Source organism: Zeus faber (assembly GCF_960531495.2).
Source record: "Zeus faber genome assembly, chromosome: 11".
Taxonomy (NCBI): Eukaryota; Metazoa; Chordata; class Actinopteri; order Zeiformes; family Zeidae; genus Zeus; species Zeus faber.
Window position 1 is genome coordinate 19,105,825 of NC_137205.1, and position 69,552 is coordinate 19,175,376.

Sequence of the window (69,552 nt, forward strand, 5' to 3'; positions counted from 1 at the left end):
CCCCCCCGAAGAAGGACAAGCCAGGATGGGTCAAATGCAGAGGCCACCATCCAAAGTGCATGTGTTGTAGTGTGGCGTGTCATGTGATGAAAGCTTCTTCTTGTTTAATTATATTTGTATATTATTCAAGTTTCAGGGCTGACACCTCCGTCACAGGGTCGACAACAGTTACCGTATTGGTTTTACTGCTTGTTAAAGTCACAGTTAATGGTGTAATGGAGTTAGAACAGGACACTGATAACCCTTTAATTCAACATGACTCATCAGAATATTTTGGGAGACAGTTTTATTGGGAGGTTTTAGCGTGGAAGATTATGAAAAATGATGATGATACTGTGGATACTGTGTAAATGTTAACCACTTGATTTACAGATTTACAGAACATTTTCATACCTGTGTATCTCAATATTTATACTTTTACTTGTTATTTGAGGCCATAACCGGTCAAACTATTATATAAAAACTTCAACTTCAAGTGTCATTTCATTACCCATGAATGGATTTTATCCTGAATATGTGTAAAATGTTGGAAAAAAAACAAAAACAATTTAGTCGGGTCCTTAGGTTGTCATCAACACTGTTACTTCTTATGAAAACACCCCCTCCGAGAGGATGGACAGTTCCGACAGTTGCATCATTTCCATGAAGTGAAATCGTCTGTGTTGGTGAAAGGACGAGTAAGTGTCCTCTTCTTTTAATTCATTTTCTTTGAGTTATAATGTCTGACAGAGGGGGACAAGCTCCCTGGTTCAGCCCTGTTACCACAAAAGCATGCTTTAAAAAGTCATTTGTTGGAAATTTTGAAATGTATCGTCACCTTCCTAAAATAATGGCATACGTCGTTTTTTCAGGTTTTTCAGAAAACACAAAAAACGGAAAAAAAACATATTATATTTATTAATGATTTCATTCAAAAAGGTTATGACAATAGATGATTATTGACGTACTGAGGAGGTGGACGATTTTACCAGAGGTGGCCAGCATCATGAGGAGATGATTTAGGCCAAAAAATAACTTTTGTCAAAAAATGACATATGCCATTATTTTAGGAAGGTGACGATATATAACATTAAAACCTCTCGTGAATGCATGCCCTGTGGTGTCATGAGCTTTACCACATGGCTAGGAATGGCTGCCCATAAAAAAAATTGCCAAATTAAAGTGTTTAAAAACAAAAGAAAAGGTTTGAATGTGTTTATATGTTACGAGATCTATAATGGGAACTAAATTACAAGACGTTTTAATTGTTTTTATTGTTTATTCAGATTTACAGAGGAGTTGTTTTCTTTCGAGGGACACAAAATGGGTCGTTTTCTTTCAGCCGCCCAGGAGCGTCAAGCAAGCGTCCGCAGAGCGCCGTGAACGTCGCTGCTCGCCCCAGTCGCCCTCCGACACTTGTTACTCTGGATGTGGAGACGATGGCACAACTGGCGGGAATCGCTGTGGTTCCCTGCGTGTGCGTTCCTCGTGAGGATCACTTCACATCACCTCTTGACTAGTTTTGAGAAAAGTACTGCAGTCGTCTACAGAGCCGTGTCCCTCTGCATCAACGGATCCACATCCTTGCATCAGCTGAATTCCTCAGAGGGAATGGTTTCCCGGGTTTGAGAATGGCTTCTGAGAACCGGGCCCTGCACCCGCTGGGTTTGAATCTTACTCAGGAGAGCAGCGTTCACAGTGCTGCACGGCGTTCACAGTGCTGCACAGTGCTGCATAGTTCTGCAGTGCTTCACTGTGCTGCACAGCGCTCACTGTGCTGCACAGCTTTCACTGTGCATTTAACAGGGACATACTCCCTTTGAGACTAAGCAGCTCCTCCAGAACCACACAGACGGGAATTCAGTCTGCACTGACTGGTACAAAGGGATAAATACACAAGAACCATGGTTTTTAAGGATTACAAAGGAACAGGTTCTATGTTACTTCTGTGTGAATAGAATATTGAAACTGTAAAAAGAAGACGTTATTTTATTCAAGCTGGGTGATGATGAGGTGAGAAGATAGATGGATGGATAGATGGATGGATGCATGGATGGATGGATGGATGGATGATGATAGATGGATGGATGGATGATGATAGATGGTGGAGAGATAGATGACGGACGGATGGATGATAGATGGTGGAGAGATGGATGATGGATGGATGGATGATAGATGGTAGATAGATAGATAGATAGATAGATAGATAGATAGATAGATAGATAGATAGATAGATAGATAGATAGATAGATAGATAGACAGATAGATAGATAGATAGATAGATAGATAGATAGATAGATAGATAGATAGATAGATAGATAGATAGATAGATAGATAGATTATTGCACTGAAAAAGACAGGCTGTACAGTCGAAAAATAGTATGTAAAGTTAAAAAAGGGAAATTAAAAACAAAATGTGTTGGAAGGAGCAAAAATAAGAGCCTTAACACTGAGGTTAGCGGAAGCAACCAATTGAATTTAATTCAATTTCATTTAATTTAATCAATTAAATACATTTAGACACATTAGCAGGGCGTCGATTTTAGTGCACCTGCACGTTACAGCGGCCGAGATGACGTAGCTCAGGAAAAATAGGCGGGGTCTATTCCAGCCAATAAAAATCCAGCAGAGGCTCGACGGATGTCCGGATCATCCAATGGCCGAGCTCGCTGCGGGTGACATCTTGAACTGGGCGGGGTTCCAGCAGGGAGCGATTGACTCCGTTCAATATGGAGCGCAGTGTCTAGCGCCGTTCACTGCGTTGTCCGTTTTCAGTCAATTTAAGCAGATTTGCGGTTATTCGGAAGTAACCCGGAGAATATTTGACTCTCCAACTCTTCAACGCGGATTCATAAATATTGACAAACACAGCGTCTGGGATGTGTCTCACTACTACAACCGTGTTGACGACTAGGGAAGTCTGAAAACTATAACCGTAATATTCAGAAGCTGTACTTATCGTTGTTGAGCGTTTTAGTATTAGTTATGTTCACTCAGCGTGGGTCTGATCTCGCTAACTAGTTCCGTGGCTTGAACTGTCAGCGTTAGTGGGTGAAAGGTGACATCGCTCCGGTTCCCTGGGACTCGTAGGTAAGACCATGCTATTTGATTGTATATGCTCTAAGCCGTTAGACTGAACCGGGGGGTGGGGGATTGTGTCGTCAGTTCTGCTACTGTGTACATTACGGTACCATGTAATACAATGGCGTGTGTGAAAGAGGCTTTAACCTAAAGCTGCCATCGGGGTGTGTGCAGCTCCTTAAAAAGTCGTTCGAATGCATTTGATTGTGTTTTGCGATGGGTGTGCCTCAAAAAGTCATTAAATAGTCTTAAACTTGAGTCTTACACGTAAACATTTTCTCTGATTCCATTCATCCATATATATATATATTATTCTAGTCAAAAATAGTCAAGTTCTTCTGCATCTGAGAACTTTCCTGATGTTCTCAACCTCCTGCTGCAGCACCTAATAATTGAGTCATAAATGTTGTTAAAACGAGTCTTCAGAAGTGTAACGTTTTACTCTCTGACACCCGCAGACGCCCCTGCATCTATATGTGTGCAAGTAGTACTGATGCAGCTGGATCAAGTGCAGTTCAGTTCGGGTTTCTAAGATGTTAGAGTCAACCTTGTTCATAACATGAAACACTTTGTTATCGAAGGGACGTGACTGTGATTTAATTTGCGCGATTCCAACTTAACAACCCTGACATCAGTTTGACACACCTGTTCCAAACCTTTCACTCACTACACTCATCCCCGTTACGCAACAGATTCCCAAGTTCCAACTGTTTACCCGTTGTCTATTTTCATTTTTATCTCGTTAGTCATGCTACTGTTAAGATTACACAAACTGTTAACCAAACAAAATACCGTGCATGACACCCCTTTCACTTAAATGTGTCCGGGACCGGTCCTCACTGCGCCTCCTTAACCTGTGATTTATTTTTATTTTTTTCTTGCTTTGCTCCATGGCTAGAATGCGCCATGTGGCGAGTGCATCAGCGTCTCTGGGGTCCCTGGGTCTGCTGCGTCTGTTTGGGGTGTCCTGGTCCTGGAGTCTAGCAGCGGGCCTCGGGGTCTACCTGGGCACCAGCAGCTGGAAATACCTCTACATCGCAGTGCGGACTGCCAAGCGAGACCTCAAGTAGGCAGCAGACGTGAAAAGGGTCAAAGTCAAGTTAATATCGAGTACAGCAGTGTACCTTTAGGGGTACGATCGCTTATCACGCCGGCAGTACCGTGTAAAGGCCTGAGTTTGTACCACTTTTGTGCCACCAGTGAGGTACAAATTTGTCACCAGCGGTAGAAAATTACAAATCAGTACCCATGCCAAGGGCGCAACGAGTGTACCTTAGTACCCTTGTACCCTGAATGGCGCAATGCTGTACTCGATTTTTGAAGCGTGTACTCCAGAACCTTGGTAACGTTCACGTTCTCTCCCCCTGTCTCTCCTTGCGAAACCCTCTCCAGTGGCCTGTATGTGCTCCTGCGGGTGAAGCTGGCGCTGTGGCGCTACATGCACAGCGGAGGCAACATCCCCTCCATCTTCGCCCAGACGGTCAAGCTCTACCCGGAGAAGGCAGCGCTGATCTACGAGGCCACGGGGGAGACGTGGACCTTCAGCCAGCTGGACCAGATCTCCAACGCCGTGGCCCAGTGGGCGCACGCTCAGGGGTGGGCGTCCGGCGACGTGGTGGCGCTCTTCATGGAGAGCCGCCCCCTGCAGGTGGCGCTGTGGCTGGGCTTCGCCAAGGTGGGCGTGGAGGCGGCGCTCATCAACTTCAACCTGCGGCGCGACGCCCTCCTGCACTGCGTCGGGGTGTCGGAGTCACGGGGGATCGTGTTCGGCGCTGAGCTGGCCGACGGTAAGACCGGCTGGAGGGGTCTGGCCGGGGAAACGTCCCAGGTTTGGGATTTTCCTCAACAAGGTTTTCCAAAACACTGGAAAGTATTGAATGAGTTATGTAGTCATTGTTACAGCTGCTTAATTCAGTGTTGATGTTTAAAGAATCACTGTATAATTCTCTGTAGTGTCGTGCCTGTAGCTCTTAACACGGTGAGAAAACAACCTTAAATTGCAATAAATATATACATTTACCTTCCCTGCCGGCATGCCAGGCCAATCAGAACATATTTACCATTTGCTAGCACGTACATTTACTTTGGCAGTGAGCGACAGTGTCAGAGTCAATGTAAAACACTACCCAGGCCGGATATTTTACGTACTTTATACATCCCCGGATGGAAATAGTAGTTATCATTTTGTTTTGTCAGCTATTGTTTAACCTTTGCATGTAGAGCACTGGCCTTTCAGTGCTTTGTAAAAGGGAAGATAAATTGAGAAATGTATTGAAATTTCAGGTTGATTCATAATGCATGTCTTAACTATTGCAGAACAGCCATTCATTCACATTGAATATTCAAACATGAAACTTCAATGGTTAAATTGCCTTAACCCGACTGATGATTTTTTTTTTTATTGCAACATTTGTAACATTGGTTTGAAATTCCCGTAACATTTGGGTATTCTATAATAAATGTGACTACCCACGAGCATTGAGGGTCATCTACAGTCCACATTGTGTTCCTCTGGTCCCGATGTCACTCTGGGATCAACACGTCCTTTGTCTTTGACCTTGTTTTTCTTTAATCAACACTTCAACTGCGCCATCGCCAGTGTCTTGGCCTGAGTGTGACACCAATCAGAATGCATCTAATCATTATTATTGTTATAATTTCTCTGTTCAAATAGCTTCACTATCCCTCTCTGTCTTTCAAATGTTTGCCCTTCTTCCTTTTCCAGTCACCTGATTGCCTTTGAGGGCTTGTTTGGCTCACAAAGATTTTAATAATATTATAAAGAGGTGAACTCTGATCTATTTTGTTTTCTGCATTGTGGGCTGTGGAACTAGCTGAAAGCCATCTAAAGTGATTTAAGTGTTATTTAGGAAAATCGAGTCACAGTTTTCATATAGGAATAACATTTATTGTCTTTAGTTTTTAAACCGTTTAAAGTGAATATATTCCACAATGTATTCATTTCTTCCCGCCACACTCAAATAACAAATAATTAAATGGCTTTCTTGACTTCACCCGAGTTTCCCCCTGGGGTTTAATATCTTGTCTTCTTTCCTTTTTTCGTTATTAACCCTTCGACTGAACGTCAGCCATGTTGGAGGTCAGCTCTGCGCTGAGCCCGTCCATGATGCGCTTCTGCACTGGGGAGCCGAGTGGCGAGCATCTGGCCGCGCTGGGCACCCAACACCTGGACCCCATCCTGGCCTCGACTTCCAGACTCCCCCCGCCCCCCTGCCGGGTCCCCAAAGGCTTCAATGGTGAGTCCAAACCCCCCCCCTACCGCTCCTTACTTCATCCCGCCTTAATGTGAGGGGAAATTACCTTTTTAATATTCCATTTCAAGATGTCTGATATTTTTCTCATTGCCCCCCCCCCCCCCCCCCCCCCCCCCCCCAGTCTGTCGGCCTCCTTTCTAATCTGAAATCTCTCCTTCAAATGAGCATTTGTGTGCCTGACCAAAAGGGTTGTCTGGCAGAACCTATTGGAGATATTGTTCGTTTGATATTCCTGACAATTCCTGACATTTTTCTCTGTGTGGCTGAAACAATAAATGCTAGATCCGATCGACAGATTAAGGTGCGCGCTCTCTGAATCCTAAATGTCCAACTGCTGCTCCGCTCTCCTGGAGTCTGTCATGTTTTAAGTCTGTGACTTCATAACAGTATTTCATAATTGTGTGTACCTAAACGTTGAAATGACAAACTACTTGAGTTATGAGCCAAATGTTTTCGTTTGTTAGTTTGTTTTCCCTCAGATCCAGAGAAATTGGAAATTGAAAGAAAATGAGTGCTTGGGCATTTTCAACTGGGCATTCATACATTATCACCGCTGGAAAATAAGCCTCATGGCTACGTTTATAATGTGTGTCTTTATTCTGTTCTACAGATAGGCTGTTTTACATTTATACATCTGGCACTACAGGTCTGCCAAAGGCTGCTATTGTAGTACACAGTCGGTACGTTTTCACTAAACTCACCAAACCGTCTTGTTTTATTTTGTTTTTTTCCTGTAGAAAATGATCACTCTGCTTGAAATGTTAATGCTCATGCACGGCAAATTGAATTTACTTGTCTCCATTACAAACAGTTATTACCGGATTGCTGCTTTTGGGTATTTTGCCTTCCGAATGTGTCCGAATGACATCATCTATGACTGCCTCCCCCTCTATCATTCCGCCGGTGGGTAAAGGTGTCCTCAGCTATGAAACATCAAACTTCGTCAAAACTCTGCTGCTGGACCCTAAATATGAGCTTCTCTTCACGCTCAGGGAACATCATGGGAGTGGGTCAGTGTCTTATCCACGGCTTAACCGTGGTGGTGAAGAAGAAGTTCTCCGCCAGTCGCTTCTGGGAAGATTGCATCAAGCACAACTGTACCGTAAGGAAATAGATAAATATGAATTTATTTATTTTGTAAAATTTATTATTTGTAATGTTTAGTTTTTTTTTGCCTTGATGGTTTGTTTTATTCATCGACCGCAGGTGGTGCAGTACATAGGAGAAATCTGCCGCTACCTCCTGTCCCAGCCGGTGCGGCCGTCGGAGAAGGGTCACCGGGTTCGCCTGGCGATCGGGAACGGGCTGCGTCCCAGCGTCTGGGAGGCCTTCACCGAGCGCTTCGGGGTCGCCCGGGTGGGAGAGTTCTACGGCGCGACCGAGTGTAACTGTAGCATCGCCAATATGGACGGAAAGGTCAGTCACGGTATTACAGCTGCAGCTGACGTTTGGGTCATAAAGAATTCATTGTTGATTGACTGTTAATTTTTTATTTTTTTCCAATTATTGGATTCAACACTAGGCCTGCACGATATGGAGAAATATTCAGTGTTCAATTTATGGTAAAACCTGTGAAGTTATCCAAACACAAACGGACATTTTGAAATTCTTTTACCCTGGAACCTGAATCACAACTTTTGATTCGATAATATAGACCGGAGACAAGCGTTCGCATTTTGGTGACGCTGTAAAATATCACATGTTTTCATGTCTCATTTTCACAAATTGTCATGCAACATCACTAAATTGATTATTCAATTGCAAAAATTGTAGTTCACATTTTTTTGTACTCAACTGAAACTACTCCAAAACTCGTTGGATCACTGGGCTGCTGATGTCTTACCAGGTGGGAGCGTGTGGATTCAACAGTCGCATCCTCCCCAACGTGTACCCCATTCGTCTGGTGAAGGTGGACGAGGAAACCATGGAGCTGGTTCGGGACGGACAGGGGCTCTGCATGCCCTGTGGCCCTGGTAAGAGTTGCCGCAAGTCAAATACCAATTTCCTAATTTCCACGAATGGACTGAACGGCCTCTTCACGTGTTTTGTTTGTCGCAATCTTTCAACTCCTCCCATCGGCTGGTTTCCGGAGGCACCGATCGCCGTGCTTGTTTTTGAACCACGTTAACGCCATCGCTTCCTGTGTGGCCTTGTTATTTCCCATCGGGGTCATGCCTGTGTCGTGTTATATCCAATGATATAACGATGCTCTCGGGATTAAAAGTTAACATTTGACAAGAAAAAAAGTAGGGATTGCACTGATTTATCGACCATACATCGGTATCTGCCGATATTCCCCTTGTTCACTGCCGCCGGCCTATCTGCAAATGAGATGACATTCACCGATGTTAATCCAGTGTTTCCTAAATGTGGGAGCTGAGTGTTGTTTAGGTGGTGGTTGAAACAGCTGGTTACTTGGAAAATACTTCCACATCCAGTATCAAAAAAGATGGGGGGGGGGGAGTGTTCGAAGTTCCACAATTTAAGTAATAGTCCAACGTTAAATAATAATTCCTTAAATCACACAACTACAACTACGGTCATCAAACACTTGCTCCGCCTCTGAAACCCCGCCGTCTCCCCCAGCTCATTACAGGGGAGAGACGACTCAAAGAGCCGCTCGAAACGGGAGAAGAGCGGAGCGTGTTTTTAGCATGGGCAGCTGAAGTCAAACCCTATTAGTGTGTACGTGAGGAAGTAAGGAGCGACAGGAAGGACAAAAAGGGTCAAATCACAGCTTGGACTATGGAAACTGCAGAGGGACCAAAAGGGTAAAAGTGCAATGACTTTGTATTTGGAAGAGCGGAACCAAAGGAAGGACAAAAATAGGTTTCCTAAACTCGTCTATTGTAAACATCATTGGCAGGAGAGTTTTCAATCCGTGTTATTTATGTAAATATCATTTCTACATATAATGTGAATGTAAACAACACTTGAATGTATAATTAACACACATATGTTTAAGGCAGAGCTTCTCAACTATTTTCTGTTACGCCTTGGAAGAAGTAAACATTTCGCGCCCCCCTAACTCTGCCGCGACTGTAAATAGTATCATTTGTCTATAAAATTGTTATAAGTCACCTCTGCATAACATTGTATCCTTATTAACATTAAAGAAAACAAAAAAATCCTTATTTAAACTGTAAACATTTTTTGACCACTTGATACTGAAAAATAAAATTAAATATAATCAAAATATAATAATAAATTCAAATTGATCAGCAACATTAACTCAGGAGCACAATATATGAAACACTTTGAACCATCTGATACTGAAAAATAAAATTCAATATAATCAATAGATAATAATAAATTCAAATTGATCATCAACATTAACTCAGGAGCACAATATATAAAACACTTTGACCTGTAAAACAAAAATAAATAAAATAAAACAATTTGTGCTGATTTTTTTTTTTTTTATCGACATGAGGAAGTCAGGCTGAATGGCTACAATGAGCACGTTTTGCAGTGCACAGCTTTTCAAAGCGGGGTTTGAAGCATGATACTGCAACTCTCAGCTCCTGCTCAATGTTTAGCTGGGACCTGTACTTGGTCTTCAGTGCAGCAACAGCAGAGAAGCCTGTCTCACAAAGATAACATGTTGCAAAAGGAAGAAGACCTTTTCATGGCCCTCTGCCCTGGATACTGCCTCTCTACACTCAGCCAGAATTCACTCAGTGTCTGTGATGTGAACCTCACTCTCAATGTGGAGCCAGACGTCATATCAGTGACCTGGCCCTCCTCTGCAGAGCTGAAACCAGTTGGAGCTGGTACATTGAAAGGATCTCTCACCCAGTCATATTGGGAACTGTTTTCAGGGAAGTACTTTTTAAAGAATCCCATCAGTGATGAAATATGCTCTTTAATGTGTGGGATCACTGAGGTGGCATCATAGATGGTAGTGTCAACAAATTCATGCAGGTTCTCGAAGGAATCAGTATTTCCTTCATCAAGTCGCCTGCCCCACATTGCAAGCTTTCCAGTGACAGAGCTGAACTTGTCTGTGACCTGAGGGAGGTGTCTATCTTTCCCTTGAAGCTGTAGATTTAGTTCATTTAGCTTTCTAAATATGTCACTCAGGTAGGCCAGTTTTGCCAGGAAGTTCTCATCACTACATTTTTCTGCGAGGTCATACTTTTGCTCCTGCTCCAAAAAACATTCTTATCTGCTCTCTGAGCTCAAAAACTCGGGACAAGACTTTTCCTGGTGACAGCCACCTTGCTTCACTGTGAAACAGCACAGCTTGATGTTCAGCTCCCATCTCCTCACAGATAGCAGAGAAGACTCTTTGTTTTTAGTGGTCTGGTCTTTATAAAATTGACTACACCTACAATGTCAGTCATAACCTCACTTCATTCAGAGGAAAGGTGCCTTGATGCCAGTGCTTCTCTGTGTATAACACAGTGTGTCCGCTCAGCATTAGGTGAGGCCTTCTTGATGAGCGCCCCCAAGTCCTTTTCTCATCCCTGCCATGATCTGTGCACCATCACTGCAAACACCGATGCAGTTCTCCCACTTTAGCTCGTTCTCAGTCAGGAAGCAGTGCCGCATTTTGAATAGCTCTTCAGCTGTGGCTCCATCTCTGACATATCTACAAAAAAGTAGATCCTCACACAGGGAGTTCGTCATGTCAAAACATACATAAGCGATAAACAAAGAGTCTTTGTTGCTGTCAGTTGTTTCATCGAGCTGTCAGGCAAAACGTTTGTCTTTGAGTTGATCTACCAGCTGTTCTTTAAGATCATTAGCAATGTCATTTATACGTCTGGCGACAGTGTCATTGGACAGAGGGATGGTTTTTATTTTTGCAGCACTTGCGTCATCCAGCAAAACAGAGACCATGTCTAATGCTGCAGGCGGTACCAGCTCCTCTGCTATGGAGTGGGGTTTTTTGCACTGAGCAGTTTGGTACGCCACCTTATATGACGCTTACAGTGCTCTCTGGTTTACTGAAGTAGCATTCACAAAGCGGGACGATTGTTGGCAATATTCGGCACGTTTTCGCTGAAAAAAACTCAAGCGGCTTATCAGCCTGATTGGGGTGTAATGTCTTTAAGTGACGCCTTAATTTATTTGGCTCCATGCTGTCCGCTGCCAACTTTTTTAGACACAGTAAACATACCGCTCTTTCCTCGTCTCCCTCCGTGGTCAAAGTGAAGCCAGGCGCTGCATACGCTTCGTCATATTTCCTCGTCTTAGCTTTCGGGAGACTTAGGTTTGTCTCATTATCTCCGTCTCTCGCCGCCTTTCTTTTCATCCCTGTCAAATATTTTTCCATTGTGTCTCTTAAGGGTTTGTTATCTGCACTTCGTATCTCCTCCTGCTCTCCAGCTGTGCTCTTGTTCGGTGCAAAAAAAACCCCTACATGCGGCAAAAAAAAGCATGTTCCCCGGGGTCACAGCGCCCCCCCCTGGCATCGCTCCGAGCCCCCCCAGGGGGGCGCGCCCCACTATTTCAGAAACACTGGTTTAAGGTGCTTTTGGCTCCTGCACCACACGTAGTCTTTACTCGGGGGGGCCAACCAGGTATATTAACGACTGGCAAAGTAGGTTTGGCATGTGTGGCAAATATACTGGAACGTGGCACGTATTTGGCGACCCATTTTAGTATTTTTTTTTTTTTATCTGAGAGAACGACTCCTCCGTGAGCGATTTTAGACGCGGACACGGTTCTCTGCATCGCACAAAGCAGGAAGTGATTCTGCGTTCATTTGAACTCGGAAAACTGTAAGTGATGCTGCGTTCAGGGGAACTCGGAAAACGTTGATATTCGCATCAGAAATCAGCCAAATTGTTATTTTCTCAACATATCGGTATCATCCCAGAATTTCACAATCTGTGCATGGCTACAAAAAAGTCATTACAAATCATTATGTAGGACTTTTTGATTGATCAAAATTTATTCTCAGCTACGATTTTGGCTTCCAGTGATTTTGAAAACAAGATAATTGAGATAAAAGGATTATTGTGGCGCATTCCTTTCCGCTCTCTGCAGCAGTAATGAGGCCCCCCGGAGCTGACGTGGCAGCTCTTCCACAAACACCAATTTGAACTCAAACTTGCCCTCCTCCCAAACCCGGCCTGGCGTGGCCCCCATCGCCCCAAAAGGAGAGCGATTAAAGAAAGAATCTGCGATTTTCAGTCACCTCTGGTCCTTCAGTCTGCTCCAATATATAAACTATAATATATATGTATATATTATAGTTTATTTATTTATCAAATTTAAACATTTTTTTTTAATTTGTTTTTCAGTTGAATTAAGTTCAAGAAATTTCAGTGTTAAAAAATACAAGTTTGTTTTTGTTTTTGTTTTTTTTAAGTTCAATAAATGCATGATGTTTCCAAAGTCAATGAGTAGTCATGCAAAATAGTCACGATGTCAGTATTGACCAAAAGAATCGTCACATTGGTTTGCAGTGAATGTTTTGTGATTTTCTTCTTTCCATTTTGTTTTTTCCCCCTCAGGGGAGCCCGGGCTCCTAGTCGGTCGTATCAACCAACAGGACCCGTTACGGCGCTTTGATGGTTACGCAAGCCAAGACGCAACGAGGAAGAAGATCGCACACAATGTCTTTAAGAAGAATGATTCTGCATATCTATCAGGTTGCAGCACAAGATTTCATTCACGGTTTCTTCTCAAAAGCGATACTAATATAAACACAACCTTGACAGTAAGCTGAAGGACATTTTAAGGATTGTTTTTTGCCTACTTTCTAATGTATTACATAGCATTTATTTTATTCTACATTTATATATTTATTTATATTCTTCTTCACAGACTAGAACTAAGTATTCTTGATGTTTTGGGGAAACCTCTGTAGTGTTGTTGACATGAAAAGAAAATAGAAAAATAAGTAGCTGTGACAACTTCATTTAAAAGACATTGATTTACGACTTATGTTGCTGATGGCGGCTCTCCATACCAAAGACCCACAAAGGAATGAAGCCGTACTTGAAGAATGGGTAAAAGCATTTGACAGTTGATGTGTTTTTTTTAATTGGCGGAAAAGTTAACACGGGCCAAGTCAATGGAAAAATATTCTTATATGATATCTTTCATATACTGTACTTGTAAGCAAAAGATGTCAACTCATAGTGGTGCGTGTTTACAGCACTTTTACCAATGCTAATACCAAAGGACCTTCTCTCCTTTTTGCAACAGGGGACGTGCTGGTGATGGATGAATTGGGCTACATGTACTTTCGGGACCGTAGCGGAGACACGTTCCGCTGGCGTGGGGAAAATGTTTCCACCACCGAAGTGGAAGGCACGCTGAGTGGGCTTCTGGGTCAAGCAGATGTGGCTGTCTACGGGGTGACCGTGCCAGGTGACGCCTAACTTTGAATACTTGATGAAATAAAGTTGATGAGAATCTGTTGTATGAAGCTCAGGGTCTAGCGCAGGGGTTCCCAAACTTTTTTAGGGCAAAATCCACCATTGGAAGACCAAGTTCAGTCTGGGAAAAAGGAAAAATGCATATTATGTTTTTTTGGTGTTATTTGTTTATGTAGTTTGACATTTAAATTAAATGGACAAAAAGTGGAAAATAACACAGAGAGAAAGTTACCCTCATTCGTTTGGTGGAGTAAATGTATATATTAAAACAATTATAATGTATTTTTATTGTATAACGTGATTTTCTTATATATATTTCACAAAGTATATATTAAAATGTAAATAACATCAGAATATTTAAAAAATATGCAGTATATTTAGATTCAGTGTCTATCTTTCTATCTATCTCATCACAAAAATGTTATATGAAATAAAAAAAGATATTAAATAATACATTTTGCTGCAGACCTCTTGCAATTCCTTCGAGGACCCTTAAGGGGCCGCAGATCCCAGTTTGGGAACCCCCGCTCGAGCGCTAAGGATAGCCACATTTCTATTTTTGTCCTTGCAGGATAATGCTAGTGTTTGTGTGTTTGGCTATTTTATGTTTTAACTAATCAAGCATTTATCTTGATTCCCTCTATCAGGCGTCGAGGGGAAAGCCGGCATGGCCGCCATCGCCGACTCCACTGGAAATTTTGATTGTTCTGCTTTCCTGAGGGAGGTCCAACAAGCTCTGCCCCCATACGCCCGCCCTGTGTTCCTACGAATCTCCCCCCAAATGGACACCACAGGTAAACACGCCCAGCCCGAGACACCCTTCCGAGTCGACTTAAAAACAACACAAAAAGAACAGCCCCAACCTTGTGGATTTTCTTTATTTCCTCACAGGTACTTTTAAAATCCAGAAAACCAGGCTGCAGAGGGAAGGGTTCGATCCCCGCCTCACCACGGACCAGATCTACTTTTTAAATTCCAGGGTGAGCCGCTATGAGCCGGTGGACGAGGAGCTGTACGCCGCCGTGCTGGAGGGAAGGATGTGCCTATGAGCGGCAGGGGGTCTCGGCGCGACGCCACAGGGCGACTTCAGCTACAGGCAGCCACATATTCTGTTTATCAGTCACATTCTAACACTGTATGAAACACACCCCCGGGACTCAGTGCGAGGGCATTCATTCCCATGTTCCTTAATGGCTTCCTGCTCCTAGTATAGACAAACAAACACTTCATCTTCTCTTTTAAAGCTCCGTGCACAAAGCCGACATCATGTGGTTCGCACTTGAGGAGATCGGACTATAACACAGACGACTTTTGTCTCCCGATTGCAAAAAGCGCCTCATTTTATGAAATCCGCCGCAGGAACAGTTGGGTCTGCGGAGGCGAAAGCAATACCCGAGTGTCACGTGTCGAAGGCACGCCTCCGTTGTCTGAACGACGCCGAGGCTGCAAAGAGTGAAACTTGGAGCACAGCACACTTGCCCCCCCAGATCAAACACTAACTAGAGGTATAGTTGTTGTTTTTTTATGCAGATGTTACTTATTGATGAGAGACGAATTCCTCTTACCGTGTTTGAAATGAAGATAAATGGACCGGCACGGGTCTGCAAACAGAAGTTGTTACTGTACGTGCCTTAGATAAAACTTGACTTCCTATTTTTAAAAATCTTAACCATAAATATTTTTTTGTTTCAACAAAGGAATTCTAAATAATGTTAATATCGCGAGAGGTTCATATTTTGTCAGATTTTGCAATGCTCGGTCACACACTATGACTCTTTGAGATGTCTTATGATTATAATATTGTAGGTTTAAATAATTGTGAGCCTGAGCTCTTAACTCATATAACATTTATTTGGTTGTGACTCATTAAATATATTTAACCCTACCTGGTCTTCATGAGTGCTTTTCATAATGAGACATAAGCTGCTCCCGCTTTATTAACCATCTCGTACAGTGACCTGCCCCCTAACACAGCATCGCATCACGATAACAGTGAGTTACTTTTCAAGTTGAGGAAACAACCACATAACGACGTTTGCGTTTCCATGGCGGCCTTGCAAGCACTTCCTCCTCAGCATTTCTCAAAAGCAGACTCAGCGTTCCACGGACAGGGATATTCTGGTATTGAGGACCTTGAGCGGGTGCTGTTTGCAGGCAGTGCAGAAGTAAGGGAAGGCTCTGGGTGTGATGACGTCGGTGAAGGTGTAGAGGGGCGTCCTCTCTCTGGGGTCGTAGAAGGTCACCTTGCCTCTGTCCATGTCCAACACTATCCTGATCACTTGTGGCGCTTTGCTCATGGTCAGCGGCGCCCAAGGCGCCGTGCAGGCCTTGTGCTCGCCGTTGCGAAACCTTATGGTCCAGAAGCCCTCCGCCGGCGTCAGCACGTGCTTGCCTTTCCTGTTGATGGATTCGCTGGCGACGCCGACCACCCAGTAGGTGTTCTCCTTCACCTCCACGTCCCAGCTGTGGCGCCCGGAGGGATAGCCCTCCGCACCCAGCATCTCTGCGCTGATGTCGAAGCGCTCCGGGTTGTCGGGAAGCTTGAAGGTCTGGGTGCAGCACTGCACGGCCGTCAGGTCCTCCGACATGGTGAAGCAGCACGCCGCCGTGTTGGGGTCCAGGGTCACCGGTGCTTAGCGTTGAAAATAAAACGGCTTAGCATATCAAAGTGGAAATCCACAAGATTATTTTGGAAAAAAATAAAATAATAAATCCCATAGTGGATACTTTATTTAGCTGATACACTTTAAGAAACCTCAATTCAATTGATTTGTGTTATGTGTGTGCTCCTCTGTGCTGTTTGTCATTGTTGGCGGTGGGGTCCGCCACGGTGAATTTGATAAAACCAGCGTAGTAAGTTGCGGTCCGTAAACTGTCGGATGAACATTCACAAAGAAGTCACTCACTGTATCTAACGATCCTCTTCATCTTCTCCCACACTTTATACCTCAGAGAGCCCAAGTGGCTCGCCACGTCGACCAGCGCGCCACAAACCATCTGCGGGTCCGAGGGCCCTCGCCAGGTTCTGAAAGATTTCGAGACGTCGGGTGAATAGATTCGTTCGTAGATATTTCCTCAACAGAAGCCTTCCACACACGCCCGAAATCAAGCACGTTGGTACCTCTTGATTGTGTCCCGGTAGTTCTGAAAAGCAAACAGAGGGAGATAAGCTTAAACCGTGTGGTTGTACACAAGCATTATAATGACGTAATCGACTTAGAGGTGCACTTCCAAGCGGCTAAGCATCAAGCGTTGTTTACTTTCAGGAAGGAGGTGGCAGGAGCTCTCATCTCCTGCTCCGCCATTCTGACGGTGTCGGCGAGCGCGGTCAGCTGGTCGCTCAGGTCCTCCATGTTTCGACTGATCATCCTCGTCTTCTCGTCCTCCTCGGCCCGGAGAGAAGACAGCCGGGCGGCCTCCTCTCTCTTCAGGAACTCGTGAAGGGCCTCAAAGTCTTCCCTGATCTGCTTCTCCGTGTGCATGCACTGGTCCTGGAAGGCACGAAAGGGTTCATCTCTCTCTCTCTCTCTCGCCGACGCGCTTCCACAGAGTTAAAGAGTCAAATGAATTCCGCTGGGAGAGGGGGCGCGGTACCTTAATGTGCAGCGTCGACTGCTCGCACACCGCGATCGCCTTCTTGTAGAGCCGCAGTTTGTCTTTCAGAGGCAGCAATGCGTTTTTGAGTTCCTCCTGGAGGTCACAAGGCGTCAACACTTCAACACGGGGTCAACCCGGAAGGAGGCCGGGCAGCGTGGGCTTTTCAACGGCTGCATTCCCCCGCACAATACAGCGCTGACTAACACGGACAAATCTATAGAGCGGCCGCAGTGTCATGGCAACATCAGCAGAATTACCGACTTGCTGCTTGATTCTAAAAGAGGAGCTGAGGTTATGGGGGGGGGAATAGACTGATTTAGCCCACGAGCTTTGATGCGCTCGATGCATTTTTCCGGTTTCTAAGAAAAGACAGAAGTTGACAGGTGGGGCGCGGACCCGAATGCGGCGTCACGTGTTTCAGAAACCCTAGGGGAGTCTCGTTTCAGCCTCCCCGCTGCAGCCGACCAAAAATATGAATCTATAATTAGAATGTCAATGAACTCTGCCGAGCACCTTTAAATATAATGCTGCCAGGCAGTCAAGCAGGTTAAGAAAAGCACAAAGCGCTCGCCGGCAAGCGCAGCTTTCTTCCGTGCTTCCTTTGGGGAATCGGAGCAGAAAACAAAGTGCTGCTTAACTCATTCGAGTGGTCAAACGACACGGGCAGCGTGGGAAATTGCGGGGTTTGCCGCGTTTCCTCAATCGGCAATATCAAGGCATGCATACAGAAGTAGAATGAAATGGAAGTCGAGTGAGGTCCTGCCTACCTTGCAGTCTTGAGCGCCCTCCGCGATGGGGTAGAGCCTGTGGCCGACGTGGGCGGCTGCCTTTTCGCAGGCGGCACAGATGGGCTGCAAGTCCTCCAGACAAAACAGCTTCAGCCTCTCCCCGTGTTCCGCACAGTTGTCGGGGTCATTCATGCTTCCGTCTTCCTCGGAGGGGCCGCGGGCCTTCTCCAGCGCCGCGCTCGCCGCCAAGCGCTCCATGGGGGGGACCCGGGGGGCCGGCAGCGTGAACCAGCGCTTCCCCGCGCCGCCTCTCGGGACGAGCCTGGCGGAGCCGATGTTTACCGGGTTAGCGTCACCGGCTGATTGAGGGCGTCACCGGAAATTGGACAGCGGGTGGGGGTCCGTCCTCCGAATGACTGCGTCCGGCGTCCTTCCCCGCGGGGCTAAGGGCACCGTCAGCTGAGGTTATGACGCCCCTCCCAGGGCTCCTCGGGACCACCTCGTTTGAAACCTAATGACGCCTGGCAACAAGGGTGTCGATAGCTCTGCTACCACAGAAATACCCTGTTGTATTGCAAATAAACACCTGCCCCATAATAAAAAGCCTAGTTGCCTGAATGCAGCACACAGGATCTGGGGAGGCCAAGAGCCAGCAGGAGCTTAGTTGAATTGACATACAGTATAATTATGTCTGGGACGTTGGCGAGGGGGAAGAATTGGCACTTGAGGTCTGATACCAATATGGAGAACCTCGCCGCTTGACGGGAGTGGTGCTATGAGGAAATCAAAGTTAATTATGGCCCCAGAGATGATCAAGGTACAGAGAAATAAAGGAACTCATTTGGGTGAAGGCGGGTAAAAGTCCTACTCCTACTTTCGTCTCTATTTTAATATACGACAACTGACTATCAGCCAAAACCCACACTGCTGAAACACTTTCCACAAGCACCAAATATGGCTTAAATACAATCTTAAAACCACAGAGGGACAAAACTCTGAGTGTCATTTTTTACTCTTTACATTTTTCCATTATGCACCAATGTGTGTGTGTGTGTGTGTGTGTATGTGTGTGTTTTTCCAGCCTCCGGTCCAAAGTAAGCTGTAGTCCCATCACAACCTTAAACATTTACAGTAAAGACAAACAAAGAAGTTGAGCTTCATGTAAATGTGTGTGTGTGTGTGTGTGTGTGTGTGTGTGTGTGTATATATAAGTTATTTATTAAGTAACTCTTTTAGCAAGATGGGACTGCTAAATGTAATAATATTGTGGCCTAGTGCATGTGAAAGAAATAACATTGCAAGAATATGCGCCCGAAATAGGATGGAAATCAGAGTTGAAGGGGAGAGCGGTTTTGTCTATTTGCTCACTTGACAACTGCTCACTTCACAGCATAAGTCTAGCTGAGCCAAGGTATTCAAATAGTCTGCCCCAGAATTATTTATATATATGTACACGCGTGCGTGCGCGCGCACACACACATACACACAGCTATTGCTCCGAGCACATATTTTAACATTCGGAGCCCGTTGAATACTGAGGGGGCCACTGCTCAGCTCCATAGTTAATGTTTATTTATCAGTGTTTCTCGATCAGCCTTATCTGCCCTGATAAGTACATATAGTTATTGATCAACAGCGTCGTGATTTAGTGGTGCAAGTTTGGGTTTTTTTCAAGGCGAAGCCGTTTCAGTCTTGCTTTAAGCAATAATCATTTTAGCTTTTTTTAGGATGTGGATGTCTACATCTCTGCCAACGCAGTGCAGCGTGTGAAGTTAGAAATGAAACAGTTACTTCGTGCCCTTCATGACATTCCCAACAATGCAAGATAAGTCTTGTTATATAACGCTTATGTCGTCGCCCACTCAGCATCCATTACAACCTGGCCGTCCCTCTAAAGGCCCTTCTCAAGGTTTATTTTTCTTTCTTTCCCCCCAATTTTTTCTTTCCAACCGTACCGTGATTTTTTTTTGGGGGTTATTTTTTTAGATGAGCCCTATGTTCCTCATTTATCGAACGAATGTGCCATTTGCCTGCCACCTTCTATGGTCACAAGGGTGAGAATGGGCATCATGTGCACATGAGTCACTGTCATCTGTAACATTTGCTCTTTAATGTTCTCCTTCATTTTGAAAACCTTAAGATAAAATCTATTATGTCAGTTAACTATTTCATAAACTTTATTTGAAGTTGTTTTTTTTATCATTTTTGTTGTATGTATTATTTTCAATTGAGAAATATGCTTGATATTCAGTTTAGAAATGAACAGTCGAGTTCATTGCATTAATTTCTTTATTCGTTCTTCCTTTTCTGTGTGCTGTAATGTATTTCTATGTTTAATTTGTTATAATCACAGGTATTAAGACGGTAAAAAAAAATAAAATACATTTTCACATGGTCCACTTTATTTAGGTATAACACAGGAATGACAATGCACTAGATTTTCTTTAAAAAATAAATGCACAACGGAAATATGGGAGGAGAGTTTTGGTGGAGAACTCAAGGTAACAGGGATGGAATTATGGGATCAGGTGGGATAACACAGTGTTTTTAATGTGCAAAAATGCCCATAAGACGTGACAACATGCCCTGTAATACAGACTAGACTGACTTGGGATTGAGGCAACCTGAAATTCCTTTTATAGTGGTATGTGACAAATAAATGTTACAAAAAGTTATGAGTGAAATAATGAGTGAAAAGTCAAAACTGTGATGTATTTTAACTTCACTTAACAATGCCGACATTTACTTTTATCTGAATAAACCCGTGATAGTAACAGGGAAGAAGGGTCATTCAAGATTAAACCATCATGAGACTCTACTGTGTACAAGCATGTATGCACATGAATCCATAAAGTTATAGATGCATTTCACTGGAATATAGCTTCAACTGTCTTAAATAACATTTTAAATTCCATTCAAATTATTCATATGTAACTTCATAATATAGCATTCTTCTGTGTCCCTCAAGCAAATAAAAAATAAGGAATTACTTTAAATTTACAAAGTAAAACCATTTCTTCCATATGTTTTACAGTGCTAGTTAAAAAAAAAATGTTGGCCCCGATAGCATCTTAACAACATTTCTGCAGTTTCTTCTCTATTTCTACATTTCTAATAATTAGCCATTTCTTCTTCCAGCTATCCCCCTGCTCTCAAGGTTTAGTGTTCACATCAAATACAAATCACATGAGCTTTCTATCGGAGAAGTCGGTCATGCGCCCCGAGCGCTGGTGTCTGACTTCCAAGTGCTTGCTCTGGACACAGTCAAAGTGCTCCAGCAACGCTCGGTAGTCCATTTGGCCACAGGAGGCGTGTTTGGAGGCCACTTGCTGTTTGGATTCCATGTACTTCGATTCGTCCACAGTCCTCATGAGTTCTGGATTGGGGACACAGCGCAGGCGGTGGGACAGCAGCTGGAAGGCCTGGCTCTGCGGCAGCAGCATGAGGAGGCCGTACAGCGCCTTGATCAGGTAGGGGTTGTTCTCCACGTCGAGGAGCTGGAGGCGCAGGTAGGTGAAAATGGGACTCTCTACCAGCTGCACCAGCTTGTCCACCTCCATCAGGAAGTCCACCGTCACCTCGAGGTCCCCAAACTTCTGGATGAGGTCGTAGGCGTGCCGGTAGTTCTGGGTGAGGAAACAGAGCGACACGGTCGCCACCGGGTTGTGGCACCAGGAACGATAAAGGCTGCAGAACAAGGCACAGCTCTCCTGCGTGTGCAGGTCTTTGAGCTGGTTGCGGAGCTGGAAGAGCTCGGCGGAGGTCAGAAGGATGGTGTTCAGGGTCTGGACCATGGTCGACGCAAACTTCAAGTCCTCCTCCTTCAGCAGGATGTCGGCCATGGAGTGGAAGATGTTCTCGGCGTGGAGCAACAGACACAGCTGCCTGATGATGAAAGCGCCTCTGTTCTCCAGAAGCTTCCGCTCCAGACTGAAGCGTTTCAGAAGGTTGATCATGAACTTGTAGAAGTAGGAGTTCATGCTGGGAGTGGAGGGCGACGAGTCCGCCGCTTTGGAGCCCGCGCCGGGCTGGTGTCCAGGCTTGGCGCCCGCCGGGACCTTGAGCTCCACCCTGCTGTCGGTACTGCAACAGGAGTCCGACTGGTCCGTTTGGCCGGCGGGGGACGACGCTATCTCCGCCAGAACCTCCAGATCCTTCAGTATGACCTCATCAGACTCGTCGGATAGCGTCTTCAGCAGCATGGGAAACAGGCTGTCCGTGTGACGGAACATCTTTCGCGGCGTCTTAATGTAGAGGTGGTACAGCCATTTCAGCACCGCGATGCGGGTCATCATGCCAGTGGAGGAGTCGTGGAGATGGCGGTCCAACACTTGAACTATACCGTCCAGGTCCAGGGTGACCTGGGGCCTCTCGGCGCTCGCCTGGTTAAAGGAGCTGATGTTGCTGAGGCCAACGGATTCTTGGGACGCGTTCAGCAAATCGTTGCCGTCTCCCTCGGCCTTTGACAGGCCGTCCACCTTGGGCGGCGACCCTGTTGCTGTTCTGTCTTCCTCCCCCTCGTCCTCCTCCTCCTCCTCATCATCCTCGGGGGTGACCAGCTTCATCAGACTGTGGTTACAGGCACTGGCCGCTTCTTTGGTGCTCTTCTTTCGGTCGTCGTAGGAGAGGCAGGGCAGCACTGCAGTGAGGATACCGGAGGAGTAGGGCAGAACCACTCTGCCCGCGAGTTGGATGAACTCCCTCATCCAGGTCATGGCCGTCAACTGGATCAGGTCGTTGGTCACTTTGGACTCGTCCGCCACTTGGCAGTGGATCACCAGGATGTTGGCCATCTCGGCAAATTTCACACTGGAGGGCGTCTTCTTGATCTCCTTGAGGAACTCCCCGAGCACCACCTCGCACATCCGCCGGATCTCCTTGCTGTTGTCACCCAGGATCTGGAAAAGCCCGTCCAGGATCTCGGGGAGGTAGTCCAGCAGGTTGATGTCCGGCACGGACTCCAGCACCAGGATCCAGGAGATGATGAACTGCCGCGCGTACTGGTTGTTCGAATAGATCCGCTCTCTCAGAAGGGGAACGAACGCCACGAGATCAAACTTGTTACACTCCGTCACTATATCCTTGAGCAGCCTGTCCAAGAGTTCGGAGCCGCTCTTGACATTGGGGTCCGGGTCCGCGGCCAGCTTGCTGAGTCCGTCGAACAGCAGGTTGAAGTGGGGCAGCACGGCCCCCCTGGCCACCTTCACTATGTTATAGAGGGCTTCGCAGGCGTAGTAGCGCAGGCGGCTGTCCGAGTCGTTGAAGCAGGTGAGCACCGGCTCGATCAGCTCCTTCAGGTACAGGCCCGAGTCCTTGCCCAGCGCTATGGAGCAGGCGGCCAGGCCGATGAGCCCCCCCTTGCGGCTGTGCGGGTGCTGGGACAGCGCGAACTCCGACGCCAGGATCTGGATCACGTGGCGGATCTGCGTGGAGTTGTTCTGCGCCACGAACTCGCGCACCAGCTTCTCGATCTCGAGCGCGGCGACTTTCCGCTTCTCGTAGAGTTTGTCGTTCAGCGCCCTGACGACGTTGGGCGTCAGGGGCGAGAAGTCCTTCTCGGTGTTCATGGTTCCGGGCTGAGGGTCGGAGCGGCGCTTTCCGTCCGGGCGGGGTGGTTTGGTTCGGCTTCTGGGACGAGCCGGTCCGCGCTGCTCCGCGACGAGGGGGAGAATAGCTCGGGTCTTATGACCGGTCCATGAAAGCGGGTACGACGGCGGCGCAGCTGACTCGCGACGTCCGCCGGAAATGACGGGCGGGTTGTCACTGTTGTTTTGGTCCCCTTCGCCTTCCTCGCACGGGTTCCCGTTGGGCGGGAGAGGTTCCGCTTGGGCTGAGCGTCGAGTTTGGATTATGTCGGTATTTGGGAGACGTTTGTCTCTCGGTTAAAGACGCAAAGTGATAAATGTCACCAATCTGTATAAATGGTTTCAATATAAATAGTACAATCTATGTCCAGACTGAAGGCCTTAAGATGCAGCACTTGATGTTTGGATATTTGTCGAAAGTATATATTTTATTTATTATTATTATTATTATTATTATCATCATCATCATTTTATATTTTTATTATTATTATTATTATTATTATTATTATTATTATTATTATTATCATCATCATCATTTTATATTTTTAGTATTATTATTATTATTATTATTATTATTATCATCATCATCATTTTATATTTTTATTATTATTATTATTATTATTATTATTATTATTATTATTATTATTATCATCATCATTTTATATTTTTATTATTATTATTATTATTATTATTATTATTATTATCATCATCGTCATCATTTTATATTTTTATTATTATTATTATTATTATTATTATTATCATTTTATACTTTTTTTTATTATTATTATTATTATCATCATCATCATTTTATATTTTTATTATTATTATTATCATCATCATCATTTTATATTTTTATTATTATTATTATTATTATTATTATTATCATTATTATTATTATCATTTTATACTTTTTTTTATTATTATTATTATTATTATTATTATTATTATTATTATTTATGTTGAACAACTGTGATACTTCTGTAACACAGTACATTCCTCCAACGAAATAGCCACCTCACATAATTCAAGAGAAGAGATCATTGAAAATCATCCACAGAGGAATGGTTGTGATCCTTCCTTTTTTTTACATTTTTCCACTCATTTATTGCCTTCTATTAATGTAAAGCACGTTGTCATGCATGAAAGGTGCAATACCAATAGTTCGCTATTATTATTCTAACATTTTTTTCTGGATGTCACGTCAGTAATCAGGGCATATTGCTTGTGTTCTTGTGTACCTTCCAAACGGATGTACAATTTTGACATTAGTACTACAGTATTGTTATGTTTATATTTCTGATATTTACGGTACATTACAATAGGTTTTGCTAAAGCTGGGCCATGGTCAAGTTGAAAATGAATTTGCGGATCAAATCTTTAGAACTGAAGTTGCTTACCACATTCAGTCAAATGTAGTATCATGTGTGGTCTTGGTGCAGAAGCGGAGGATCATTTGAATAATTCTTATTCAACCTAATCAAATTTTAATTAATACTAATTCAATACCACTTCGTAATTAATTCTAATTCAATGTTACGGATATTAAAGGGTTGCTTCAATCTGCAGTTTGTCTATCGGTGGTCTTAAATAAAGAGGCAGACAGACGGTGGTTTTACTTGTCACAAGGGTCGGATCGGAGATGTGCTAAGGAGCAGCTCTCTAAGTCGAACGGTTTATTTTGGGAAGTCAGAAACAATATATAGTCAGTTTGGCTTTACTGGTCATTGGTGAACTATGTGACGAATGTTGTTCTCGCCCTTGTAGCTGCGTCAAGGTGAGGCCTGAACACCGATAGCTGCGTCTGGACTCCAAGGCTTGGATGTCTGTGGGAATTATGTGAATTATGGAAAATATGTGACTGGGGTTCTATGAGGTTGTGTTCGTCATTATGCGTGTGCATATATGTTTATGTGATTCAATAAGATTTCTATATATTGTGACAGTATTTTGTTACAGTAACAATATCTGTATTTCAGCACCCTAACCTGAGAGGGCTTGGTTATAAAAAAAAAATGCAATATAGGTTTGTTTTCTGTGGGAAGAGGGGAAATGTAATAATGTGACTTAGAAAAGCAATAATGCTTTATTTAATTAGCATTAAAATAACATGGTTGGAGGCATTTCACTCAGATTACATGAATAAAACTACATTCACAAGCAGGGCTCACAGACTCAAGTATGCAATCGTTTATTATTTTACAATCAACACATTTCAGAAGCTCTTGGCAAAACATGGTTTTGCAAATTACAAAACTGGCATAGTATTACTGTTGTTCACACACCTTCTGGATGTCTAATTAATACATTGAAATGTAATATGCTTATATATATTTTAAAACATTTGCATTAATAACAGTACACACCTCATCCATTTCTAACAGGTTGGAAACAACATATTAGGGAGCTGGATGCAATTAATGTAGAGCGGTGTAGAGCCAAATCGAGAAAAATAAATTAAAATCTAAAAGGACATTTTGAAAAGTACACGACGAAGACTGCTATATGAATAGGTTCAAGCCAAATAGACATACAAAAGGCCTTTGAAAAAGGAAGTTTGACTTTCTTTTCCTCAAGATAATTTTCCCATCCCTTTAAAACAGCCAGATGAAGAGGCTTTGTGTGGAGTACAAGGAGCCTTTCTCACCATATGCTGTATATACAGTACATATAACCTACGTTAACCTATGGATCGTCCTCACAGTTTTAATTTTAGGGTTTGGTTACTTTTAAATGCGTCACATCAAAATTTGGCAATTGAAACAAAATGATCATGTGGATAAATACATAAAAAAATATATACGTGAAGCCAATATATAAAATAATTTGAGAAAAGCAACACATCTATTTGTGCCGCCGTTTCATTTTCCCTTGTAGTAAAACAGCATTCCTGAAGAAGCAGCTGCTTTTAATGCATTCAGTTATTGTTTTGAGAAACATTTCCAGGTTATTTTAGCAGATTAAAACACACACACACACGGTATTATCAGACATAAATATCAAACACTCTTGTTAAAAAAAATAATAAAAAAGGGAAGCTTTAACAATGCAAAGGAAAAGGAGTTTAATGAGTAAAAAGTGAGGCGTGAGAGGTAAACGAGAATGTGAGATCCTTTGGAATCGGTGCCTCTGGGATGAACCCAAACCTCAGTTGAAACACTGGTGATGTTTAAAACCGTACTTGTAGGCATAACTTTTGCCACAGTCTACGCAGCTGTAAGGCTTTTCCCCCGTGTGTGTCCGTAAGTGTATATTCAGAGAGCTTTTCTGCGAGAAGCTTTTGCCGCATTCTTGACACGTGTAGGGCTTCTCCCCGGAGTGCACGCGCTGATGTAATTTCAGGTAGGTTTTCTGAGCAAAGCGCTTCCCGCAGACAGTGCAGCTGAAAGGCTTCTCCCCAGAGTGCCTTCGGATGTGGACCTTGAGGCTGCTCAGGTAGTTAAATATCTTCCCGCAGAACAGGCACTCAAACGTCTTCAGCGCCTTCCCGTGCCTCTGCTCCACTAAATGCTCTTTGCTCGCGTTCATCTGCCCGTTGTTCATGAAGTCGGAGTACTCCCCGGTCGCCGGAGCGGCGTTTGTGTTGTCAACAAACGTGCTCAGTCCGGAGTCGCCGATCAGGTTGTCGATGAGCGCCGCCTGTGCGCCTTGCTGCGTCTGGGCGCCGGAGGTCATGGGGAAGTTGTTCAAGTCTCTCGGGTGAAGTCGGAGCTCGTTGACGGCTCTTTGAAGGGAACTGTCCCCAAACGCCCCCCTCCCCATGTTGCCTGACGAGGCTGACGAGACAAAGCCAGACAGGTCACAGAAGGTTGTGAATTACATAAATATTTGTATGCACGCACATTTTATTTTTGTTTCGCTTTGAATCGGGAGGGCCAACTTACTTTTCCTGTTTCCAGAAAGTGTCATCTGTTGACCGATGGGTTGATCGTCATAGATCTCCTCTTTCACAAAGATTAGGTCGGGCTCACTATCGACCAAGTTTATTGCCTGGTCCCAAAAGAAGAACAGGAGCACAGTTGGTGAAATAGAATATTTTATCACACGGACAAATGCCCATCCTCTGTTAGCACGAGGGAATAACAAAGGAATTTAAAAAGTGTTCTCATCAAAACACTTTGGATCATTTCAGTGAGAAACAAAAAATAAAGAAACATTCTAGAGCATTGAGCAATTTCATAAAAGGTAATGGTATAGATCGGTGATTCTGAACGCCCCCCCTCCTTATCGAGGACCCCCAATTTGATGAGAGTAGGCCACAGACCCCATTTGGTAGCGTTTTGTCTCTGGGATCAATCTGAGAAGATTGTTATTATTTAGATATCGATTCAGCCCAAAATTCCAAACCTGTCTATAAGCTACTATAAGTACGAGACAACAGTTTAGTGAAACAGTTATTTTTATAAATTTTTTTAATGGCGCTAATGTCTTGTAAATGAAATTGGGGAACCTCTTGATAACATTATACGTGACTGTCCCCTCAGTATTTGTAATGTTGTGATTCCTCACGGTGAGGGCGTGAGGGACACTCACTGACCTGTGGCCTCAGGTCTCTGGTAGCGGCCGCTTCCACTGTTTCTTTACTTTGAGTGCTGGGCCTCACTTCTCTCCAGAGGTCACTGCACCAGTCTTTCCCAAAGACACCTTCAATGGCAGGGGGGTGGTGATGGTGCTGCTCTGTAAGGGATGGCAAGCGTAACCTTAGCAGGGTTCAACATTCACCTCTTGTTCGGGCGCTCCCTCGTTCACCCCTGCGGGGAGGCCGGTCATTCATGAGTCCTATGGAAGCCTATAGGGGACTATAGTAAAGCAAGTAACCAGTGTTATTTTCTGGTAAGGGGGCGTGGCCATTGCAATCACTAGTGTAGTGAATACTGACAGACTGCAGGAACGAGACTGAGGACGGTGATGAGATGAGATGTATATAGTGTATACAGAGTATAGTGTATACAGTGTATACAGTGTATATTATGTGTATATAGTATATATAGTATATATACTGTAGTGATTATTGTGTATATAGTGTATATATAGTGTATATATAGTGAATAGAGTGTATATATAATATCGATGACCATGCTTGACGCTGAAACGTCGCGCACGCCGCGGTATTGCACGCAGCGCACAATACAGGCCGCCAGAGAGCTGGTCAAGAGTCCGAACAGTCGGTCAACAAGTAGGTCGTCAAGTGAGGAGTACCTGTATTTCAGTTCCATTTCTTTTTTTGTTTTTTTTTGTACTCCACTAACACCACCATACGTGGAATATGATAACGCTATTGTGGAATTACGTTTTCATATTAAAATTGTCCCCTCAAGGCTTCCATAACGTACTGTCTGTCCTATTCGGGGGGGGGGGGGGGGGGCTCATGGACGTCCGCAGCAAGTTTGTTTTGAGTGACACGTTAGTGAATTTCACAAGCTACATAAATGTAAAAAAGACACCGAAACCACTTAAAAATTAAGTCAAAGGAATAAAATATATATATATATATATATATATATATATATATATATATATATATATCGTGGCAGTTGGACTTCTCCAAGTAGGCCCGGGTCCGCTTCGCCCATTACTGACTTTATGTGTGTGTGTGTGTGTGTGTGTATGTGTATATATATATATATATATATATATATATATATATAATATTTATATTTGGGCATTATATCACCCGAATATAAATACAACGCGCGAGAGGTCCGAAAATAGAACGAATCTTTTCATAGTGACACGAATCCCAAAATAAGAGCCGGACCCGTCATGGCTACCGAGCGGGCAAACCGGTTAGCGTCGCCGCACTGCCGAAATCACCAACCTTCCGCGAATTTCTCCGCGCCCGGGGCCCCGCTCTGGCTGTTGGCCGCGGCGGGGTTGTGCACCTCCCTGGCCGCCCTGAGCTGGATCTCCAGCGAGAAGCATCTCCTCTTCAGGGCGTCGTTCTCGCTCTTCTGCTGGGAGAGCTCCGTGTGGTGGGCGGCGGAGCACTGGTCCGCCAGAGCGCTTATTTCAGCCAGAGCCGCCTTGGTCAGCCTCTCCAAGACGGCCGCGAGCTGCGGTCCGAAGCCTCTGCTGGCGGTGTCGCACATCATGTCGGAAGGCTGGGACGTTCACCGTGCGGTGAGTGAGGGGAGGGGGGGGGGAGGGGGAGAGGACGCGTTGGACCGGAGCTCTCGGCGACGCCACCCGGGATGTGACCGGAGACCGGGGACCGTGTGGGGATAAAGAGTGGAGCGGGATTGATGCGCGACGGGCGAACGGCTCGAATCTTTCGAACGACGCGGGCGCCGCTCCAGAAAAGGAGTCGGTCGAGTGAATGAATCGGACTCGCGGACTGAAAACAACCGCTGACAAACAAAGGACACTCGGGGGCCCGAAAATGACCCTTTGAAAGAAAATGCATTGTGGCACATTCACATTTAATGCGACTTATTCCACCAAAACACACCGCTGGTGGCGGAATGGAACGATTTCACTGAGTGACGCGTCGAGCACCGAATCCGAATGAAAGGAGTCGAACCTTTCATCGCTAGGGCGCTCCTGTCGTCGCAGGGGATTGTGGGAGAGGGTGAAGGCAGCCATGGCGGTGTTATTATTATCTCCTCTCCTGCGGGGACGGTTCCCTTTAGTCTTTGCCCAACTAACAAGACATTTACTCAAGATAATTAATATTGTACAAATATCATGTGTGATGAGGATAAAGATGTATACTGTAGCCTTTGGCTGACAAGAAAATATTTTTAACTGGATACTTCATATATTATTTTATGAACTGTCTTTACTATTCGACAGTATATATTACAACCATTGTTTGTTTGGTATGGTCAACGTTTCTCTAGCTTCTCTCTATTATTACTTTGTTATTACTGTGTGGTTGTGCCGACGGGGAAAAACGAAACAAAACACACTTTCCCTCTGGAGATGAATATAGCATGAATAAGTACCGCTTATCTATTTGTAGCAGCACTTCCTACAGTTGTGTTATAACTCGCACCCAAATTGACCAATAATGGCAAAATAGATATTTATCGATGAAATCTTGAGTTGACCATATTTTGAATAGTTTTGTTTGGTACCCGTTTTATGATTCGAATAAAGCACTTTATTCTCTCTTCCCCGATTTCATTTTTTTTTTTTTTTTTTGAAACCAATTTCCTGCAAGATATGAATGGCACGAGGGCTTGAGGCTTCTGCATCCCGCCTATTATGAGCAATTAAATAAACTGGTTGCCAATAAATTCCTGCTCATGGGATACCAACCAAAATTACGCGTCGACCATACTTTAAATCATTCATAAAAATGAGCTATGTCAAGCATGAGATTTATTTTAATGAACAAATTAGAAAAATACATAGTTCCCAAAGAGTGCAGGGACGACCTGGGAGGTTTAAGAGAAACGTGACCAAGACAGAAATGCACGTAAAATGCACCGTATTTTCACATGCATTGTAACAGCACATAAATAGGCAACGCACAGACAAATGTACACCAATGTCGAAACATTGATAGTTTATTACACGAAACAATAACATTTAAATCAGAGTTGGCTGACGGCGTTGTGTGAAGTGGTCGCATGTAGCCCAGGTACTCTTAATTCAGTACCAAGCATGTGCATATTTGAATCTGTGTGCGCCGCTATGTGTTTTTTTAGATTACAGTTTTTTGTGAATCCCTTCCCACACTGAACACAGACAAACGGTTTCTCGCCCGTATGCGTGCGCTGATGCATATCGAGAGTGCACTTCTGGATGAAACCCTTGCCACATATCGGACACCGGTACGGCTTCTCCCCGGTGTGTGTGCGTTGGTGTGTGTAGAGGTGGCCTTTCTGCGCGTAGCGCTTTCCACACAGCGTGCACCTGAACGGTTTCTCCCCCGTGTGACTCCGCTGGTGTATCTCTAGCTGGCTGAAACATCTGAAGCTCTTTCCGCACTGAATGCAGCCGAATCTCTTGGCGGACGAGTTCCTCAGGCTGTGAATCTTCATGTTCTTGGCCAGACTCAAGCTTTGGGTGGTGCCGGCGACGTTTCGGCCGGGAGGCTCCAGGTTAGTTTGCGCGGGCGTGAGCTGTGAGTTCTGGAAGTCCGCCCGCGTAGGACCGAACCTCTGCGCTTCCTGTAACCTTGGCCCCGACGTGGACGACGGAGCACACATCCTCATAAAGCTCCCGCTGCATCGCTGTCGATCTGGAGCCGCTTTGGGATACGTCTCGGCGCCGAAGCTCTTCTTCGTCTTCTGGGGATCCGGTTGGACGTCTTCATTTCCTGTTGTGATGATCGCAGCTTCTGTTTGCATTAAAACAATATTTGAAATAGAACAGGTAAGAGCACTTCAGGAAGAATTCAGGTATAACAGCAGCAGAACACACACACAGAACAGTGCAAGTAAAAAAAAAAAAGATACAAATAAAAATGAATAACACAAGTGGCGGTTACACTAGTATCAAGTACAAATAGTATACAGAAACAATGCTCTGCAATAATATTCTATGATAGTACTTGTAATAAGCTGGTAAAGAAAATACATGCAAAGCCATATTATATAAATATATTTGTATAATTTATCGATATATATGGCAGTGAAAATAATGGTAATAAATATTTTATATTAATAATAATAACACTAACTGCACTACGTATTATAACAATAGTAATATTTGAACGCAAAATTACTACAAATATAGTTCACTTCAGTTGATGTTTGAATAGACAATATTATTTTAGATAATAACAATTTGCTTACTCACTCTTTTCACTGCCCTGTTGTGGCCGGCTTTCCCAGTCGTCCAGCTCACTCGGCTCCACCTTAATCACCAGCAGCTCGGGGTGCTCCGTCGCTGGCTTGAGCTGCTGAGAGAACACCACTGATTGTTTTTATCGACTGTTGAGATTAAGTCAACCTCCACCATGCCCTCCGCACACGAATACCGCTCTCATTTCGGTTTTGCTCAAACCCAATAAGGACCTTCCTTTAGCCTCCAGTTATAGACCCATAAGCCTTATTAATTGCAATTTAAAGATTATAAGTAAAACACTAACCAACAGAATTGAGAAAGTAATTCCATTTATAATTCACCCAGACCAACAGGCTTTGTCAAGGGCAGACACTCATCCTGCAATATGCAGCGTTTATTCAGTCTGATCAGCATATCTCAATGGAACAACTTAAATACCGTTATTGCTTCCTTAGCTGCCGAAAAAGCATTTGACAGAGTTAATTGGACATAACTCTTTTCCACCCTCAACAACTTTGGCTTTGGAGAGTCCCTCATTCAATGGATCAGAATCCTGGACAACTCGCCATCTGCTTCTGTCATCACCAATGTTTACACTTCACAGCGTTTCACTCCACAACGCGGCAAGACAAGGATGTCCGCTCTCCCCTTTACTATTCGCCATCTTTATTGAACCCCGCGCGGCCGCCATCCGTCAAAACTGTAATATCATTGGCACACAAACAGGAAACTCTGTTCACAAAATAAGTGTTCAATGTTAAATCAAAATGTTCAGCCATCTCAGACTATTTAATAAACTGGACTAAAACCACAGTCTTACCACTCGATGGGGAAGACTGGAATGTTCACTCGATGGAATAACCTACCCATGTTTCTAATTGGTAGCATAGCAGAAGTGAAAAGGAATTGAGAAAAAAAAAGAGAATTAAACTAGCAACACTACAAAAAAAAACAAAGACCGTGGAGGCCTAGCAGCCCCAAACTTCAGCTACTACTATCTAGCGAACCATCTTCAAATTATAATTAAATGGTTACAACCAGAGCAACAATCGGGCCATGGATGGCGAGACATTAAACAAACAGAATGCCAGGGTTTATCAATATCTGATCTCCCATTCCGTACGGAATCAATAAGGAAACATAATTGCTTTAAAAACCCATTAATCACAACGGCTCTGTCCGTCTGGGGGAAATTCATCGAACCCAGTGGTCACACTCTATCTCCAAACAAATTCACCCTAATCTGGCACAAGCCAGATTTTCTGGGTAAAATCACCAATAATCTTCAGGTCTTGGAAAAGACAAGGAATTACTCATCTGGAACCAACTTTTGAAAACAATTCGCTTATATCCTTCCCAACTTTAACCCAAAGGTATGATATCGGTGGCCACGGCTTCCTTCAATTCCTTCAACTACAGCAGTCTCTAAAAGTTAAAATCTAATTCATTCAACGAACAACATCCTACAACCACCTCCGATGACTGAACATCTCACTCATATCGGTCATTTTAAAAATCAATTTTCCAGAATATACAAACTTTATTTAAAACAGAAGACACTTCATCGTTACCTAAGATGGAATGGGAAAAGAGACCTTGCTGTTTCCTCCGATATCAACCTGTGGAAGCTTATGTGCAACGACACCTTTTCTATGACCCGCAATTCAAAAATGCAACTCATCCAAAATAAGATTCTGCACAGAGCCCATATCACGGAACACAAAACGTTCAAAATGGGTTTTGTGGATAAAGACGTCTGTTCTTATTGTTCCCTCAATACCAGAGACGACTACTGGACCGGGGGCGGGGGCTGGGGGGTGCCTGCATCTGGCGTCCATGTGTTGGTTTGAAGATGGTTGCGGGTTTGGGGCTCGGGTCAGGGGCGAGGTGTGCCGGGTTTCGGGTTTGGGTCGTGTGCCGGTTTCGGGTGGGCGCACTGAGGAACGGTCGGGTCAGGGGTGGGGTCGGCGTGGCTGCTGCCGGGTGTACTGCACCCCTGTTTTGATCTGGTTGTGCTTGGCCCATCTCTCCCAGTGTCAAAACTCATACTCAGCACATACACCACACAATAGGCCTAGGGCTTGCGGGACGGGTGGGGTGCGAGCTATGTGGGTGGGGATGTGGCAGGCGGCTGCCATCTTGCCCGTCACGCTCCTGCCCCGATGTGCTTCTCATCCATCCTGAATTTTTAATACCACTCATATTAGCTTAGAACACATACACTCGCACATAATCTTACTCCGAACAACCTTCCACCAGACCAGGGTCTGCTGGGCAGGAGGGTTGCGAGTGATTCGAGTTTGACACGCTTGGAGGACTCGCACCCCCACACCTCGCAATTTTAACTGCAATTGCTAACAGCACACATTGAGCACTGGGGTTTTCCTGGGTCGCGGGGCGCTGTTGGCATTGGTGTGGGGGTGTGGTTGGCCGGGGGGATACCGGGTCAGTCCCCTGCTGGCTGGCTTCGAGTCCTGGCGTCTTGCACCTGGTGCTGGGTGGTTTCTGGCGTGTTGTGACCCGGCGGAGCGCCGCCAGGTGCCTTCCGGGGCTTGCTTGCTGTTGTGTGCCTTCCGGGGCTCACTTGCTGTTGTGGGTGCGGGTTGGGGTGCGGGGGGCGGTTGTCCGCCCTTGTTCCCACTGTGTCACTTCTCTGCGGCGGGTGCCCCGGGTGCTGGTTGGTGGTGGAGGGCCCACATATCTGGCGGCCTGCGGGCATTAGCTGGGCTGACATCCATGTTCCCTGCGTGGAGCATACCTGGCTACGTGGATGGGCGCTTCGGGGGCTTGCGGGGGGAGGAGGTGTCTGGCCGGTTGTGTCAGGACCGGGCAGTTCAGTCGGGAATTCAGTCTGTCTGCGCAGGACCTGGCTCCGGGCCTGGGGTCTGTGCCTGACGTCCGCGGCCCAGGTTCTGTGCCTGTGGCTGCATCTTGTGCGTGCGCGTGGAGATAGTTTGTATGTGTGCCCCTCAGGGGAGCAGGGTCTCCTCGCACACTCCAGGACTGGATTATGGTCCGTGGGGGCGGCGTGGGAGTTGCTCCGCTGGCTTCCGGCTTCTCTGGGGGCTGGGGCTGGGGGGCGGGGGTCCGCTATGATATAAAACCGACCCTATACACCAGAACCAATTGGGACAAGTCCTGTACCCTTACCATGCCCCTTCACATGCACACACATAACACACACACACACACACACACACACACACACACACACACACACACACACACACACACCTTGAACAAACCCCCCGCATTCCCCTGGTTACATCCCTCTCCTTTCCTCCCTCATTTACTGCCATAATTATGACAGGAAGAGGCCTCGTACCAAATTGCTGTTCCAGTTTTCCTGGACTTAATCAACTGTTTCGATACATGTTCGGAGTTCTTGGTGATTAAAGAATTAATAAAGAGTTGCATTGCAGGGTGAGAAGTTGAACTCCACTTGCAGAGTGATGCAATAGCACAAAAACACTCTGTGCTGTATGCCCAGCATAATGACGACACAGGTTGAAAAATAAAAGTTTTTAAACGAGCATTTTGGGACATTCAACATCACACATTCTGATAAGTTGTCTTACTTCATCTTGATGCACAGCGCTCGTCTCGACGGAGGGACATCTGCTCTCTGCCGGACGCTCACTATAGAAAGATAGATGGATATAAATAGATATGGAGTTTGTTTGATATGGAGAGACAGACAGATTGACAGACAATTGTTTGATATGGATGTACAGACAGAAAAACAGACATAGATAAATGATAGATAGATAGATGGATAGATGGATAGTGTGATACAGACAGACAGACAGATAGATAGATAATTGTTGGATATATATATACACAGACAGACAGATAGAAAAGCATTTCACATCTAAACAATAGGCATTAATGATAAAGCAATAAGAAAAATAGAAGCAAAAAAAATACAATCGGCAATATACAACAAACCCAAATAATGAACTAAAAATGTGGAAAAACTCGACATTATACAATAAACTAAAAGTGAAGAACAAACACTAAACATTCACAATAAACAACATAAAGTTGGCTGTAAACAAAGAAAAAAAACCGCCCTTCACATATCAGCAATTCACATGTCGTCAAACAGAGGAATTCGTGCAAGTTTGCGCTGATCCACAGATGAATACAACCTGCACATGCACTGGCGCGGAAAACAAAACGCTCATAACAAAACATGACGGATGTTGCTGCGGGTGTGTATCAACTCCAGTCGAACGGCTTCGTTTTTCACCTTTTTATCGCCGGCCCGGTCCTCCCGGGCTCCGGTCCGCCGCCGCGGCTCCCCTTCCCCGCGGGGGTCCGCCGCTGAGCCTCCCGCCCGTGTCCCGGTGCCCGCGCGATCCACAGCAGGTTCTCCATCAGCTGCACTTTCTCCGTGAGCGACGCCACCTCCTTCCGCCCGCGACCGATCTCGATCCTCAGCATCTTGGACTCGATCTCCACGAGTTTGCCGATCTCCAGGACCGCGGCTTTGGACAGGGCGTCCATGACGGAGACGAGCTGCGAGTGGAAGGAGAAGACCGAAGACATGCCGTTGGTTTCGGTAGTCGCCTCGATTCGTGCTTGGAATGGGAGTTGTTGCAGTTTCGGCAGGAAAACATCCACTGTCCAACACAGTGATAAATAATAAAATAAGGATATGCGTGCGCGCACACGCTGTTAAAACGACATCGTTTCCATCTACCGGATGGGAGGGTGCATCACAAAGTCACTGGCGTTTCGCTGCGTTCTTCACTTCTTTGTTTCTGTCTTTGGCAATATGCCGCAAAATGCTTAAAAGTAAATACACACATATTTGAAACGTTGTTATAACATTTGAAGAAATGTGACCTCACTTTGATTGACTTCATGCATGAGACGCAGAACACATATTACTATACAAACAGAACAGCTAGGCGGACCATAGTACAGAAAACTATTTTGATTACGTTTTAAGAAAAAGATGAGGAAATTGGTTTCCATTTGGTTTCCTTTTGGTTTCCATTGGGCCATCAAGCTAAAGCGTCTATATATATATATATATGAGAGAGAGAGAGAGTATATCACATAGTATATACAGAATCAGGGGCTTTGTGGAAAGTTTTGGCCAGCGGATTAAAAAGAAAGAAACTCACTTCTGCTTCTTCAGAATGGGAACTAGAGTGTGTGGCAGAAAAATGCAGTCGTCATGGAAACTCACGTAAACATATAAGGGGAATTCCCCACAGCGCCACTGACCAACCCCTGTTGTATATATGTATATACACACACACGCACGCACACACACGCACGCACACACACACACGCATGCACACACACACGCACCTACACACACACACACACACACACACACACACACACACACAACATTTAAAGTGGATGAGTTGCCTTAAAGTACAAGATGATGCAGGTACCAGGGGACCTCATCATTATAACGTCTTTGTGACACACATACTGTAATGAGCTCCATGATGTGTGATTTGTGATGTCACAGGACCCCATCCTGGAAACTGATCAAATCTATAAAATGAGCAGACAGCTGCTACCTGGAGTTCACTTGAATTTATCTGGCGCTTCCCCTCAATCAAACCACATGGAAGGGACAATGAGCGAGACAATATGGCTGGTGTTGAATGAAATGCGACTGGAGGGGAAACTGTGTGACGTGGTTATCACAGTGGATGACGTGGAGTTCAGCGCTCACAAGGTCGTCCTGAGCGCCTGCAGCGAGTACTTGAGGTAGGCCGTTACACGGAGCTGTCGGTCAGGGAACTTGCTGCTTCTCGACTATGTACTGTGTCACTCGAGTTTGTTTTACTGTGTTTGTTGAAATGTTTGTCTAGTTGGCATCTTTGCTCCAACACCTCCATCAGAAATACCTTGATAAGTGTGTCCTCAATGTGTGTTTGCTAAAATGTTAGTGTGTTTAGGTGTTTGTTTATGTGAACATGTTTATGCGTGTGTGTGTGTTTGTCTCTGTATGTGTCTATGTCTGATTTGATATGTGTTATTAGGTATGTATCCGTGTGTGTCTGCATGTGACTAAGTGCATACATTGCTATCCTGATTTATTTTGAAAGAAAAGTACATCAAAGGTCATGCAGGTCAACAAGACGTCTATCATTATAATATGGTGCTGTATCTATAGAATAGAATATAGCTATATAGAATGTATTTCCCATGTATTTTAATGTACTTTCCATAAAGTTCACCTGGGATAGTTCCTCAATTAGTCTGATAGTCTTAAACTCCACTTCCAGGGTTCTCTTCACCGGTGACTGCGCCCAACCAGAGAAGAGAATCTACACCATCCCCGGTGTTTCTGCATATATAATGGGTCTCCTCGTGGAGTACGCCTACACCTGTTCCATCAATGTAACAATGGAGAACGTTAAGGAGCTGCTGGTTACAGCAGACTACCTCTCCATGCTGGATCTTGTACAAGTATGCTCTGACTTCCTCCAGAACCACCTCAGTCCACGGAACTGCATCGGCATCTGGAGGTTTTCCGACATCTGCTCGTGCCCCGTGTTGAAACGCAAAGTCTACCTCTATATCCTGCAGCACTTTGAGGAGATAGTTTGTATCTCTGAGGAGTTTCTGGAGCTGACGCTGCAGCAGCTGGCCACTGTCATCGAAGAGGACAAGCTGAACGTCAAGCAGGAGAGCGTTGTGTTTGAGACCATCCTGCGCTGGATCAACCACCGCACCCAAGAGCGCAGGGACCACATGGCCCTGCTCCTACCCAAGATTCGTCTGGGCTTGATGACTGAGGGCTGCTTAAACCGTGTTCAAAATAAACTGCTGATGGACAGCATTGAGTGCAAGCCCATGGTCAGTGATGCTCTGAAGGCCATGCATGACTTCAACTTAATAGAACCCTCTAATTTGGGCCCCAGCAACCTCCTGACCCGCCCCCGCCTGCCCTGTGCCATCCTACTAGCCATCGGAGGCTTGAGTGGCGATAATCCCATCAATAGCATCGAGGCATACGATATACGGGCAGACCGCTGGGTTAATGTCATCAATGAAGACAATTGTCCAATGGGTGGTCATGGCGTTGCTTTCCTTAATGGCTTTGTGTATTGCATTGGTGGCTTCAATGGTGTTGATTATTTCAGCAGTGTGCGAAAGTTCGACCTTGTCACCCGCACCTGGCACCAGGTGGCCCCAATGTACTTAGCACGCAGTAGCGTTAGCATAGCTGTGCTAGACGGCTGCATCTATGCCATGGGAGGGAATGATGGACATAATGTACAGAAAACTGCGGAGCGCTATGAGCCAGAGGCGAACCAGTGGACTCTGATCACAAATATGCATGAGCATAGGTCAAATAGCAATGCCACAACACTGCAGGGCAGGGTTTATATCTGCGGTGGTTTACATAGGTCTGAGCATCTGCTGAGTGCAGAGTATTACAACCCTGCCACCAACCAGTGGACGCTGACCAACCCCATGACAAGCAAGCGTAGCGACTTGGGGGTTGTTGCCTATGGAGGCTATGTTTATGCGATAGGAGGCTTTGATGGAGTCAACCACCTTTGCAGCGCAGAAGCATACAACCCAGTCGATGACACCTGGTGTGCGGTTTGCCCCATGTCCACCCCCCGCAGAATCTTTGGGCTGGAGGTGATGGAGGACCTCCTCTTCGTAGTGGGAGGCTTCAATGGCATCACCAACACATCTAAGATGGAGTGCTTCAATGAGAAGACGAACAAGTGGACTGATGCTGATGATATGGGGATTTCCCGCAGCGCGTTGAGCTGTTGCGTGGTGTACGACCTCCCCAACATGGAGGACTACGCGGCTCCGCGGGACGGCATACCCCATCGGCAATAGCAGAAACCTCATACAAGGGTGTAACTACGGGAATCTTTAAGTCCCAGCAGTGAAATTTTAAATGTATCATATGATGCTTGATAAACATATACAATGTGTTATTACATACCTTGACAGAGAAAAAAAATACTAAATACTGTCATTTAATAAAATTTATGAAGCATTTTAACCTTCTTATGTCCAAGCTGAATTCAGGGAAGCGTTGTTATTTTGGTGTGGTCTGATATTTATCCAAATATAATCAACTTAACACACTCTTATCTATTTGAAGGACAATCACAGCTACATCTAAAACACACAAGATTTAAAGAGTATGTTTTTGTATTTTTTGTTGCCACCAGAAAAGTTGTCATAGCACACACAGTAGAATATATTGACGAACTGTTTTGTCAATACAAAAGTTGTTCAAGGTCTTGGGTATATAATGAAGTCAAAATAGTTGATCAAATCCGATGTCTTAATAGGTAAAAACAAGGTTTTATCACAACTGCTCACAACTTTGTTTCAGTTGACCCAAGGTGTGAGAGGAGCCATTAACTAATGACCTGAAAATTCATGACCCCCTGGTGGGGGCCATTAGAGGTGTCGATCTGCAGCAGAATGGGTCATCTCTCTGACTCTCAGACAAAGGATTGAGGCTATAGTCGAGTGGGAGTGAGGAGAGTGAGCAATGCAAGAAATGTGACAAATGTTGATTGAAAACGTCGCAAACTATATACAGAAACTCCAAAAAATGGCTTTAGGTGAGAAGGGCAACTCTCCAACCAACAATCATGTTCAAGTCAAATGAAAATTTTAATTCATGAACAAAATATCTATTCAAGATCAAGAGGTTTATTTGTCACATATATACACATATGTTCATATATATATATGCAGTGAAATGGCTTAATGTGTATATATATATATATATATATATATATATATATATATATATATATATATATATATATATATATATATATATATATATATCAACAATATATCATATATATAAAAAAATATATATGTATATATATATATATTTTATATATATATTTATATATATATTCAGAGGAGTAGGAGCATGTGGTCTTGGCCTGCTAGCTGGTGTAGGTGCATAATGATTTTCTGTGGCAATTTGTAGAGGTGCTCTCATAGGGCATCGATAAGAACAGCTGGAATAGTCTATGACGTTCAAATAATTCCATTCCTTTACTGTAATGCAGCCTTATGAATTTGAGTTCAAGACTCATTCTCCAAGTTGCTGCACTTTCACACACACACACACACACACACACACACACACACACACACGTCTGAGCCATTCGAAGCTTTGTGACATGCCAGGACTTCTACACTTTGTGACAGCTTCTACTCTGCCATGTAAGGACTGGAGGCTTTAAATGTATATTTAATACAACACAGACAATTCCATTACATAACTATAGGACACAGAATGGCGATTGTGTCCTGTGGCTAAAATGTTTGAGAATTGTGCAGAATGTTCTGCTGAGTTGTAAGCATACTATATTTCGCCCACAATACGTCACCTTTGCTCCTGCATCAGAGCCTTCCATGGGAGCCCTCCATCAGCATCCTCCAACGTTCCCGCAAACCAAAATGATACAACCAATTTCTGATGTCAACGAAGAGCTGATCGGTAAACGGTATATCATTCTGTGCGACAACGACCCTTAACCAGGCATCATTCAAGATGTTGATAGAGAGACTTGTGCTTTGGTCAAAACAATGCACAGGGTTGGGGTCAATAGGTGGCCAATAAAGGATGATGTGATCTGGTATACACATGACATGGTTGGACTTGTGCCAGAACCAAAACCAGTGACGTAAAGGCACATCAAGGCTCTTGTTTTAGTTACGTGTACCAAAAACCTCAAACTTGCAATGAACTTACTCCTCAGGCTGAACTGAGAACTAGTTGGACTTGGTACACAATGTAATATAGTGGTGAGATGCCTTAAGTGTTATGAGTTTGTGTATTGTATTAGATTTTATGTTCGTGCCACATCAACCTTAATCCATAAAATCTTTGAAACATGAATATCAGTTTGACCCGGTCTTTACTGCAATATCTCTACTATGACACATGTTACACCTTCTGTTTTGTTACTGTTCTCTACAGTAGCCAATTGTTAATGTTAAATTATTAACATTTACCATTAACATTGTGTCTTTACCGACACAAGATGTCATTACCGCAGGAACTCTTTATTTTAATATCATGACTTTTATTTGAAAATTTTATTTTAACATTTAAGTAACATCTGAGGTTACAGTCTCAACTTTCCATGGCTTAAAGGAAACGATCATATACCTTTTTTTTTAAATTATTTTCAGTATTTACAATGAAGCACAAAGCTTAACAAAAATTGAGTTCAATGTCTTAAAATTTTAAAGAAATTAAAAAAGGAAAATGAATATGTGGCAGTTCTGCCTGCCACATGCAACCCAAGTGGCGTATTCAGGGCCGTCTGGCACAGAGACAGACGAAGGGGTGGAAAACATACAGGTTTATTGTGGATCAAGCCCCCGGAGCAGATGGACACAGGTCATGGCATGGCTCCTCCCTCTGCTGAGTGTGTGTGGGGATGGGGGTTTTACCTTGTGGTGTGGGGATGGGGTGGTTTGAGCAGCCACACCTGACCTGGATCTAGGTAATTGGGATCAGAGTGGCTGCATACCTGTTGCTTGTTGGTTGGTCTAACAAGCAACAGGTAAAACCCCCATCCCCACACACACTCAGGAGAGGAGCCCGTTTCATGACACATGCCTATCTGCTCCTGCCCCAATTCCAACTGGCCCACTCATGGTTTATGAACCATGGTTATACTATGGGTTAATCACACTATACTATGATTTCCCTACAGTTTTACCACAGTATTTCCACCATGGTTTTGCGACTATGCTCCATAGCTTAACATGGTTTAACATGTGGAGACGTGGCTATAGACTGTAAATTTGTGCATTTTGAGCATTCATACATATTAAGCTACATACATATGACCGTATGTATATGTATGTGACAAATAATCTCTTGAACTTGAACATACTTTGTGATGTATAATTTAAAATGTAAAAATCCATATGCCTTACTTTTGAGCTTCTGTCGATCATTTGAAAGTTATAAACTTTTTTTTGTGTATTTTAACCTTGGATTACACATAGTCATACCACATCCTGTGTATCAATGAATGACCAAAGGAGTTTTTTATTTGGATCATAGTGAGCCATGATAATACCGTGGTAAATAAATAAGCAAATACTGCTTCCTCTCTTAACCATAACAAACCATAGTAGCATCATCGATAACAGTACAATAAGCATAGTTATCATAGTTAGTGCCATAGTAAAACCATGGTAGCACCATGGTTAACACAAAGTACCATAGATAAACGATGGTAGTGACATGGGCATAGTAATCATAATTACCATAAAGTACCATGGTTACTATATAAGAACCATAGTGAAAGGGTCATCAGGAATTAGCCAACCTGGCTGCGTTTTAGAGGAGGTGGCGTGGTCGGTCTCCATCACACACCAGCAGCAAGATAATACACCAGCAACACTGACGCCATTCAAACAAATGTCATCATTAAAAAAATAGAAACATGTCTCCTCTTCAATCTCTTCTCCAATGACGGCCTCCTTCCCATGATAACGTGTTTCTTTATCAGTTCAGCTTTCAACACCATAGTCCCCACCAGACTGGCTGTCAAGCTGATGGAGCTCGGATTGAATGGTCCGCTGTGCACCTGGATCCTGGACTTCCTCACAGGCCGCCCCCAGGTGGTCAAGGTGGGGAAGTACATGTCAAGCTCCCTCACCCTGAATACAGGATCCCCCCCCAGGGCTGCGTCCTCAGCCCCCTACTGTACTCCCTGTACACACATGACTGTGTGGCCAGGTCCAGCTCCAACACCATCATCAAGTTTGCTGACGACACCGTGGTCGTGGGCCTGATCACCGACTGCGATGAGAAGGCCTACCGCGAGGAGGTGGCTGACCTGTCACTCTGGTGCCAGGACAACAGCCTACACCTGAACGTCAGCAAAACCAAGGAGCTGATTGTGGACTTTAGGCGAGGATCACAATCGAGGACGCACGCGCCCTTGTGGATTAATGGGACTTCTGTCTGGGATATCTGGGAGTCCACATCACAGAGGACTTAACATGGACTGTACACACAGACACTCTGGTGAGAAAGGCGAGGCAGCGTCTCTACCACCTCAGGCAGCTGAGGAAATTCCGGGTCTCGGTAAGGATCCTCAAGTCCTTCTACTCTGGAGCAGTGGAGAGCATCCTGACAGGCAACATCACTGCCTGGTTTGGGAACTGTACTGCCCAGGACAGGCGGGCCCTGCAGAGGGTGGTGCGTTCAGCTGAACGTACCACTGGAACTACCCTCCCCCCCTTGCAGGAGCTATACACCAGGAGGTGTAGTAGCAGAGCCCGTAGGATCATGAAGGATCCTCATCACCCCAACAACGGACTGTTCCAGCTGCTGCGGTCAGGCAAGCGCCTCCGCAGTCACACAGCGAGAACAGAGAGACTGAGACAGAGTTTCTTCCCTCAAGCCATCAGAACTGTCAACGCTGACCTCACCAGGGGTCCTAAATGAGCCATACACTAGGCTCCACTACCTACTGTACTGTATGTAGCATACTGTACCGCATACTGTGTCACTGTTCAGGGTTGTTCGTGATGCCGTATTGCTGCGCCGTACTGTTGTATACTGTGCTGTATTATCCCAAACACTACCTCACTCTATTCACTTTCACATGCCACTTTAATTCACATGCCACTTTAATGCACATATCTGTACATACATAGGCATATTCCCTCTATCTATTCCATTTTATTTCTATTGTATTTTATTCGATATATTTTATCTTATTCTATAAGTATTCCACTTACTGTATTACGTTTTAGGAGTCAGTTAGTCGGCCTATTAGAAAGGAATTTTTTTTACTTTATTTTTTTTCCTAGGACATATTGTGTGCTATCACCGGGTGCGTTGCATTACATTTCACTGCATATATGTATGAAAGTATGTACATGTACGTGACGAATAAAAAATCTTGAATCTTGAATCTTGAATCTTGACTCCGTTACCCACAACGCAACGCGGCGTGAAGCCGGAATTCGATTGGCTGACGAAAACCGCACCGGGAAGTGGACGTCGAGGCCGATGTGTCTGCGGAGGAGAACACATTAACTCTCTCTCGGGTGAGGAGAAGTGTCAACGAAAACCCGAGTAACCGTCTCTATGCGTCGGCGCTTGGCTGCCGGTGTTTATCGTGTGGGGGGGACCTCGCCCTTTCGTTGTGTCGCCCACATCGCGTGTTCCTTTGTGATCGCTTGGGCGTCGCGGGCGCGCGCGGCTCGGTCCGAAAGTTTTGTGTTTGTAAAAACCGTGACGTCATCGCGGGCCGTCAACCGCACATCTCGTCAGCCTCCCGATTTGCAATTATGAATTATGATTTGTTGTTGGTGGGTCCAGTAGTCCGTTAAAACGGATAATGTCCCAAATGTTGAATCTTTTCAGCTGCAAAGTGGGTTCCTGCAAAACAGCTTTGAAATGTCCTTCCGCGTTGGGCGTGTCAAGTTTTCTTTATTATTCGTTATTTCCTGCGTTGAAACGTCATCCCCTGGCGTTCCCTCAGAACATGGCGGGCAGAAGGGTCGTGGTGCTCCCTTCGTCATCAGAGATGGCTCCGGTGCTGGCTCGTCTGGTGGTGTCCCGGGCTGAGGGGGCCGTGTCCTCCCGTGGCCGCTTCACGCTGGGCCTGTCTGGAGGCAGCCTGGTGGCCCTGCTCAGCCAGGGGCTGCTGGCTCTGCCGGGGCTGGACTGCAGCAAGTGGGTGGTCGGCTTCTGCGACGAGCGGCTGGTGCCCTCCGATGACCCCGAGAGCACTTATGGCCTATATAAGGTACACATTCTACAGCCCTTGTCTTTGATGTTTATCTTTTCTTCATAGCATCATCATCATCATTCATTTTGGGCGGTCCCAACTGGAGGGGACTCTGACAGCATTATTTAACCTGCATGAACTTTCAACTTTATCGCCCCGTGGGAAATGTTGTTCTGTTATTTGAGAATTGCTTGGTCAACACTCATAATTTGCAACCGATAATTCAAGAGAAACAATGATTGAAAATAATTGGCGGCGAAATAGTCGTGATCCTTCAAGGACTAAATCGATGGCCTGAATATAAGATTGAGCTATTTTTATTAAATGGGCTCTCCTTGTTTCTTTTGCATTATTACTGTTTGATTTATAGGAGTGCAACGTAATCTCAGTTGCATATTTCTATGAAAGGTGCTATACAAATTTAAAAAATATTACTATTATTATCTGTGAAAGCTAGATTTATGTCTGTCCTATGTGGTGGTGTTTCCCTGAACCACAATTGCTTCTCGTTTTATTAGAATCAGTTGTTTTCCAAGATCAACATTCCCCAGAGTGGGATCTTGGCCATTGACTCCTCGCTACCAGTGAACGAATGTGCAGAGGATTACACCCGCAAGCTGAAGGAGGTACATACACAGCATTTCTTTCAACTGTGCTGTGAGACGCACTTCTATACGTTAATACTGTTATCGAAACATTGTCATTCTACTCCTCTTAAACACTCAGGCTTTCCCGAATGATGACAAACCTGTGTTTGACATGTTGCTTCTGGGAATGGGCCCCGATGGTCATACTTGCTCCCTCTTCCCGGATCATCCTCTCCTTGAGGTATGAGCCCTCCTCATCCGACCTGTTGTGAATATGAATTGATTCTGCCCAGAACGCTTAAATGTGAAAGCCCTCTTATCCCACTGTCCCATTCGCAACTAAAAGACCCGTGCCTCCATCTGGATGGAACCAAGGCTGTTTAGATGCTCCTTAGTACTCTTATTGTGCTAGCTTTCAATCCATATAAATAATTGGAGAACCTAAACTTGCACGTTTAAATTGGTTTTAACTGTAGGATATATTGAAGGGCAGCATACTTTTATTTGTTCTAAATTTTAACATAAGATAAGATAAAACTTTTCTTAGTCCCACAATGGGGAAATTTAAGATAAGATAAGATAAACCTTTATTAGTCCCACACTGGGGAAATTTACATTGTTTCAGCAGCAAAAAGGGGACAGCAGAAAATAGAGCATATCAAGGTAAGCACTATAAACAATATAAAACCAGAGTACTATTAAATTTGTAGTAAACTACTAAATCTACATTGTTACAGCAGCAAAAAAAGGGGGACAGCAGGAAATAGAGATAATTTATTTATTTAGTTAGAATTTAGAATTATGCATTGAATTGAATATGATTAGCCTTCATTAATAAAGAAGACTTTTTATATTTTTATATCAAATATTCCCAGATGCAGGGCAAAAAAAAAAGAAGAAAAATACACTTACTAACGAAATACTTGGCCTAAACTTTATCTCAGTGTACTATTTAAAGCAACAAGGTGATACATCTGCAATTTGGCTGCATTGTACACTTACACAATGTAAGAGCATTTTCCAAAATGTGTTGAACTGTGTTCAAGTTCAAGAGATTACGCACAATAAGCTTTAAAAATACTAAAATGTGCGTAATCGACACGAGGTGCTGGCGCAGGCAGGGGGCAAGGGGCGGCGCCACAATTTACCATAATGCAGCCTTAAGGATTTGAGTTTGAGACTCGTTCTCCAAGTTGCTGCACTTTTACACACACACACACACACACACACACATACACACACACACACACACACACCAGAGACATTTGTAGCTTGGTGACATGACAGGACTTCTACTCAACTGTGAATGACTTCCTCCCAACCCAAGAAGTTGTGTTACTTACAACAGTATTCAGTTGGGTAAACCGTTTGGGTGAGTGACTAGAGATGCTGGTAACATGAGTATCGTCATCAATCATGGAAAACAAACGAAAAAGTCCTGCATTCTTCTATTTATAGTCAAAGGAACCAGACTTGATGCAAGTTTGAGTGTTAGTTTATGTGGCTCCTCATGTTTAGGAACGTTGAAAGGCCAGAGACCAAAGACGCTGTATAAACATTATGTTTAAGCACTGCTGCAAAGCCTGATTTATGTACTTGGAGGCTGCGATTTAATCATGTTTGAATTGGGCTTCACTAAGCTCTACACTGTTGACCAGGATAAAGAATTTTTTCAGAAATGTTGACAAATTCATCTCTAGTCATTGATATGAAATAATGCAGATATATTGCAGGGCTACTAATGAATTCGTTGACACCAGTTTGCTTCTACTCTTTACTCTGGTTCTTAAGCTGCTATTTCACATGCTCAATATGTGTAATATCTACACTGATGAAGACAAACACTTGTCTATGTATTAATTATAAGCACGTCTTTGGTTTTGATGATTTTGCGTCTCTTATTATGGGTCTGAGTTACACATTTATGAACACGTCTGTGTTCAGAGATGTAACCTTGGAGTTCGCCTGCTTTCAATTGTTATCTCTCACACAGGCACATTTGAGGCGACAGCGTAAACCTTGATATCGCAAATTTAAACATCATAGAGGATTGGTCTTGGTTTGTGTTAAGGAAACTGAGAAGATTGTGGCCCCCATCAGCGATTCTCCCAAGCCACCGCCACAGCGTGTGACCATGACTTTACCCGTCGTGAACTCGGCACGCTGCGTGGCGTTTGTGTCAACGGGAGCCAGCAAGGCACCGGTGTTGAAGGTAATTTGTCTCTCATGTGATTCAAAAGAAATGACCCCTTCAAAATGTATTTGAGATCGCTTAATTATTGCATTGCTACTTTTCTAACAAGGGCTTTTTTGTTTGTTTGTTTGTTTGAGTTAGGAAGTGCTCGAGGCGGGAGAAGGTCCAGCATTCCCCGCAGCACGTGTCGTCCCTACTAAAGGCGAGCTCTTCTGGCTCATCGATGACCCAGCAGCTGCTTCATTAACTATTCAGGTAGAGAGGCCGGGTTCAGGTGCCACACTCTAGATAAACCGGCACGGCTTCCTCAAGGACCAACATAGGAAATCGTTATTAAAAAAGTGAATACAGACACAGGATACGGCTAATCGTGTTGTTGTGTGTTTTTCACGGCAGCCAACGAGGCATGGCGTGGAAAAGGCTGAATTGTGTGAGTGCGCGTGCGTTTGAATTGTAATTTAAGTAGCAAAGCTAATCACTGTGTGTGTGTGTGTGTGTGTGTGTGTGTGTGTGTGTGTGTGTGTGTGTGTGTGTGTGTGTGTGTGTGTGTGTGTGTGTGTGTGTGTGTGTGTGTGTGTGTGTGTGTGTGTGTGTGTCAAAGAGAGAGAGAGACACAAAATCATGGTTCCACCTTTTTTCTCTGTTGAAAAATATGCTTTTTTTTTTTTTTGTCTTAACAGCTTTATTTCTAAATAAAAAAAAAAATAAGAACCTGTTTCTAATATGCTTTGGTTGTTCTTTAAATATGTTCCAATTTTAGTAGCAGATCCAAAAAAACTGTGGGAGAGAGATAATATATATTTTTAAGTGGGTTATTACGAATGTTAAATTGTTTCATAATAGGTTGTCGATTTCGGTCGCCGACGCAGAAACCTCTCTCGCGCCCGTCCCCTTTAAGACCTCCGCGGACTCTTCCCCTTTAAGACGGCGCTGCGACGGCGTCAGTCGCCGCCGATGAAAGGTTCGACTCCTTTTTTCGGATTCTGTTCTAGAGGAGTCGCTCCATTAAAAAGAACAAATACAATACAAAATAAAAACGAGTCGGTTTGTTTCGGTGGCTTGTGTGAGCGTGCGCATCGGTCACATTTAATGGGAACGATCCAAACCCGGGCGCAGCGTTTGTTTTTCCCTCCACCCTGGGACTTAGTTTCGTGCTCAGTAATTATCTCCAGTTTGTGACTCGTCCACCCGCTCTCCGTTCGCTGCCGACGGATCGTCCGCGAGTGCGGAGAGGCTGCGGAGCGTCCCTCTACGTGTCGGTGATGATCTGCTGAACTTTCCCGACCGAAGCCCCGTTTTTCTCAGCTCACGCTCAGCGGCTTCGCGGGGCTTTCGTTTTTTTTTTTGTTTGTTTTTTTTCCCTTTTCCGCCATGCACCGCGTCGCCGCCCTGTCCGCCGCCCTGCTACTGATCCTGAGCTGCTCACCGACCCGGGGATACTTCCCGGAGGAGCGCTGGAGCCCCGAGTCCCCGTTGCTCGCTCCCCGGGTCCTGGTCGCCCTCGTCTGCAGGAACTCCGAGCACTGCCTGCCCCACTTCCTGGGCACCGTGGAGCGGCTCAACTACCCCAAGGACCGTATGTCGGTATGGTGAGTTGAGACGCCGGAGATAACGGTAAAGACGTCCGTGATCATTAAAAAAAAAAACAACCAAAAAACCCGAGAATCGGGCCCGGGCAAGGGCGTTTAGCGTCGGGTCGGAGTCTGGTGGAAAAGGGGGGTGGTCCCAGTAACTCAACTCTGGGCTTGTGCTGTTGGAATATTTCCACTCGGCAGGAAAAAACGGCGCCGTCTCCGGTGTGTGTTAGTCCCGAGTTCGGCGCTCCGCTCATCCAGGTTTCCAGGGGAGCCACGGATGCGGCGTGTGCATACGTGGAGGGGCCAGGAGGGGCCAGGAGGGGCCAGGGCGCTGCTGACCTCACCTGATTTTGGGGCTAATACAACTTTTAACCGAAAGGATTTGATATGGAACATTCCTGGCCCAGTCCAGCTGCCGCAGTGAGACGGATCATATAACTTCCCCTTGTTGTTATCTACTTGCTGTGTATGAAATCACAGGATTCTGATGCCCCCAGGGCCCTGTGTCAGGCATGTAAGTAGTGAAATAATTAAAAAGCCCAGATATGAATGACACTACCAGCACTCCCGTCCATGAAAATAAATATTAATAATCCAAGTGGCAAAGTCCTACTTTAATGCATGGTACAGTAGTGACGACTGTTATCACAAGTTCAACAAATTACCGACGACAGTTTATTCAGTGGTGTTTGTACAGGGTTAATTCGCTTTAAATCACAAACCGCTTGATCTGTTTGAATCTCACCTTCTCTATAGATGGCCAAGAGGCAAAGGAAGCCGTCCGCTGTATTCCGACTTTGAAACAAAACACAGAGGTTGTGGTGGAACACAAAGGCCTGCATTCACCTCCAGGGGTTGGCGCGCGTAAAACCCCCGGGAGGCCGAGCGTTCACTCGAATGAACGCCCGGAGCGCCTCTCAGATCTCGATCTGGCGTGGGACTGTTGGGACAGTTGCATTTCTGATATCATAACAATTAACTGCGGTGCGTGTGTGTGCATGTGTGAGGGGAACGTGGAATGATCCCAGTTAGCGTTTTCAAAGTGTCAGGAACACATACCATAGGTACACATAGTATAGAACGATAGAAACACAGTAATGTGCCTTTTCTATGGTCAGTTTTTTGTGTCAGATGGATAAATCCATTAAACATTGTACACATAATAAAAAATTTAAGCGTAGTTTGGAATTCTTGTTGGTTCCACAAATTTGCAGACTGAACTGTTATTTATATCAATATTTCAACTCACTGGTGAATAACAGCAAGAATGGATGTGTTGGACTAAATAAGATAGGGAAAGTTGTTGTTGTCTTTTTATTTCTTTGAAATCTAACATGCTCAAGCAGCATGCCCAACTTTAACCTAACACACACAGACAGGTTCTTTATAAATGACTAATTATGTTGAAGTGTCTGAAGCGTAATGGAGTTGTTTGAGTTGGACGCGGTGAGGCTGAACGCCGTGTAATCCGGGGGCTCGGGCGGTGGGGGTGGTTGATTCGCAGGGAGCTGTGGTGTTCTCACAAGTCCACGCGATGTCAGCCCCGGAGACCCCGGCTTGGCTGTCGGCCATCCGTGGGAAGCTCCAGACGTAATAGCCAGACCTGCAGAACTCTCAGATAAAGAGAAGGGCCTATACGTCGTCGTGTTGTAACACGACTCTCCCCCCCCCCCCCCCCCTTCCGCAATGCAGGTCGCCAGGCAGATGGAATGACTCAGGGCCCAACATGTGGCTTGATTTAGAAGCTGGGCAGCATTGGATCAAAACGCGCAGCTCTGCATATGCGTGTAGACACATTGCATGCACGGCCCCGGTCGCTGCCAGTCATCTCTGTTCACAGGCACCGCTGACTTGGCAGTTTTACTTCTTTAATTCTGTCTCTCTCGCTTGCATATTGGCGAGGCTTTCAAGGAGTTTGGTTTTCTCTCCAAACGTTGTGTATACCAGAGGCTCTATCGCTTGGTGATAGTGTTGTTATTTACTGCTCCTGTCTGTTCCCACAATGATTCCGGGAGTGAATAGTAGACCATTGTCATTTGAGAAGCGGTTTATTCTTTCGCCCTGCATCTCGACTTGAATCCGGGCCAGCATTTTCAACCAACGCTTCCTATTCGTTTGCAATTCTCAGCGTACCCCTTTCACGCACAGGTGTCAAATCCGCGCTTTTGTATTTTCAGGGTCGCGACTGATCACAATGAGGACAACACCACAGCCCTGCTCCGTGACTGGCTCATCAAGGTGCAGAGCCTCTACCACTATGTGGAGTGGAGGCCCAAAGAGAAGCCCAGGTCAGCTGCTCGCCAGTGAAAATGGCTTTTGCCCCGGAGCCCCTTTGAGCTGATAAACAATCTCTGGTGTTTGGTTCCCCTTTTGTCTTTTTCAGCGAGTATGACGATGGGGATGGTCCAAAGAGCTGGACCAACCTCCGCTACGCTCACGTGATGAAGCTCCGCCAAGCAGCGCTGGATTCCGCCCGCGACATGTGGGCTGACTACTTCCTGGTTTGTGTCCAGAACAGGTCTTTTGGAGGCGGGCAAAGATGGAGAAGTTATTTCTGAACATTTGAGCAAATTTTCCTTCCTGCACTTAATGCTCCGTCTCAAACGGTGGAAGCGCCTTAAATTGTTTTAATTACTTTCATTGCAAGAAACCAATCCGAAATAAGTGGAAGTGTCTTTGGCAAAGTGCCATAAGGAAGGCAACGATGGCTCAAGTTTTATTTTATTTTTTCGCCTCTTGATTAAAGTGTGTCTAGCGGAGACAAACGGAGCCGAACTCCACAATAAACCTTCTGTGAAATCCAGAATCTCCTCGCACAGTTCTATTTGTATAACCTAACCTAACATTGTCCAGCCTGCGAAGGGTATAATTTTGAGTGCAGAGTGCATCCAAAACTCTAGAAATGATCGCGCTATCTTTGAAAATTTGTAATGGCCTCATATTTTGGTCACTGGATGGATGGGTCATTTTCTGCAATTGCCGCCATTTAAATTTCATAACCATATTATTTGTTCTGCATATAACCTGCCTAACTTATTATTTTCCTTTCTCCAGGCGGTGGACTGTGACAATCTCCTCACCAATCCAAATGTGCTGTGGAAACTCATCGGCGAGAACAAGACCATTGTTGCTCCAATGCTCGATTCTCGAGCAGCTTACTCCAACTTCTGGTGTGGCATGACCTCCCAGGTGCTTTTGGATTTGCGCCTGCACGTTTGTGCATTGTTAATGCGTTGTGTTTATTTATTTTTACAAAAGCGTGGCGACTAATCAAACGCTTATAAATCCTCACTGAACTATAAATGACGTCAGAATTCTGCTGTCTGTTTGCTTGTCTGTAGGGCTACTATAAACGCACCCCTGCTTACATACCAATCAGGAAGCAGCTTCGGAAGGGCTGCTTTGCGGTGCCCATGGTCCACTCCACCTTCTTGATAGACCTCAGAAAGGAGGCGTCCAGGCAGCTGGCGTTTCACCCCCCACACCCAGACTACAGCTGGGCCTTTGATGACATCATTGTTTTTGCCTTCTCTGCTCGCATGGCAGGTATTGTACACATCTGCGGAATCCCCAGTCTGACAGTCTACGATACTTTAGGGGGGGTTTTAACGCGACGTACTGAAATCCAAACACCGATATTTTTGCCTTTTTGCAGATGTGCAAATGTTTATTTGTAACAAAGAGACGTACGGCTACTTCCCCGTGCCGCTCCGCGCCCACAACTCTCTCAAGGACGAAGCTGACAGCTTCCTGCATTCCTTGCTCGAGGTTAATGGTGAGTGGCTTGAATTCGAACGGAGGGTTCCTCACCGTCGGGGCTCCTTTTCTTTCTGCCTTGTAAGTTCTCGCTCTAGTTTCCGATGCTTTAGCCAATCTCAGCTGTCGGCATGCGGTCCCGTGCTTACCATTTCTGCGTCCATCTTCCCTCTCACTGTTTAGTGCGTAACCCCCCAGTGATGCCTTCCCAATACATTCCTGCCCCCACTAAACGGCCAGACAAACTGGGCTTTGACGAGGTGAGTGAGGAGTGCCGCGAAGATGGAAGCTGCAAAAATGGCCCTTTTGTCAACTCCCTGACTTACTGCTTCCCTCTTCTGGAAGAAATGCGGCACTGCGTTGACTGGCTCGCTTGTTCTGGTGCGTGCAGGTGTTTGTGATCAACCTGGAGAGACGGACGGACCGCAGAGAGCGGATGCTGAGGACGCTGTACGAGCAGGAAATCGACTGTAAAGTTATCGCAGCTGTGGATGGAAAGTAAGGTCGCCCTTTTTTAAGGGACGCTTATCTGGCGCCTGTCTGTCTGATTGTCCTATTTCATCCACATCCTTTATTTGTTTTGCCGTCGTCTTAGGGCGATGAACATCAGCGACATTAACGACATGGGCATCCATATGCTTCCTGGCTACAGCGACCCGTACCACGGCCGCCCACTCACTAAGGGAGAGCTGGGCTGCTTCCTTTCTCATTTCAAAATCTGGTCAGAGGTCAGCACCAGAAACGGCAACCAGATTCCCGGTAGATAGTAAATGAAACCGAATCCTTTGTTTAGGGGGAAGGGTGTGTCAGTGACAACTCTATGTCTGGCCATAGATCGTGGAGCGGGGTCTGAAGACCTCTCTGCTGATCGAAGACGACCTGCGTTTTGAGGTGTTCTTCAAGCGGCGCTTAATGAACCTAATGAGCGAGGTGGCGAGCGAGGGGCTGGACTGGGACCTGATGTAAGTCGCCGTGTGGGCCCAAAGTAGGGGCGCCTCGAGACGACCTCGCCCCGCCCCCGGCGGTTGTAATCCCGACTCTCCTTCTGTTTTATTTCAGTTATATCGGCCGAAAAAGAATGCAGGTGGATCACCCGGAGAAAGCCGTGCCCAATATTCACAACTTGGTGGAGGCCGATTACTCCTATTGGACGCTCGGTTATATGATCTCGTTACGAGGGGCCAAAAAGCTCCTGAACGCAGAGCCGTTAAAGAAGATGTTGCCAGTGGATGAGTTTCTCCCCATCATGTTCAACAAACACCCTGTGTGAGTGACAGTGTATATATATTGTAATTTGTTGGTGAAGCTTTTCTTTTTTTTCCTTTTGTGATTGTGGTTTTTTTTTCCCCCACCCTCCCCCCAGCAAGGATTACATGAAGCAGTTTGAGACCCGGAACCTGAAGGCGTTCTCAGCAGAGCCTCTTCTCGTGTACCCCACCCACTACACGGGCGACGCCGGCTACATCAGCGACACGGAGACCTCCACGGTGTGGGACAACGAGAAAGTCCGAACGGACTGGGACAGAGCGCGCTCCGGGAAGACCAAGGAGCAGGCCGAGATCAGCACGGAGGCCCAGAACTCCGACGTGCTCCAGTCTCCCCTGGACAGCACCGCGCGGGAGGAGCTATGAGGGAGGGGAAGGCGTTTTCTTTCTTTTGTTTTGTTTTTTTGTTTGTTTGTTTGTTTTTGGTTTTTTTTGTTTGTTTTTTGCGTTTCGTTATCCCCAGCTATCATATTTCTCTGGGTTGTTCTGTCTTATTGGGAGCTTTTTAATTTATCTAGATGTGACGCGTTAAAAAGGGATGGATTTAGTTTGATTGACCTTTTCTTTTTGGGGCGGGAGGGGGCATTTTAGATTCAAGCTCATAAAGGCACTAGACTTGCCATTTGGAGTGGCATTTGCAGTACCCAAATTATCTGTCATACAGAAGAGAACCTGGGCTGTTACATGGTAGCAAACCCATCGGACAAATGAATGTTATTCACACAATTTGACCAAACTTTTGCAGTTTGTAACACAGTATAAAATTAACATTTATTAATCCTAATGTATTGATGTGAGGAGAGAATGAGAAAGATGTGCATGTTTGCCTTTTATTTTTTCCCCCTTTTTACTTTTATTTTATTTTTTGTACATGAACGTCTTGGTGTCAACATGACTTGTTTTACCCATTGAGCACAAGTCAGTAAATGCAGCTTAGTTGTACTGTAACCAAGGATTTACTGCATGTTATAGCGGCGCGACTCCTGTGTCCCGGCTCCTGCTTTTATTTAGTTGTGCAGACTTTCCAGATAGTTTAACCGTTAACGCCTGCGACCGGGTTACTGCGGCGGTTACGGGCGCGACCAAACACCGTAAACGCCTCAGACCATGGTCCGGGAGGGTTATGATTAAGACGGCAACTACGCCTCCACAAAAAAACAGCCTCGGCAGCCACATCCAGAACCCCCCCTCGGCCTCTCCCTAGTCTTTTGCGAGGAGGGGAAATGTAAATGCGAGCGCTTCGCTGGGGAAAACACAGTACGAGGCAGGTGTCACTTTGACCGACGCGCTCTTTTCCAAGTTATTTATTGTGTTTCCAGTTTGACCTTGAGTTTGCCTGAGGGTCGGCCGCCCAGGTAGTTACCGAGTGGTTGAGTTTCAGCAAGTGGACGCCATTCACGCTGGGAGAGGATGAGATTGTGCCTTGGAAATAAAATTAGATATTTTGTTTATCGGCGTTTTGTCTCACAATTTTATTTCGCCTTTTCGTGAATCACTGCCTGACTATACATCACTTTTCATGTCTTGTCTGTAGGGAACGTGTCTCCTATTCCCAACATACATGTTTAATTTCACGCCTGTTTTAACTTTGGAATGCAGTTTTATAGGCTGCTGGTGTATATTTTAGGAAAATTGTACGTTAAGTCAGCGAAGTACACTGAACGCTTATGTTACAGCGTGTCATTCAACGTGCTGTATGAGATGCTGTAATACCTTAGTGAGCCTCGGGGTGTCGCCATTTTGAACCCCCCCTGCACATGTACTCCAGTGAGAAGTGTACGGAAGAGGATTAGGGCCAAATGAGGAAACCACGTGGGGGAAAAGAGTTCCGTCTTCCATCGCTTCTGTTCGGGGAAACATGGGCGCCCGCAGTGAAGCGTGTGTTTGTTTGGCGCAGCTGTGGATTCCAAGCGTATGGCAACACAACCCGCAAGGCAGTTTACGGCGAAGCCGGACATTCGTTTATTCGTTGGCCGTTAACGGTGTATGCCGCCATGTTGTCGTGACGTCAGACCTGTCGTTTCGGCAAAACTCTGGGCCGCGAGGTCCCGAGCGTTCAAACGGCATCTCAAAGTCTCCGCTTCTGATTAGTTTCAAAGTTTCAATTTTTGTTTGGTTCAGTGTCGTTATTAATTTGTGGCTGTCCAATTTCGGCTGTATTGTCACGACCCCGGTATCTTAATCTCTTTGAAAACACGACAACACAACTTTATTCAATAAAAACACTGCAAATGGCACATTCAGGGGTCATCATCCAACATCAGAGGTAACACTGCGCAATACAAACACATGGTTTGTTCGTCATAGTCACAAAAGAAACTCAAATAAAAGTATAGTTTGGGAGGGACAATTATTTTTTTATAAATCTATATACACAGTATATACAAATATACTGTGAGTGTGTTTAAAGAAATTTAAAGAAACACAGCCTTAAAGAAAAAGGCTTCTCACTTCAGGGAGAGTCAACACATTGGTTTTGAACTGATTTTAATAAGGAAATAACTCAGTGCATCTAAATTATAATCTAAATGGAGGGGGTGGGGGGGACTTTGTGGGGAAATTTCTGCTTCTGAATCTAAAGATGCTTATTTCCAAAACACAACTACACATCCAAATATCCAACCACCAAGTTGAAGTTAATAAGATAAATAATAACAAAGCAGGTATGTTAATACAAAGTGTTCAGGCACAATTTGTGTGGTGGGACAAGTAAACACACAAAAAGATCTTTCCAAAGTGGAGTTGGACGATTTCACAGTCAGAGGAATAGAGGAGGAAGGCTCTTTTCCCTGAATAATGTCTCATAAGAGCCTTGGTGATGTGTGACGTGCCGTAAATATTGCGGCAGCTTCTCCATCTTTCGGCCTGCCGCTGTAGGTGTGGCCTGCAGTCACAGTAGATGCACTTCCTCTTCTCATGCTGGTGACAACACGTTGGCCAACCTTCACTCCTCCAGAGGAAGTTCACTCAACAAAAGGGGTAGGACGCTTAAAAAAACCTAAATTGCATCAGTAATTTCCCATATAGGTGTGCTACGTAAGGGTTTTTTTTCCGCTCTGGGGTGTTCTGCAGTCAGGCGGCAGCTCCTTTGGGTGTGTTGCAGAGTGGTGCCAGGGCAGGTGATGTGTTCGGGGTGTGATCTCTGGTGGTGAGAAGCGTAGCAATGGAAGACAAGGACTCGCATGAATCGCCCGGTGAGCGCCCAGACAATGTTTTAAAGTTGAATTAACTTCCATCTCTGTTCTTCACTCTTGGTCCTTTGGTTAAGTTTTTTCGTCTGATATTACTAAAGAAGACATGTTACCGAAATTGCTGTACTGCTGTTTTCACTGATATATTGTGCAAAGGGTTTTCGAAGTGTGTGTGCGCGCGCGCGCGCGTGTGTGCGTGTGCATGTGTGTGTCAGTGCAGGATCTCTGAACTTCCTGGGCTCTCTCCATTTTGCACATTCAGCCGATGCAGACAGAACATGGCTGTCTAGTGTCAGTGTGGTAGATATGGTACCATGCTTCCACGGTATACCACAGGATATTTGTTAATTAGGTTCAAAGTAGTATTTTTCATTTTTTTTAAGGGATATTGCTGTGAAACCTAGCATTAGGGCAGGCATTTGCATACTTTTTGTCTTCCCATTGTTAATAAGAAAACTGTCATAAACTCAATTATTAAGTGCAAAAACTACAAAGGGATGGACTTAAATGAGGGAACATCATTTTAAAAATGGTTCAAGATGTTGGCCTAGCTTTGCTGATAAGGTCACATTTTCATTTCATGTCTGGAACTCACCTTGTGTAAAAAAAAACAGCACAAATAGCAAGCAGGATGTGGTTGACCCAAACAGAGCAAGCGAGGGGGGGGGGGGGGGGGTAGTGAAAGAGAATCAGCTTTTCCTCTTTGGTTTTTACTTAATGTAAATCCAAAGCACTTTGACCTTTTTAGCACGGAATGTGCAGGGCTATCGTTATTTCAGCGCACCAAAGTTTCTTCGGGAGTGCATGCCAACTTAATCTTACACCATTTATCATTTGGTATTTAATTCTCACCTAATAGAAATTAAACAATATATGCATTTTTTTTTTTTTTAATGATTTTCTTTTTAAATATGTTTCGTCTGTGTATTTGACTTGATGTTGAGCTAAGTATTTACAATTAGAATTTATGATTTAGCCATTTAATTGACACCCGCATCTATAGGGATAGTAAGTTTTAATTCATGCATCACTAATATTACAGTCACTATAGTTAGTTATTACTTGGCAAGTGTGACAGTGGATGCAACAAGAATACCCCTGTTACTCTCATCACTTAAAAAAACCCAAAAAACGAGGTCTATACGAACACAACGTGTTGTGTTCGTATAGAGTTTAAACGTTATGAAATGGTCTATTTCTCACCCCAGACGTACAGAATGCCTCACATAAAACCAACACCAAGCGCTACAGCGAGATACTCCGGGACTTTGACAACCTGGAGCTTTCCCTCATCTATTCGTAAGAATTGTTTTTATTTTTTATATTTTTTTATTTCTTTCAACAAAACATACACTGTATATAATATGGGAATGAAATTGCAACGGTTGAGCAGACATTCTGAAGGTTGTATGGCCGCAGGACATGCGTTCATAACTAAAACAAACCTCTGTTTGTAGGACGACGGAGGAGCTGCTGCCAGAACTGGAATCGCAGTCGCCTCCGGAATCCATTTCCACAGAAAGCGCAGAACTTACGGAGCAGGATAGTGTGTCTGTAAGGGATCAGCCGGATATACTAGCGGGATATAAGAAATTACTGACGTTGCTGGAAAAAACCCAGAGATTACGTTTTAAAAATGGTAAAATACTCATTTGTTGATGTGACATTACAATAGCAGCAGCAGTGTGAAGATCGCTGTCCCCCGGAGGTATGCTCAGAGGCCGGAGAAGTGGATTCTAATTCACCAGGTATAGCTATGAGTAATATTAATATGTGTGTGTGCGCGTGTGTGCGTAGAGAGAGTGAATGCAGGAATGTGTGTTTGAAAGAATCATTTGAAGGGAATTCTGATGACACAACACAACTGTGCTCACCAGTTTTCGGAACGGATACAACTAACTTATGCAATTACTGTAAGATATGATAACATACAACTTTTATTCATCCCTGATCTGGAATTCGGGTATTACAAACCGTTCACTCATTGGGGCCCGCATTATAACATCGAAGGCTAATAGTTGTATTTCTCCATCGATACAACCGGATGTCCCCCAATCACTTCCTTTATATCATGGAGGGAACTTTTGCGGTCAGTTTGTTACAGCAGCAAACATCCTCCTCAGCATTTTTGTCAATTTCAAATCATTTCTAACACCGACTGATTGCCTGGTTCTAAAAAGATTAGGCCGAGAGGAGGTTAAGGAGTGGATTAGAGCAGAAGCCAATTGCTCTGCAGTTATTACTCAAATGGGAACCACAGAAATTAGAGCGCGGCGGATAAAGACGACAAGTGTTGTATTACCCGGTTGAAGGGACTACAGGGGAGATCAAGAGATATAAATATGAAATAGGTAAAATAAAAAAACGGAAAAAAAAAAACCAGGCCATGACATTATGAGGAAGTTTTCACTGTTCTCACTTCAATTTATAAGAAAGGAGTCAGTGTGTAAGTACCACAACCCACGCCGACCCGAGGTTGGTTTGTTCGTTTGGTTTTAACGGAAATAATAATGCAGAAATAATATCGAATAGCTGCAGAACAGTCCTGTTTGGTAAAGACCGGGTGTCATATCAGACTCGGCTGGGCCTTTCTGCTCTCTCATGAACTTCCCAGCAGTATGGAAACTGATCTGCCGATTAAGAGAGCAAGAGGTTCAGTAGGATTAGCGTCGCTACTGGACTGACGTGTCATGGAGAGGAACTGCTTAACTCTACGTCCCAGTAGCAATTTCTGAATAAAAACAAATAATCAGATGACGGGAGTGTGGGTACACTTCATGAATCGATGTAAAATTGGAAGAATCGAACATAAATTACGTCAGTTGTCATACTTCTGTTGCTTAGATGGTTTGCCTGATAAGGCTGTTAACTGAAGGTTTTGATTGAAGGCTACTTTTAACATATACTGCATTAAGTTTTCACGAGGAAGGAAAAAAATCAGGGGCGCAAGCTTTCCAGTCGGGCTTTTTGTTGCGGCGAGCCACCAGTTCCGTTATTCCCCTGGCCGGGCCGGGCATTTTGTCACACACCAGGGGATAAACCCAGACTCAACTCAGCTCTAAAGTCTGTTGCCCCACAATCTGGACCTGTGCTGGATAATCCCCAATCCCAACACAGTGGAATCCAGGCACAAGACGTTGCAGAAGCTGCCGCCCCGAGAGCGGCAGTGGATTTTTATTAATTTATAATTTTTTCTGAAAAGCCTATTCTGTACTGGCTCCCGTGACACAGAACGGGCGATGAAGGCAATCTGTCTGCTAAAGTGAGGAACCTGAAAGAGAAGTTGGATCCTTGCCACTTGTGCACACTCAACATTTTTTGCTGTGATTGGAAGTGGGCATTGGACCTTTTTTAAAGAAGTGAAACTTCCACCTCTTTTTCCGCCAGCGGGCCGACGGAAATATATAGATGACGAATTCAAATAACTCCCGGCCACAAATTTAAAAAAAAACCCAAAACGTGTGTAACAAGAGGGCAGCTAAAAGAAAGAGGAAAGAGGAAAGAGGAAAGAGAGGGAGAGTGTTGCCGGGGAAGAGCCAGAGGTCACATGATCGGCACAGGATTGTCATTCCCCCTCCGCTGTCGTGTTTCAAGGAGGAGGGAGCTGAGCTGAGCTGTGGCACCCGACCGGCACCGCCGTGCTTTCCAGGGCCAGAGACAACCTGCGACCGGCAGATGGTGAACGCGCCGCAGACAGACTTACCGCTTTTTGGTGATCTTCTGCTCTGACCAGGTCTTCGTCGTTCTCTCGGAGAAAACCCTAAATGGCCGTGACAGGTGTGAGCTGGGAGTGGCCCGGGGCGGAGAGAGAGGAAGAAAGAACGGGGGGGGGGGAGCGATTAAGTCCCAGTCAGAAGTCCTTGTCACTATGGTGACATCCCTTCCGAAACAGTCACTATCGGTTTAAATGGAAGGTTTCTGTTTGTTGACACACGCAGTTTCTATGGCGCGTCACCGCAGTGAGCCGCGGGTTTGTTGCAGGGGACACGGGAACTAGATAGGCGCAGCTCGCTGAGCCACAGTGGACGGCGGCACAACTCCCCGAGCCGAACACCGAACATGGCTTGTATGCAGTTTCTGTCGCCGATACAGGGTTTGCGTTTACCTGTTTGTCCCGAAAAACCGACGTCCGAATCAAGATCCGTTTCTGTCTGAGCTTTGGGTCGGGTGCCCCGAGCCCCGCCGGAGCCCCGAGTGATGCTGATGTACTCCATCTCAGCCCAGGACGCGGACCTGGCCCTCTGTCGCTGCGAGGACGGGGTGGAGAGGGCCCTGCAGTACGCCAAGATGTGGTGCCGATACGCCAAAGACCTCCTGGCCTGGATGGAGAAGAGGATCGGTCTGGGTGAGTGTGCAGATACTGCTGAGTGATGGTGGGACAAACGGTGGCACACGAAACAGGTCGTTGACATCAAGGTTCGGTGTTTAGGGTTTAGGCTTAAGGGTTAAGGGTTAAGGGTTGCCTTTGACTGACATATGAAAATAGTAAACGCACCACTAAACAAAACACATGAAAAATTAACTTCTCTATTCTAATCGTAGAAAATGCTTTATATTTCTTCACATCAGACGGTGCAAATATCACAATTATGTGAAGGATTTTAATGACTTCAATGTCTTTTAAAGTGACCATAACTCCTCTAAATTCTGAGCTGAAAGTTGGTTTGCTCTGGCCACTTGGGTATCTTATCTTTATGATGTGTGTTGCTCCCACATTCCAAACTGCGGCCCACAATAACATACATAACATAGCGTAACGCAAATATATTATTATGTATTACTAAATTATGGATTTCTCTTATAAAGTGCCAGCTAAAATATGGGATTTTTTAAACAGTAAATCTTATGGATTACCACTTTAATGATGTAGGGTTTCCTTGATACTTAACAGGATTTTATATTGTTTCTCATGGCTGGTTAATTGAACAGCTTAAAACATATGTACATCTTAAGATATTGTTGTATACAAACTGTTATACCCACATTCCTGGGAAAAAAAACCCCCCATGAAAACAATATCTGTAGCACATCATCACACTTAGCAGAACACAACAGAATCCTGCACTTTATCGTCCTCTCAGATCCAATAACACGGGGGCCGCTTGACTATAACCTGCCAAAACACGATCAATCTCTGTAGTAGTGCTCTGGCATTGACCGTGGGTGTTGCATTCACTCCTTCACAGCCCGCAGAGACAGGGATTATGGGACAGATTAGCAAACTGAGGCAGGGTAATGGCATTGACAGGGATCCCGTGGAGGGCATAGATTACCCAGACTGCACAGGTGCCATGAGCACCGTTTCATGCTTGATGCGATCACAAGGTGTGTGTGTGTGTGTGTGTGTGTGTGTGCGCGCGCGCCTGTGCCTGTGTGTGTGTGTGTGTAGATTATTGGAGTGTTGTCGAACAGTGATCAGATTGAAGGGTTTTAAAGATTGATCAGATGTTGATGTAGTTTATAAGCTGCTTGGACAAAAGTGTCTTCCAAACAACTAATGTCATTGGGAAATATAGTAAACAACCCTTTCCATATCAAGGATCCTCAATTTAATTAGACCACAGACCCTATTTGATAAGATTTAGGACCTCTGGGACCTCAATCTGAGAAGATTTTTATTGTTAGATATGATTTAGTGTAAACTTACATACCTGTCTATATTAGTTCAGGAGATAACAGTGAAATGATTAATGGTCATTATTGTTTAATTGTAATTCAATTAAACCCTGTTGAAATCAAGTAAGTATGACGTCATGCCTGATCATTTCTCTGGGGACCCCGTAAACTGAGCCATCACCTTGGGTTTACAGAGCAAGAATTTGCGAAGAGCATAATGAAGGCAGCGGAAGGAGCCCGGGCCTGCGTGGCGCAGCAGGACATGATGCCCCTGCAGTACATCTACACCATGGCCCTGGAACAAGACGTGAAGAACAGCGTGGCCTCCCGGCAGACCTCAGACTTACTACAACAGCGCTGTTACCAAGTATATCAACAAGCACACGCACAAAGAGATGATCCAAAAAAATGTTTTTCGTATGTAGGCATGTGTTTAACCCAGTGTTTCTCCGGAAAGGCCTTGGCTGCCAAGAGGAATGAGATTGAGAAGTGGCGCAGAGAGTTTAAGGAGCAGTGGGCCAGACAACAGAGGAGGATGGTGAGTGTTTTAGTAAAACTTCAGACGTGATGGAGCTGAGCCTCGGGTGGGGTTCTTCACTGTATTCGTCTTCATCTCGCTTCATTTGGTTAATTGAAGACATCCCAAACTGAATGAACAATAAAAAAAAAAAAGCATTAAAACAAACAAACTTTCTCTTTAAAGTGGCAATCCATAACATTGTCTGTGTTGGGTGGATTCAATCAAAAGTCCCATAATTTCATCTGAAACTGCAGCATCTGCCCGTTCTGTGCATTCTGGCCAGGAAAGGCTGACCACGCCAACCACAATGGAAACAGCATAGAGAGGAGCACACGCATAATACAAATGCATTGAATTATTCTTAAAATGTGCCAGGAAAAGAATATATCAAATATGAGATTTTTCAACAAAATAATAACGAAATAATCGCACGCATATGCCACTTAAATTGGATATTTCTACCGTATCTTTAAAATGTAACATCCAATTAATGTTGCCTAATACCTGATAACTTTAGCAATGTTAATATGCATGTGATGTGTATGAAACCTCGATCGTGCAGTTGTCGGGCCAAAGCGGTGTTAAAGTAACGGAGAAGCCTTGGCCCTTCTCCCCATGCGCCCCTGCTATGTAATGCTTTATTAATTGATTATTATTTTATATAGAACGACGCCGTCACAGCTCTGAAGAAGGCTCGACAGCAGTACGCCCAGCGCTGTGAGGACCTGGAGAAGGCCAAGGCCGTCACCGCCAAAGCAGTGGACGACACCGCCGGCTACAAAACGCTGGACAAGAGGAGGAAGTCCAGGGACGAGGCCCAGTCCAAGGTGAGGGCTTCTTAAAATACCATTCATCATTTGGTCCCCTGAAATGTGCTTCTAATAAAAAAAAAGAGAGTTAATCAAAAAGAGATCTCTCAGAATCTCCCTCAAACAATGGTTATAGGTTAAATCTGGTAATAGTCAAATTCGGGTGAACTGATAGACCTTACAAGTAATTAATCAGTAGCCCATTCTGTTTATATAATCATGATCGTAACACCAAATACCAAACAATATTCATAGCGCCATGTGCTGCACATAGTATCGCTAATATATTATAAAACACAGCTTAACATGACTGGATTTTACGCAATATAAAATTATATGTCATAATGTATTACTATGCATTTTAATCTTCCGAGGCGGTCATAACCTTTTTGTGTTGAAATGATTTTTGAGCTCCTCGCTCAGCTTTTCCTGTTTTTCGCTCCCAGGTGACGGAGTCGGAGACGCTGTACCGACAGTGTGTGTCCGACGCCAGGATCCACCAGGACGAGTTGGTGAAGGTCAAAGAGAGAATAATCTCTCACACCCGCAAGCTCATCTGTCAGGGAGACACTGTGCTCAAGGAGGTCGGTTTGAGGTCGAAGAATATGTTGTCTCTCGGTCCCATACAGACCAGATGAGGGGTTCTGAAAGTTTGTTTTTTTTGGCACACTTCAGCTGTCTGAGGACATACTGGATTTGAATATGTAAATATTCTACACAAAATTAGGCCACACAAATAGCTTGAACCCTGCGGACAAAAAGTGCAAATCTCACAGCAAAAAACTGTATATAAAATTACAGTATATATATTTTTAATTTGTGTGTGTGTGTGTGTGTGTGTGTGTGTGTGTGTGTGTGTGTGCGTGTTTGTGCGCGGCCAGAGGGCTACAAGATAGAAACTAGAAAAAATGTAAAAAATCGGGAGATTATTTTTTGAACCGCGATCATACCAAGAGTTACTTGGAAACTATTAATCCACCCGTCTGTCCGTCCGTCCGTCCCAGGCCACCGTCAACATGTTCTACTACCAGCGGCAGCAGACGGAGCCCATCCCTCTGGGCTACCACAATCTGGAGATGACGTGCCGGCCGCTGGAGCCTGGGGAGCCCTACATGCTCTACATCCTCAGCAGGCACGGCCGTGAGCAACCCCTCCAGAGCTTCACCTTCCAGGAGTACATTCCTCAAGGGAAGGGGTACGTCATGCCTTGTCCCTCTGCTGTTGCATCACTTGGCGGTCTGTCTCGTACGTTTGTGTTTCCAATACACGTTTCAAATAATGGCACTAATCTCTGTGACTTTTGTTGTGTTTTGTCGCCGCCTTTTATGAAAGACAAGAAAAGACCAAACGGAAGACCAGTAACCCCCTCAGCTCCCTGCACGACTCGTTCCCCCCGTCGGACGACAACCAAGGCCAAAGATCCAGCGACGGAAGTACGTTGACTGTGGTCCCTCTGTAAGGATGTAAAGCGGAAATCCACAAGATTGCCTGGGTTTGGGGGTGGAACACGGGCGCTGAATAAAGTGTCAAATATTCCATTTTTGTTAACGAAAGAATCTTATGGATCACCACTTCAATGGTCCAGCAGATTTATGCAACGTCTCATTTCAGTTGTGTGAGTATTAAAGTATTGAAATTGATCTTTGGTTTTTTTTTTTCAAGGGAGGACCGGTTACAGTGACAGCGAGAGTATGGGAGGCAGTATGGAGTCTCTGTCCAGCCCCGGTAAGCACCTAACTTAGTGAGCGCTGGTTCTTCTGCTCCCTGCCATTTGTTCATCTTTGTAAAGCTTACACATTATATATTTTTTTGTTCTTTCTTTTTCATGTGTCTGGCTTGTGGTACTACATCACCGAAGCTTATTTTAATAGAAAGCTACCCAAAGTCCCCTCCACGGGGACGATGTCATCAGACGATCTGGACGACAGGGACATGGCCACAGTGTTGGAGTCAGGTGGGTTTCACACCACCAGTTAGATTTATGCAATTTGTTGTATTTAGGTCAACTTAAACTATTTATTTTTATTTTTGTGGAATGATCCTCTCCCTGCAGACTTTTTAGATTCTTCAGCTGATAGCAACGGTCTCCAGGGTAAATGGCGCATCCCGTCCCGAGCTGCACTGACACACAAACTGAGGAAGATGAAGAGCAAGATGGTGAAGTGCAAGCAATGTGATAATTACATTGTGGTCAACGGGATCGACTGTGAGGAGGTACGAGTCCAGGGGAGGAGAGATGCGGGGGGCTGTTGTGGGAATAATAAGTAGAGTAGTTTCTGGATAGCATTTTTCTGCTTGTCAGCCAGATCTTGCCCCCCCCCCCCCCCCCCCCTAAAATGAAACGTGAGAAAAATGATAAGAGTGGCTCCGAACTGTTATTATGCCGGACACATAGACGGTCGAGAGTCATGTTCTCTGCCTCGGGGGCCAACTGTCCAACCTCCTAGACACAGGATTCCTCCACTCCCCTAATTTTAATTATTATTATATAATAATTAAAAAACAATTATTAATTGTATTTATTTGCGATGCAAGTCCTCTAAAATGGTTTGTTCAATTTCTCACTGGTAAACAGTTCTGGGTATGCTCTAGTAACTCATTATATGCCTTTCTAAGAGTCTAGCCCTATTTCTTTACCTCAATTTACATGTCTTCATAATTTTATTGATTTTATTGATTTGATTGATTTTATTGTGGCCACTGGATTCTTTCGTCACTAAAACAAATGGGGTCCTAATTAATACAATTAGAATCAAAGGTCCCTAGTGTGATCACGTAATACACCGAATTCTTAAAAGATACTGAATATGCTTTAAAGAATAATTTAAATGTAATGACTGAATGAATTAATGCATGCATTTTAAAATGAATGACTTAAGTAATGAATGACATAAAAAAAAAAAGTAGTGCATTGTGTACTAGGTGCAATAGGTATTACAGATACCGCAGATCTAGATAATAACACCTTCGTTTTGAGGCCTTTTCCTTAACACTATTGCAAGTTCAAATGTTATATTGCAAAATATACAGTATACATTATTTATATAGGACAGATAAATCTTGAAATTAGAGATTGATTAAATATTTATTTATGCAAAGGGAGACTTGTCAGTGATGTCTGGATCTGTTATATGACAATGTTGCTTTGCGGTAGGAAATCCCCATTAAAATGACATGCCTTCCCTCCTCAGTGTGGCCTGGCACTTCACAGGAAGTGCTTGGAGGTGTGTCAGGTGGAGTGCGAGTACCGGAAGGGCGAGGTGTTCGGGGTGGACCTCTCCCTGCTGCCGCGCCACAGCCCGGACGAGGTCCCCTTCGTAGTGCAGCGATGCACGGCCGAGATCGAGGGCCGGGCTCTCACCGTCCAGGTGAGACACCTCGCTTCGCCGGCCACGCCCGTTGTGGACAAACAATCTCGAGGCGCACCCGCATCGCCATTCCTCCCTCTGCCTCCCGTCCCAGGGGGTGTACCGGGTCAGCGGTGCCAGGCCTCGCATCCAGAAGCTGTGCCAGGCCTTCGAGACCCAGAGGGACCAGGTGGACCTCTCCGACCTCTCGCCACACGACATCAGCTCCGTGCTGAAGCATTTCTTCAAAGAGGTGCCGGCTATCTCATCGTCGTGGCATCGTTTTTTCATTTGCTCTCTCGAAATGGCTGCTAATCCCTATTACGTTCCTCTCCGAAGCTCCCGGAGCCCCTGTTGACCTTTGACCTTTACCCTGACTTCATCAATATTGGCAAGACTATCCAACACCTGAGTGAAAGGGAGCCCACGGCAGAGACCGGCAGGATAAGGAAAGATATCATTCACAACTTGCGCAAGCTGCTCAAGAAGCTCCCGCAGTACTGCTACAGCACGCTACGGCACATGATGTCTCACCTGACCAGGTGGGCCGGCTCCTGGGTCCTACGTCACAAATCTAGTTCCCTTTTTATATATATATATATATATATATATATATATATA

The 69,552-nt window shown here is 44.9% G+C and overlaps 8 protein-coding genes across 8 annotated transcripts in view; 5 read left to right on the forward strand and 3 right to left on the reverse strand.

The window, feature by feature from the left end:
* The first annotated feature begins 2,707 nt into the window (after window positions 1-2,707).
* Window positions 2,708-15,557, forward strand: slc27a1a (solute carrier family 27 member 1a). Its single transcript, XM_080008906.1, has 13 exons — window positions 2,708-3,069; window positions 3,959-4,126; window positions 4,453-4,847; window positions 6,150-6,317; window positions 6,946-7,015; window positions 7,147-7,238; window positions 7,328-7,437; window positions 7,542-7,751; window positions 8,182-8,308; window positions 12,803-12,940; window positions 13,500-13,664; window positions 14,320-14,466; window positions 14,564-15,557. Exons 2-13 carry the CDS (start codon window positions 3,960-3,962, stop codon window positions 14,719-14,721), a joined length of 1,947 nt encoding a protein of 648 aa, XP_079865032.1. The 5' UTR covers window positions 2,708-3,069; window position 3,959; the 3' UTR covers window positions 14,722-15,557.
* A 152-nt stretch (window positions 15,558-15,709) lies between these two features.
* trim35-13 (tripartite motif containing 35-13) lies at window positions 15,710-18,413 on the reverse strand. The gene is made up of 6 exons (XM_080008907.1): window positions 18,037-18,413; window positions 17,267-17,362; window positions 16,933-17,163; window positions 16,794-16,816; window positions 16,579-16,697; window positions 15,710-16,304 (listed from the first exon to the last, which is right to left on the reverse strand). The coding sequence occupies exons 1-6, from the start codon at window positions 18,253-18,255 to the stop codon at window positions 15,766-15,768; spliced, it is 1,227 nt and encodes a 408-aa protein (XP_079865033.1). The 5' UTR covers window positions 18,256-18,413; the 3' UTR covers window positions 15,710-15,765.
* Window positions 18,414-20,526: 2,113 nt separating this feature from the next.
* On the reverse strand, window positions 20,527-23,564 carry vac14 (vac14 homolog; the record flags this gene model as incomplete). The annotated part of the gene is made up of 1 exon (XM_080009103.1): window positions 20,527-23,564. The coding sequence occupies one exon, from the start codon at window positions 23,562-23,564 to the stop codon at window positions 21,180-21,182; it is 2,385 nt and encodes a 794-aa protein (XP_079865229.1). The 3' UTR covers window positions 20,527-21,179.
* Window positions 23,565-25,746: 2,182 nt separating this feature from the next.
* On the reverse strand, window positions 25,747-36,866 carry LOC307237327 (uncharacterized protein; the record flags this gene model as incomplete). Its single annotated transcript, XM_080010040.1, has 8 exons — window positions 25,747-27,355; window positions 27,464-27,569; window positions 28,117-28,256; window positions 29,398-29,680; window positions 31,133-31,866; window positions 32,328-32,430; window positions 35,894-35,954; window positions 36,568-36,866. 8 exons carry the CDS (start codon window positions 36,864-36,866, stop codon window positions 26,727-26,729), a joined length of 2,355 nt encoding a protein of 784 aa, XP_079866166.1. The 3' UTR covers window positions 25,747-26,726.
* A 1,054-nt stretch (window positions 36,867-37,920) lies between these two features.
* On the forward strand, window positions 37,921-40,154 carry LOC307237328 (kelch-like protein 10; the record flags this gene model as incomplete). Its single annotated transcript, XM_080010041.1, has 2 exons — window positions 37,921-38,054; window positions 38,576-40,154. 2 exons carry the CDS (start codon window positions 37,921-37,923, stop codon window positions 40,152-40,154), a joined length of 1,713 nt encoding a protein of 570 aa, XP_079866167.1.
* A 5,133-nt stretch (window positions 40,155-45,287) lies between these two features.
* pgls (6-phosphogluconolactonase) lies at window positions 45,288-49,565 on the forward strand. The gene is made up of 6 exons (XM_080009436.1): window positions 45,288-45,383; window positions 45,821-46,087; window positions 46,588-46,695; window positions 46,796-46,897; window positions 48,728-48,868; window positions 48,992-49,565. The coding sequence occupies exons 2-6, from the start codon at window positions 45,824-45,826 to the stop codon at window positions 49,136-49,138; spliced, it is 762 nt and encodes a 253-aa protein (XP_079865562.1). The 5' UTR covers window positions 45,288-45,383; window positions 45,821-45,823; the 3' UTR covers window positions 49,139-49,565.
* Window positions 49,566-49,977: 412 nt separating this feature from the next.
* colgalt1a (collagen beta(1-O)galactosyltransferase 1a) lies at window positions 49,978-56,899 on the forward strand. Its single transcript, XM_080009299.1, has 12 exons — window positions 49,978-50,439; window positions 52,605-52,715; window positions 52,811-52,928; window positions 53,482-53,616; window positions 53,769-53,973; window positions 54,083-54,202; window positions 54,367-54,443; window positions 54,575-54,681; window positions 54,779-54,911; window positions 55,018-55,145; window positions 55,243-55,449; window positions 55,547-56,899. The coding sequence occupies exons 1-12, from the start codon at window positions 50,222-50,224 to the stop codon at window positions 55,812-55,814; spliced, it is 1,827 nt and encodes a 608-aa protein (XP_079865425.1). The 5' UTR covers window positions 49,978-50,221; the 3' UTR covers window positions 55,815-56,899.
* A 1,627-nt stretch (window positions 56,900-58,526) lies between these two features.
* Window positions 58,527-69,552, forward strand: part of gmip (GEM interacting protein) — a gene marked incomplete at its 3' end in the record, with an annotated part of 13,423 nt that continues 2,397 nt past the window's right edge. The window contains exons 1-17 of the mRNA XM_080010042.1: window positions 58,527-58,642; window positions 59,848-59,938; window positions 60,097-60,193; window positions 60,315-60,387; window positions 62,859-62,984; window positions 64,450-64,622; window positions 64,713-64,793; window positions 65,441-65,602; window positions 66,031-66,168; window positions 66,589-66,779; window positions 66,917-67,017; window positions 67,247-67,309; window positions 67,443-67,538; window positions 67,638-67,798; window positions 68,776-68,952; window positions 69,047-69,184; window positions 69,271-69,473. Of these exons, the coding sequence (XP_079866168.1) occupies window positions 58,612-58,642; window positions 59,848-59,938; window positions 60,097-60,193; window positions 60,315-60,387; window positions 62,859-62,984; window positions 64,450-64,622; window positions 64,713-64,793; window positions 65,441-65,602; window positions 66,031-66,168; window positions 66,589-66,779; window positions 66,917-67,017; window positions 67,247-67,309; window positions 67,443-67,538; window positions 67,638-67,798; window positions 68,776-68,952; window positions 69,047-69,184; window positions 69,271-69,473 (2,102 nt within the window). The 5' untranslated portion in view covers window positions 58,527-58,611. The remainder of the gene's footprint in view (window positions 58,643-59,847; window positions 59,939-60,096; window positions 60,194-60,314; window positions 60,388-62,858; window positions 62,985-64,449; window positions 64,623-64,712; window positions 64,794-65,440; window positions 65,603-66,030; window positions 66,169-66,588; window positions 66,780-66,916; window positions 67,018-67,246; window positions 67,310-67,442; window positions 67,539-67,637; window positions 67,799-68,775; window positions 68,953-69,046; window positions 69,185-69,270; window positions 69,474-69,552) is intronic.

Bases quoted from the DNA above. Each gene is read 5' to 3' on its own strand.
- slc27a1a (XM_080008906.1), top strand. From the start codon at position 3,960: ATGCGCCATGTGGCGAGTGCATCAGCGTCTCTGGGGTCCCTGGGTCTG. The intron at 4,848-6,149 runs GTAAGACCGGCT...ACTGAACGTCAG, and splicing joins CGGCGCTGAGCTGGCCGACG to CCATGTTGGAGGTCAGCTCT. The intron at 12,941-13,499 runs GTTGCAGCACAA...TTTTTGCAACAG, and splicing joins TGATTCTGCATATCTATCAG to GGGACGTGCTGGTGATGGAT.
- colgalt1a (XM_080009299.1), top strand. From the start codon at position 50,222: ATGCACCGCGTCGCCGCCCTGTCCGCCGCCCTGCTACTGATCCTGAGC. The intron at 52,716-52,810 runs GTCAGCTGCTCG...TGTCTTTTTCAG, and splicing joins AGGCCCAAAGAGAAGCCCAG to CGAGTATGACGATGGGGATG. The intron at 53,617-53,768 runs GTGCTTTTGGAT...GCTTGTCTGTAG, and splicing joins GGTGTGGCATGACCTCCCAG to GGCTACTATAAACGCACCCC.
- pgls (XM_080009436.1), top strand. From the start codon at position 45,824: ATGGCGGGCAGAAGGGTCGTGGTGCTCCCTTCGTCATCAGAGATGGCT. The intron at 46,088-46,587 runs GTACACATTCTA...TCGTTTTATTAG, and splicing joins GCACTTATGGCCTATATAAG to AATCAGTTGTTTTCCAAGAT. The intron at 46,696-46,795 runs GTACATACACAG...TTAAACACTCAG, and splicing joins ACACCCGCAAGCTGAAGGAG to GCTTTCCCGAATGATGACAA.
- trim35-13 (XM_080008907.1), bottom strand. From the start codon at position 18,255: ATGGAGCGCTTGGCGGCGAGCGCGGCGCTGGAGAAGGCCCGCGGCCCC. The intron at 17,164-17,266 runs GTACCGCGCCCC...CGTGCCTTCCAG, and splicing joins AGTCGACGCTGCACATTAAG to GACCAGTGCATGCACACGGA. The intron at 16,817-16,932 runs GTAAACAACGCT...TTTGCTTTTCAG, and splicing joins CTGCCACCTCCTTCCTGAAA to AACTACCGGGACACAATCAA.